At 33.0% G+C, this 72,089-nt stretch overlaps 1 non-coding gene across 1 annotated transcript; it reads right to left on the bottom strand.

Annotated features, from left to right (window-relative positions):
- Positions 1-40,544: 40,544 nt before the first annotated feature.
- LOC139886743 (small nucleolar RNA R71) lies at positions 40,545-40,651 on the bottom strand. Its single transcript, XR_011772611.1, has one exon. It is a non-coding gene; the product is annotated as a small nucleolar RNA R71 (small nucleolar RNA).
- Positions 40,652-72,089: the final 31,438 nt, after the last annotated feature.

Here is a 72,089-nt window from a genome sequence, read left to right as displayed (position 1 = left end):
ACACCACGCACCGTCGGTGTCGTTTGGTGCGTGGTGTGAATTTGCGAGGAATGATGTCTTTTTCAAAATCTAGACGACCTCAAATGGCTAGCACGTTCAAAGAGTCTTGCTCGATGGGCCGTTTTAGGGAATTCTTGAGAATTTCGGTACAATCTGAAACCTAAGGTTATGCGCCGCCAAATGTACTCCATCTGGCGGCGCATTTTAATGATTCAAAAAGAGTGTTTAATGAAGTGACATTAGATTCAAAATTATATGCGTTACACATAATTAAATTGTGAATGAAATAATAGGCCTTAAAACTATACATATCATGCTAGCTCCTGCATACACAAAAGTAATAATACGATATATATATATATATATATATATATATATATATATATATATATATATATATATATATATATATATATATATATATATATATTGAAAACGTTTAAAAAAGAACATTAAAAATGAGTAAAATGTCTTTTTTCGGCATCCTGACGACCTCGAATGGATAGAAACTTACCGAGAGTCTTGATTTTAGGGTCTTTTTAGGATGATCTCGAGAATTTCTGAACCATCTGAAACCAAGGATTAGGCGCCGCCAAATGTTACTCCATTTGGCGGCGCATATTAATGATTTAAAAAGCGTATTTATTGAAGTGACATTAGATTCAAAATTATATGCGATATATAAAATTACTCTGTGAGAGAAATAATAGGCCTTTAAACAACATGTACCATGCTAAGTCATGCATACACAAAAGGAATAATATGGCAAACATTCAAAATGGTCAAAAGAGCGTCAAATCAAAAGAAAAAAATTGAAGGTTTTCGATGTCTCGTTTCGAAAAATACACGATTTCAAAAAAAATGGTGACTAAATCGGAGCTACGTGTCAAAAGATACGATAGATCTAACATTTTGGACAAAGACACAAAACACCAAGCACCACGCACCACACACCGTCGGTGTCATTTGGTGCGTGGTGTGAATTTGCGAGGAATGATGTCTTTTTCAAAATCTAGACGGCCTCAAATGGCTAGCACGTTCAAAGAGTCTTGCTCGCTGGGCCGTTTAAAGAAATCTTGAGAATTTCAGTACAATCTGAAACCTAAGGTTATGCGCCGCCAAATGTACTCCATCTGGCAGCGCATATTAATGATTCAAAAAGAGTGTTTAATGAAGTGACATTAGATTCAAAATTATATGCTTTACACATAATTAAATTATGAATGAAATAATAGGCCTTAAAACTATTTATATCAAGTTAGGTCATGTATACACAAAAGTAATAATACGATATATATATATATATATATATATATATATATATATATATATATATATATATATATATATATATATATATATATATTGAAAACGTTCAAAAAAGAACATTAAAAATGAGTAAAATGTCTTTTTCAGCATCCTGACGACCTCGAATGGCTAGAAACCTTCCGAGAGTCTTGAATTTAGGATCGTTTTAGGGTGATCTCGAGAATTTCTAAACAATCTATAACCAAGGATTAGGCGCCGCCAAATGTTACTCCATTTGGCGGCGCATATTAATGATTTAAAAATCGTGTTTAATGAAGTGACATTAGATACAAAATTATATGCGTAAAATATAAAATTACATTTTGAGAGAAATAATAGGCCTTAAAAAACATGTACCATGTTAAGTCATGCATACACAAAGGGAATAATATGATAGAAATTCAAAACGGTCAAAAGAGCGTCAAATCGAAAAAAAATAAGCAAAATTGAAGGTTTTCTAGATCTCGTTTGGAAAAAATTTGGGGAAAAACCGCCTACGGCAGTTAGCCAAAGGATAGAACTCGAAAAAATACACGATTTCAAGAAAAACGGTGACTAAATCGGAGCTACGAGCCGAAAGATACTTTAGATCTAACATTTTGGCCAAAGACACAAAACACCAAGCACCACGCACCGTCGGTGGTGTTTGGTGTGTGGTGTAAATTTGCGAAGAATGATGTCTTTTTCAAAATCCAGACGACCTCGAATGGCGAGCAAGTTAAAAGAGGCTTGTGTGGCGACCCGACCAAAATCGTCATTGACGGCGTTGCTAACTGAGGTCCCGAAACGTGGTCGTAGTCCCTATATGAGACTCGTTTGACCAAAATTATGTCGCATTCTTTTGAAACGTATCATGCTTGCAAAGTTTAGTTTACAAAACCGTTCGACAACAATTTTAAGTTTGCAAAAGTATAAATTATAAATGAGGTAACTTGCGACATAATTAGTTTAAAATCGCGGTTGCTATAAATAGCGTAAGTATATAAACAATATGTTTGAATCCAAAGGTGCTATCACTAGCGTATGTACGTATGTATGCTTGACCCCAAGCAAGAAATCAGAGTGCATGCATGCATGCTTGACTCCAAGCAAATATGAGTGTACGCGGAAGCATGTATCAAATACCCAAGTATGAACCTGAGAAACATATAGAAAACTGTCAACGAAAAACGTTGGTGAAATCATAGGTGTTTTAGTAAACGTTGTATTTGAACCACAAGATTTAGTATAAGATGATTATCAAAATCATTTGCATTCCAAAGTTGTTGTTTGTATCTCGGGCACCCAATTATCAAACTTAACTGTTTTGCACCCTTTGCGTAGTGTTAGAACATACACTAGACCCGAAAATATATTTCATCCGCTAACGGTAGCGAACCGTCCGAATGAGGCTCGTCAAGCCCATGTGATCACATAATATAAGTTCACGTTTACACCCTGCAAGTGTAACTAATGATAATTGAATTGAGGCTTTTTGTACAAACCGGTACGTGGAATGTTCGTTTTCGTACTTGTGTTCAATGTATAAAAGTATGATACGTATATGTTTCTCATCCCATAGTTTAAAGCATAAAAGTTGTTTGAAAGATGGGACTATGATCTCACCTCGAGTGTACGAGTATAAAAGTACTTCACAAAGTAAATGTGTGCTTGATAGTTGCTTAGCCTTGACCTAAACAAATAAGTTGTATCAATTAACCGGTTACAACACAAGGTCGGGTGAAATGTGTTCAATTAGTCCTATGGCTCATTACGACTCGATTAACATAGCATGTGAATCACATTGTCAAGTTTCATGCAAGTTTCAAGTATAAAAGAAGGTTAGAATAATTGCATAAACGTTTGGTTAAGTTTGACTAAAAGTCAAACTCGGTTAAGTCAAAGTCAACGAAAAAGTCAACACGTCAGGGTCGGGTCCCGAACTATTTTTCTGAGGTTTTTAATCATATATGAGCATATTAGAACAAGTTACATGTGAATCGGAGGTGCGTAGCATAGCAAACATTATTCAAAAATCGACAAAGTTGGACAGACCACTTTGGCGCACCGCGCGGGTATATGGCGCGCCGCGCCATTACCTGTGCAGAGAATTCTGGCAGTTTTCACACTCAAGCATGAATCCAACTTCAAATACCCATAAATCCTAAACCGTAAACATCCAAAACAAGTATCTTATATCGTTGGAAAGGTATTTTGACAAAGAATACAACTAACCACTTTTCATCAAGCAAAAACATCATTTACAATAGCCGAAATCTCGTCAAGTGGTTATTAAATGTTCAAAACCATCGTTTCAAGTTTACAAAACGCATTTTAAGATTCGGGAATGCAATTCACACATATGATATGCCGTTTTGAAGGTAATGAAACATACAATACAACTAATCACTAACTAATAACATTTCATGGCATTCAAAGCATCAAAATTTCCTTTTAGAGTTCATCAAACCCTAATCAAGAATCACAAAACCAATAATCATGTTAATGATGTTTTCCAAATCAACCTACACATCAAATTGATGCTAAAGATGCTAGTAACACTTTTAAAACATAAACTCTAACAATTTAACAACATTAACTCATCCAAAATTAAGGATTAAGCACACCCATTTCAAATGTTCAAACTAGTTACTCAAAACAAAGAATCGAGTAAACAAAATATATATTCATGTTATACACGAGCCATAGACACTAACTAACACCATTTCAAGTCAAAAACATGAATTTAGAGAAATCTAGAGTTTTTAGAAACCTTACCCCAAGCTATGAAATTGGTACCAAATCGAAGAGGATGAAGAGAGGATTCCAAATATGTAATTTATTTTGATGTTTGCTTGCTAAATCCGATTTAGATGATGAATGTGTGATGAAGATCAAAAGGATTGAAGTTTGGGAGTAAAAATGGAGAGAAAAAGGAAAATGAAAAGAAAATAATAAATGGTGGGGAGGAGGTGGTTGACTAGTCAACCACTAGTTACTTCTTTGCCCACTTGACACCAATAGTCCCTCGAGTTTAAGAGCGGGTGCGGGAATTAACCGAACGAATATTTTAAAAACGCTCGAGTAAATGAGTGATGTTATAATTAAATAACGGGAAAATTAAGAATGTTGGTCAACGGAAACTACGAATTTAAATAACGAAAGGTATTATTAAAAAAAATAGTGTTAAAAATAAATTTAACGGAAAAACGCGGGATGTTACATTACCTACACCTTAAAAGAAATTTCGTCCCGAAATTTAGTTGGAAGTAGTAGTCGTTGTTTCTTCCTCGAGATCTTGCGTTGTCGGTTCTACGAATAAGTGAAGGTACTCCCTCGGGTATTTCAACGAACTTCGACAGTCGCGATTTTACGTTGGTTTAAAGTTTGGTTCCACGATTTATAGTTTCAACCGGTCCTCCTTGGAAGTGAGGTTTATCGTTGATAGTAAGTTCATCGAAGAGGATAACAAGTTCTTGTCTCGCAAGACACGCCTTTAAGTTTGATACACATAATGTAGGATGAACGGAATTTGTTTGAGTCGGTAGTTCGAAGCGGTAAGCAACGGGCACAACACACCCCAAAATTTCAAAAGGACTAAAAATATCGCGGATATAGCTTTCTACGTTTCCGAAATGGACTACACCTTTTCAAGGTGCGACTTTTAACGTTACGCGGTTTTCCACATGGAATTTGAAAAGTTTACGTTTAACAGTGGCATAGCTCCTTTGGCGACTACGGTCGTCTCGAGCCTTTCTGAGGTTAAAGAAGTTTCTTCGTTGTTCCATGAATTAGCTCGGGTTCGGTGGTTTGATTATCATTAACTTGGTTTCTACAAAAGGAGAATGACGTTTCCGGTCACATAAGATTTCAAAAGGTCTGACGTTAAGACTTGAATGATAACCATCGGCGTAAGAGAATTTAGTAAAGGCAATGACTTTTCTCAAGAAATTTTGAAGTCGATAACACGAATTCGTTTTATGATTTCCAAGGTTTGAATCGTATGTTTGTTTGGCCCTTCGAGATGCGTTGATGTGTTGTACTCATGTTTAAACGTGGTCCCGAGGCTTTTTGAAAAGCACTCTGAAATCTAGAAGTGAAACAAGAATCTCGATCTGAAATGAGGTACATTTCTGTAAGGTATGTTTGAACCGGTACATCAGGACTCGAAAACGTTAGTTAGAACAAATTTCTCAAGAAATTTGCGTCGCGAAAGATTTATCTATTTCCAAAAACGTTTGTCGGAGCAAGTTCTCATCGGTTTCTGAAAACGTTCGTCGGGGCTATTCACCCTCGAGGTGAGTACTAGTATAACGTGAAGAGTCTATCTCTCCATTGAAAATTTAGAATCAAAGATTTCCTTATACGGAAGTATGAGTGTAATGCGGGAGAAGTTTCCGCCTCGATATGAGCATAACAAGCATATCGTAGTTCGTCGATAAAACTGTGCGAAAACGAGATAGTATACACGTGTAACATATGTTTGAAAATGAAAGAATTTGTCATTCCTTCGGAAGCATTGGTATGGTTCGACAATAATCGAAGATGTGTCCCTGGTATGGTTGTTATCAACATTCTCGGAGTTTTCAGATGTCCAAACATGAATAGATGAAGTCATGTACATGGCACATGGTGGTGATTAGGTTGATCGAGTCTAACCACCATCACGTGTCATTAGAACTTTGGTATGTCTTACCGTAATATAACCACGTTGATCGAGTGTCGTTATATTACGCTAACTCATACCTCCATTCCCACATCACTCCATAGCATCAAGTTCGTGTAATTGTGAAGATCTAAAATGAACAAAATGTAACGACGTCTCAAACGTGACTCGTATTAAATCGAAAGAATTTCTGCAACTCTAAGGAAGCGTTCCCCGAGGGAAGTGTATAAATGATTGTTCACGTCAATGCGGTTCGAGTCAGACAATAATGTATTTAGGTATGAAAAGAGTAACGAGTCATGATAACGAGTAGTACGCAATCGTAGTGATAAATAGTGATGACGATACTCATCTAGAGTGGTGGTGGTAACTTTACAACACTTATGGATAGTAAGCTAAGACGGGGTGGATAACAACCAAGGAGTTAAAATTCCCGAACTAGAGTGACTAACGAAGTCGTGGTCATCTGTACGCGTATAAACCTTGAATTCACGTGTGTTACCAAAAAGTGGCGGAATACGAGTTCGTATGATGAAGGTTGGGTACCATTAAAAAGTTTGCCTAAGAATGATTCAAGTATAATGCACAAGTAGTCAAGTAAGTGCTATCTATAGCAAATGTATGTCAGAATGCAATGGCTAACTATCCGGTTGTAGTCTAGATTCACTAATGCGTCCCAACGACTCTGTCAGACACACTAATGCACATCCTAGTTCCCTACAACCAACGCTCTGATACCATCTGTGGCGACCCGACCAAAATTGTCATTGACGGCGTCGCTAACTGAGGTCCCGAAACGTGGTCGTAGTCCCTATATGAGACTCGTTTGACCAAAATTATGTCGCATTCTTTTGAAACGTATCATGCTTGCAAAGTTTAGTTTACAAAACCGTTCGACAACAATTTTAAGTTTGCAAAAGTATAAATTATAAATGAGGTAACTTGCGACATAATTAGTTTAAAATCGCGGTTGCTATAAATAGCGTAAGTATATAAACAATATGTTTGAATCCAAAGGTGCTATCACTAGCGTATGTATGTATGTATGTATGCTTGACCCCAAGCAAGAAATCAGAGTGTATGCATGCATGCTTGACTCCAAGCAAATATGAGTGTACGCGGAAGCATGTATCAAATAGCCAAGTATGAACCTGAGAAACATATAGAAAACTATCAATGAAAAACGTTGGTGAAATCATAGGTGTTTTAGTAAACGTTGTATTTGAACCACAAGATTTAGTATAAGATGATTATCAAAATCATTTGCATTCCAAAGTTCTTGTTTGTATCCCGGGCACCCAATTATCAAACTTAACTGTTTTGCACCCTTTGCGTAGTGTTAGAACATACACTAGACCCGAAAATATATTTCATCCGCTAACGGTAGCGAACCGTCCGAATGAGGCTCATCAAGCCCATGTGATCACATAATATAAGTTCACGTTTACACCCTGCAAGTGTAACTAATGATAATGGAATTGAGGCTTTTTGTTCAAACCCGTACGTGGAATGTTCGTTTTCGTACTTGTGTTCAATGTATAAAAGTATGATACGTATATGTTTCTCATCCCATAGTTTAAAGCATAAAAGTTGTTTGGAAGATGGGACTATGATCTCACCTCGAGTGCACGAGTATAAAAGTACTTCACAAAGTAAATGTGTGCATGATAGTTGCTTAGCCTTGACCTAAACAAATAAGTTATATCAATTAACCGGTTACGACACAAGGTCGGATGAAATGTGTTCAATTAGTCCTATGGCTCGTTACGACTCGATTAACATAGCATGTGAATCACATTGTCAAGTTTCATGCAAGTGTCAAGTATAAAAGAAGGTTAGAATGATTGCATAAACGTTTGGTTAAGTTTGACTAAAAGTCAAACTCGGTTAAGTCAAAGTCAACGAAAAATTCAACACGTTCGGGTCGGGTCCCGAACTATTTTTCTGAGGTTTTTAATCATATATGAGCATGTTAGAACAAGTTACATGTGAATCGGAGGTGCGTAGAATAGCAAACATTATTCAAAAATCAACAAAGTTGGACAGACCACTTTGGCGCGACGCGCGGGTATATGGCGCGCCGCTCCATTACCTGTGCAGAGAATTCTGGCAGTTTTCACACTCAAGCATGAATCCAACTTCAAATACCCATAAATCCTAAACCGTAAACATCCAAAACAAGTATCTTATATCGTTGGAAAGGTATTTTGACAAGGAATACAACTAACCACTTTTCATCAAGCAAAAACATCATTTACAATAGCCAAAATCTCGTCAAGTGGTCATTAAATGTTCAAAACCATCGTTTCAAGTTTACAAAACGTATTTTAAGATTCGGGAATGCAATTCACACATATGATATGCCGTTTTGAAGGTAATGAAACATACAATACAACTAATCACTAACTAATAACATTTCATGGCATTCAAAGCATCAAAATTTCCTTTTAGGGTTCATCAAACCCTAATCAAGAATCACAAAACCAATAATCATGTTAATGATGTTTTCCAAATCAACCTACACATAAAATTGATGCTAAAGATGCTAGTAACACTTTTAAAACATAAACTCTAACAATTTAACAACATTAACTCATCCAAAATTAAGGATTAAGCACACCCATTTCAAATGTTCAAACTAGTTACTCAAAACAATGAATCGAGCAAACAAAATATATATTCATGTTATACACGAGCCATAGACACTAACTAACACCATTTCAAGTCAAAAACTCGAATTTAGAGAAATCTAGAGTTTTTAGAAACCTTACCCCATGCTATGAAATTGGTACCAAATCGAAGAGGATGAAGAGAGGATTCTAAATATGTAATTTATTTTGATGTTTGCTTGCTAAATCCGATTTAGATGATGAATGTGTGATGAAGATCAAAAGGATTGAAGTTTGGGAGTAAAAATGGAGAGAAAAAGGAAAATGAAAAGAAAATAATAAATGGTGGGGAGGAGGTGGTTGACTATTCAACCACTAGTTACTTCTTTGCCCACTTGACACCAATAGTCCCTCGAGTTTAAGAGCGGGTGCGGGAATTAACCGAACGAATATTTTAAAAACGCTCGAGTAAACGAGTGATGTTATAATTAAATAACGGGAAAATTAAGAACGTTGGTCAACGAAAACTACGAATTTAAATAACGAAAGGTATTATTAAAAAAAATAGTGTTAAAAATAAACTTAACGGAAAAACGCGGGATGTTACAGCTTGCTCGCTCGGCCATTTTAGGGAGATCTTGAGAATTTCAGTACAATCTGAAACCTAAGGTTATGCACCGCCAAATGTACTCCATCTGGCGGTGCATATTAATGATTCAAAAAGAGTGTATAATGAAGTGATATTAGATTCAAAATTATATGCGTTACGCATAATTACATTGTGAATTAAATAATAGGCCTTAAAACTATATATATCATGCTAGGTCATGCATACACAAAAGTAATAATACGATATATATATATATATATATATATATATATATATATATATATATATATATATATATATATATATATATATATATATATATATATATATATGTATATATATGTTGAAAACGTTCAAAAAAGAACATTAAAAATGAGTAAAATGTCTTTTTCGGCATTCTGACGAACTCGAATGGCTAGAAACCTTTCGAGAGTCTTGATTTTAGGGTCGTTTTAGGGTGATCTCGAGAAATTCTGAACCATCTGAAACCAAGGATTAGGCACCGCCAAATGTTATTCCATTTGGCGGCGCATATTAATGATTTAAAAAGCGTGTTTAATGAAGTGACATTAGATTCAAAATTATATGCATTATATAAAATTACTCTGTGAGAGAAATAATCGGCCTTAAAACAACATCTACCATTCTACGTCATGCATAAAAAAGGAATAATATGATAGACATTCAAAATGGTCAAAAGAGTGTCAAATCAATAGAAAAAAATTGAAGGTTTTTGATGTCTCGTTTCGAAAAATATTTGGGACAAACAACCTACGGTAGTTTGCCAAAGGATAGATCTCGAAAAATACATGATTTCAAAAAAAATGGTGACTAAATCGGAGCTATGAGTCAAAAGATACGACAGATCTAACATTTTAGCCAAAGACACAAAACACTAAGCACCACACACCGTCGGTGTCGTTTGGTGCGTGGTGTGAATTTACGAGGAATGATGTCTTTTTCAAAATCTAGATGACCTCAAATGGCTAGCACGTTCAAAGAGTCTTGCTCGCTGGGCCGTTTTAGGGAAATCTTGAGAATTTCAGTACAATCTGAAACCTAAGGTTATGCGCCGCCAAATGTACTCCATCTAGCGGTGCATTTTAATGATTCAAAAAGAGTGTTTAATGAAGTGACATTAGATTCAAAATTATATGCGTTACACATAATTAAATTGTGAATGAAATAATAGGCCTTAAAACTATATATATCATGCTAGGTCATGCATACACAAAAGTAATAATACGATATATATATATATATATATATATATATATATATATATATATATATATATATATATATATATATATATATATATATATTGAAAACGTTCAAAAAAGAACATTAAAAATGAGTAAAATGTCTTTTTTCAGCATCCTGACGACCTCGAATGGCTAGAAACCTTTCGAGAGTCTTGATTTTAGGATCGTTATAGGGTGATCTCGAGAATTTCTGAACAATCTATAACCAAGGATTAGGCGCCGCCAAATGTTACTCCATTTGGCGGCGCATATTAATGATTTAAAAAGCGTGTTTAATGAAGTGATATTAGATACAAAATTATATGTGTTATATAAAATTACATTGTGGGAGAAATAATAGGCCTTAAAACAATATGTACCATGATAATTCATGCATCACAAAAGGAATAATATGATAGAAATTCAAAACGGTCAAAAGAGCGTCAAATCGGGAAAAAAAATTGAAGGTTTTCTAGATCTCGTTTCGAAAAACATTTGGGACAAACCGCCTACGGCAGTTTGCGAAAGGATAGATCTCGAAAAAATACACGATTTCAAGAAAAACGGTGACTAAATCGGAACTACGAGCCGAAATATACGATAGATCTAACATTTTGGCCAAAGACACAAAACGCCAAGAACCACGCACCGTCAGTAGTGTTTGGTGCGTGGTGTGAATTTGCAAGGAATGATATCTTTTTCAAAATCTAGACGACCTCGAATGGCGAGCACATTTAAAGAGGCTTGCTCGCTCGGCCGTTTTAGGGAGATCTTGAGAATTTCAGTACAATCTGAAACATAAGGTTATGCGCCGCCAAATGTACTCCATCTGGCGGTGCATATTAATGATTCAAAAAGAGTACTTAATGAAGTGACATTAGATTCAAAATTATATGTGTTACACATAATTACATTGTGAATAAAATAATAGGACTTAAAACTATATATATCACGCTAGGTCATGCATACACAAAAGTAATAATACGATATATATATTGAAAACGTTCAAAAAAGAACATTAAAAATGAGTAAAATGTCTTTTTCAGAATCCTGACGACCTCCAATGGCTAGAAACCTTCCGAGAGTCTTGATTTTAGGGTCGTTTTAGGGTGATCTCGAAAATTTCTGAAAAATCTGTAACCAAGGATTAGGCGCCGCCAAATGTTACTCCATTTGGAGGCGCATATTAATTATTTAAAAAGCGTGTTTAATGAAGTGACATTAAATTCAAAATTATATCCGTTATATAAAATTACATTGTGAGAGTAATAATAAGCCTTAAAACAACATGTACCATGCTAAGTCATGCATAAACAAAAGGAATAATATGATAGAAATTCAAAACAGTCAAAAGAGTGTCAAATCGTAAGAATAAATGCAAAATTGAAGGTTTTCATTTTCTTGTTTCAAAATATATTTGGGACAAACCTCCTACTGCAGTTTGCCAAAGGATAGATCTCGAAAAAATACGCGATTTAAAAAAAAACAGTGACTAAATCGGAGCTACGAGTCAAAAGATACGATAGATCTAACATTTTGGCCAAAGACACAAAACACCAAGCACCACGCACCGTCGGTGGTGTTTGGTGCATGGTGTGAATTTGCGTAGAATGATGTCTTTTGAAAAATCTAGACGACCTCGAATGGCAAGCACGTTCAAGGAGTCTTGGTCGCTTCGCCGTTTAAGGGAAATCTTGAGAATTTTAGTACAATCTGAAACCTAAGGTTATACGCCGCCAAATATACTCCATCTGGCGGCGTATATTAATGATTCAAAAAGAGTATTTAATGAAGTGACATTAGATTCAAAATTATATGCGTTACACATAATTAAATTGTGAATGAAATGATAGGCCTTAAAATATATATATATCATGCTAGGTCATGCATACACAAAAGTAATAATACGATATATATATATATATATATATATATATATATATATATATATATATATATATATATATATATATATATATATATATATATGAAAACATTCAAAAAAGAACATTAAAATGAGTAAAATGTCTTTTTTTCGGAATCCTTATGACCTCGAATGGCTAGAAACCTTCCGAGAGTCTTGATTTTAGGGTCGTTTTAGGGTGATCTCGAAAATTTCTGAAATATATGAAACCAAGGATTAGGCGCCGCCAAATGTTACTCCATTTGGCGGTGCATATTAATGATTTAAAAAACATGTTTAATGAAGTGACGTTAGATTCAAAATTATATGCGTTATACAGAATTACTCTGTGAGAGAAATAATAGGCCACAAAATAATGTGTACTATGTTAAGTCATGCATACACAAAAGGAATAATATAAATAGAAATTTAAAATGGTCAAAATAGCGTCAAATCAAAATAAAAAAGCAAAATTGAAGGTTTTCGATGTCTCGTTTCGAAAAATATTTGGGAAAACCCCCTACGGCAGTTTGCCAAAGGATAGATCTCGAAAAAATACACGATTTCACAAACACGGTGATTAAATCGAAGCTACGAGTCAAAAGATACGATAGATCTAACATTTTGGTCAAAGACACAAAACACCAAGCACCACGCAACGTCGGTGGTGTTTAGTGCGTGGTGTGAATTTGCGAGGAATTATGTCTTTTTAAAAATCTAGACGACCTCGAATGGCGAGCACATTCAAAGAGGCTATCTCGCTGGGCCGTTTTAGGGAGATCTTGAGAATTTCAGTACAATCTGAAACCTATGGTTATGCACCGCCAAATGTACTCCATCTGGCGGCACATATTAATGATTCAAAAAGAGTGTTTAATGAAGTGACATTAGATTCAAATTTATATGTGTTACAAATAATTACATTGTGAATGAAATAATTTTCCTTAAAACTATATATATCATGCTAGGTCATGCATACACAAAAGTAATAATACGATATATATTGAAAACGTTCAAAAAAGAACATTAAAAATGAGTAAAATGTCTTTTTCGGCATCCTGACGACCTCGAATGGATAGAAACTTTTTGATAGTCTTGATTTTAGGGTCATTTTAGGGTGATCTCGAGAATTTCTGAACCATCTGAAACCAAGGATAAGGCGCCGCCCAATGTTGCTCCATTTGGCGGCGCATATTAATGATTTAAAAAGTGTGTTTAATGAAGTGACATTAGATTCAAAATTATATGCGTTATATAAAATTACATTGTGATAGTAATAATAAGCCTTAAAACAACATGTACCATGCTAAGTCATGCATAAACAAAAGAAATAATGTGATAGAAATTCAAAACAGTCAAAAGAGCGTCAAATCGAAAGAATAAAAGCAAAATTGAAGGTTTTCGAGGTCTCGTTTCGAAAAATATTTGGGACGAACCGCCTACTGCAGATTGCCAAAGGATAGATCTCGAAAAAATACACGATTTCACAAACACGATGACTAATTCGGAGCTACGAGTCAAAAGATACGATATATCTAACATTTCGGCCAAAGACACAAAACACCAAGCACAACGCACAGTCGGTGGTGTTTGGTGCGTGGTGTGAATTTGCGAGGAATTATGTCTTTTTAAAAATCTAGACGACCTCGAATGGCGAGCACGTTCAAAGAGGCTTGCTCGCTGAGCCGTTTTAGGGAGATCTTGAGAATTTCAGTACAATCTGAAACCTAAGGTTATGCGCTGCCAAATGTACTCCATCTGACGGCGCATTTTAATGATTCAAAAAGAGTGTTTAATGAAGTGACATTAGATTCAAATTTATATGCATTACACATAATTACATTGTGAATGAAATAATAGGCCTTAAAACTATATATATCATGCTAGGTCATGCATAAACAAAAGTAATAATACGATATATATTGAAATCGTTCTAAAAAGAACATTAAAAATGTGTAAAATGTCTTTTTCGGCATCCTGACGACCTCGAATGGATAGAAACTTTTTGAGAGTCTTGATTTTAGGGTTGTTTTAGGTAGATCTCGAGAATTTCTGAACCATCTGAAACCAAGGATTAGGCGCCGCCCAATGTAACTCCATTTGGCGGCGCATATTAATGATTTAAAAACCGTGTTTAATAAAGTGACATTAGATTCAAAATTATATGCGTTATATAAAATTACATTGTGATAGTAATAATAAGCCTTAAAACAACATGTACCATGCTAAATCATGCATAAACAAAAGAAATAATATGATAGAAATTCAAAACAGTCAAAAGAGAGTCAAATCTAAATAATAAAAGCAAAATTGAAGGTTTTCGAGGTCTCGTTTAGAAAAATATTTGGGACGAACTGCCTACTGCAGATTGCTAAAGGATAGATCTCGAAAAAATACACGATTTCACAAACACGGTGACTAATTCGGAGCTACGAGTCAAAAAATACGATAGATTTAACATTTCGGCCAAAGACACAAAACACCAAGCACCATGCACCGTCGGTGGTGTTTGGTGCGTGGTGTGAATTTGCGAAGAATGTTGTCTTTTTAAAAATCTAGACGACCTCGAATGGCGAGCACGTTCAAAAAGTCATGCTCGCTGGGCCTTTTTAGAGAGATCTTGAGAATTTCAGTACAATTTGAAACTTAAGGTTATGCGCCGCCAAATGTACTCCATCTGGCGGCACATATTAATCATTCAAAAAGAGTGTTTAATGAAGTGACATTAGATTCAAAATTATATGCGTTACACATAATTATATTGTGAATGAAATAATCGGCCTTAAAACTATATATATCATGCTAGGTCATGCATACACAAAAGTAATAATACGATATATATTGAAAACGTTCAAAAAAGAACATTAAAATGAGTAAAATGTCTTTTTTCGGCTTCCTGGCAACCTCGAATGGATAGAAACTTTCCGAGAGTCTTGATTTTAGGGTCGTTTTAGGGTGATCTCGAGAATTTCTGAACCATCTGAAGCCAAGGATTAGGCTTGGCCAAATGTTACTCCATTTGGTGACGTATATTAATGATTTAAAAAGCGTGTTTAATGAAGTGACATTAGATTCAAAATTATATGCGTTATATATAATTACTCTGTGAGAGAAATAATAGGCCTTAGAACAACATGTACAATGCTAAGTCATGCATACACAAAAGGAATAATATGACAGACATTCAAAATGGTCAAAAGAGCGTCAAATCAAAAGGAAAAAATGGCAAAATTGAAGGTTTTCGATGTCTCGTTTTGAAAAATATTTGGGATAATAGATCTCAAAAAACTACACGATTTCAAAAAAAACGTTGACTAAATTGGAGCTATGAGTCAAAAGATACGATAGATATAACTTTTTGGCCAAAGACACAAAACACCAGGCACACGCAATGTCGGTGTTGTTTGGTGTGTGGTGTGAATTTGTGAGGAATGATGTCTTTTTCAAAACTAGACGACCTCAAATGGCGAGCACGTTCAAAGAGTCTTGCTCGCTGGGCCGTTTTAGGGAAATCGTGAGAATTTCAGTACAATCTGAAACCTAAGGTTATAAGCCGCCAAATGTACTCCATCTGGCGGCGCATATTAATGATTCAAAAAGAGTGTTTAATTAAGTGACATTAGATTCAAAATTATATGCGTTACACAATTAAATTGTGAATGAAAGGATATGCCTTAAAACTATATATATCATGCGAGGTCTTGCATACACAAAAGTAATAATACGATATATATATATATATATATATATATATATATATATATATATATATATATATATATATATATATATATATATATATATATATATATATATATATATATATATATGTATATATATTGAAAACGTTCAAAAAAGAACATTAAAAATGAGTAAAATGTCTTTTTTGAGCATCCTGACGACCTCGAGTGGATAGAAACTTTCCGAGAGTCTTGATTTTAAGGTCGTTTTATGGTGATCTCGAGAATTTCTTAACCATCTATAACCAAGGATTAGGCGCCGTGAAATGTTACTCCATTTGGCGGCGCATATTAATGATTTAAAAAGCGTGTTTAATGAAGTGACATTAGATTCAATATTATATGCGTTATATAAACTTACTCTGTGAGAGAAATAATAGGCCTTAAAACAACATGTACCATGCTAAGTCCTGCATACACAAAAGGAATAATATGACAGACATTCAAAATGGTCAAAAGAGCGTTAAATCAAAAGAAAAAAAGCAAAATTGAAGGTTTTCGATGTCTCGTTTCGAAAAATATTTGGGATAAACTGCCTACGGAAGTTTGCCAAAGGATAGATCTCAAAAAAATATACGATTTCAAAAAAAAAAACGTTGACTAAATCGGAACTAGGAATCAAAAGATACGATAGATCTAACTTTTTGGCCAAAGACACAAAACACCAAGCACCACGCACCGTCGGTGTTTCTTGGTGCGTGGTGTGAATATTCGAGGAATGATATCTTTTTCAAAATCTTGACGGCATCGAATGGCGAGCACGTTTAAAGATTCTTGTTCGCTGGGCCGTTTTAGGGAAATCTTGAGAATTTCAGTTAGGGATGGCGCCCGCCGGCGATGGGCGCGGATCCTCTATACCCCCGACCCGCCCGTCGGATTTTTTATTTGTTCGTCGAGACCCGTTACCCGCCCGCGGGTTAAAACATTTCGCCCATGCCCGTAACCCGCAGATACCCGCGGTTTGCGGGTTTACCCGCATATAATAAAAATTCACAAGTTAGTTAAAAAAATAATTTGTGACACCCCGTACAAAACCATCATGTACGGATCATCAACAACAGGTCCATTACACGGTACAATACTATATGCTGTTTTAAAACAAGTTTTGCATTCATGAAAGGATAATGTTTTACAAAAGATAACGTGACTCAAAGGCCGTTACAAAGCCATTATTTAAAAATAACATAAGTTGCGAATGCAAAATAAAAGTTCCATGATTGAGACATCTCTAAACAATGCAGCGGAAGTCTAACACAGCGAGTCTGTAACAGCAAGTCTATAACACCAAGACTATAACAACAAGTCTAACAGCGAGCCTAATAGCGGAAGCAACAACGTCTAAGCACCTGAGAAATACATCCTTAAAAAGTCAACACGAATGTTGGTGAGCTATAGTTCGTTTATAATCGGTAATGTAATGTAGACCACGAGATTTCAGTGCTTCAACTAGCGTTTCAAATCAGTGTGATAAAGTATATGCTTATCCATGGGCACCCGGTAACTAACTTAACAAGTAATATCACCCCCTAAAAGTACACATGGCAAGTGCGTAAGTTTACAAAGTATTAAACACCCGTTGAATGCTAGCGCGACTAGCCCGAATGGGGATGTCAAAACCTATGGATCCATATCTAAGATTCGCATCTACCAGTTCATAAACCAATAGTTAAATGTTACCGAGCTAAGGGGAATCTTTGTGTAGTTATGTCACCCACACATATGTAAAGTTTAAGTACTCATGTCTAGTATGTAAAACATAAAAAGCTCATGTATTCTCAGTCTCAAAAATAGTTAAAGTAAAAGGGAGCTATAAATCACAGTGAATGTGCGGTAAAATCGATACAAAAATGTAAGCAAGTAGTAAGTCGGTCCAAACAAGTAAGTTGGTCGATCCAAAAGGTTCTCAACCTAAGTCAATGGTTACTAAGTCAGTATATTTTCCCCAAAAGTTTAAAAGTGAATGAATTAAGTTTAAGTATCATCATCATGATCATCATCATCATTCGTAAAAGATAAAGTAAGTTTTCAACAAGAATAGAGATCGAAACAAAAGGCTGACTTCGGACAGCTGCTGTGATCTCTATACAAAATGAAAAGACGCGTGGTCAGTGGCCAAAGCTCCGTATGTGAGTCCTCATACCTCTGTCCAATTTTCAGATCCAACTTGATGTCGTTTGACCGTGGCGACGGTTCAAGTGCGAGTAGGTCAGAATTTTCAGCACGTCGTTACAAAGGCGTAGTGACTTTCGGAAGACTATAAATCCTAAACCGTATATCGGATTTAGGCGATTCCTAAATGAAAAGTCATCTAATCGAACCGAAATATCTGAAAATCAATTTTCCAGAAGTCCCAGGTGAAATGTCCCGTTCTTATTGATTAAAAACGTTCCATATTAATTGATTTTGTTGTGAGGTTTTGACCTCTATATGAGACGTTTTTCAAAGACTGCATTCATTTTTAAAACAAACCATAACCTTTATTTCATAAATAAAGATTTAAAAAGCTTTACGTAGATTATCAAATAATGATAATCTAAAATATCCTGTTTACACACGACCATTACATAATGGTTTACAATACAAATATTTTACATCGAAATCAGTTTCTTGAATGCAGTTTTTACACAATATCATACAAACATGGACTCCAAATCTTATCCTTATATTAGTATGCAACAGCGGAAGCTCTTAGTATTCACCTGAGAATAAACATGCTTTAAACGTCAACAAAAATGTTGGTGAGTTATAGGTTTAACCTATATATATCAAATCGTAACAATAGACCACAAGATTTTATATTTCAATACACATCCCATACATAGAGATAAAAATCATTCATATGGTGAACACCTGGTAACTGACATTAACAAGATGCATATATAAGAATATCCCCATCATTCCGGGACACCCTTCGGATATGATATAAATTTCGAAGTACTAAAGCATCCGGTACTTTGGATGGGGTTTGTTAGGCCCAATAGATCTATCTTTAGGATTCGCGTCAATTAGGGTGTCTGTTCCCTAATTCTTAGATTACCAGACTTAATAAAAAGGGGCATATTCGATTTCGATAATTCAACCATAAAATGTAGTTTCACATACTTGTGTCTATTTTGTAAATCATTTATAAAACCTGCATGTATTCTCATCCCAAAAATATTAGATTTTAAAAGTGGGACTATAACTCACTTTCACAGATTTTTACTTCGTCAGGAAGTAAGACTTGGCCACTGGTTGATTCACGAACCTATAACAATATATACATATATATCAAAGTATGTTCAAAATATATTTACAACACTTTTAATATATTTTGATGTTTTAAGTTTATTAAGTCAGCTGTCCTCGTTAGTAACCTACAACTAGTTGTCCACAGTTAGATGTACAGAAATAAATCGATAAATATTATCTTGAATCAATCCACGACCCAGTGTATACATATCTCAGTATTGATCACAACTCAAACTATATATATTTTGGAATCAACCTCAACCCTGTATAGCTAACTCCAACATTCACATATAGAGTGTCTATGGTTGTTCCGAAATATATATAGATGTGTCGACATGATAGGTCGAAACATGGTATACGTGTCTATGGTAATTCAAGATTACATAATATACAATACAAGTTGATTAAGTTATGGTTGGAATAGATTTGTTACCAATTTTCACGTAGCTAAAATGAGAAAAATTATCCAATCTTGTTTTACCCATAACTTCTTCATTTTAAATCCGTTTTGAGTGGATCAAATTGCTATGGTTTCATATTGAACTCTATTTTCTGAATCTAAATAGAAAATGTATAGGTTTATAGTCAGAAAAATAAGTTACAAGTCATTTTTGTAAAGGTAGTCATTTTAGTTGAAAGAACGACGTCTAGATGACCATTTTAGAAAACATACTTCCACTTTGAGTTTAACCATAATTTTTGGATATAGTTTCATGTTCATAATAAAAATCATTTTCCCAGAATAACAACTTTTAAATAAAAGTTTATCATAGTTTTTAATTAACTAACCCAAAACAGCCCGCGGTGTTACTACGACGGCGTAAATCCGGTTTTACGGTGTTTTTCGTGTTTCCAGGTTTTAAATCATTAAGTTAGCATATCATATAGATATAGAACATGTGTTTAGTTGATTTTAAAAGTCAAGTTAGAAGGATTAACTTTTATTTGTGAACAAGTTTAGAATTAACTAAACTATGTTCTAGTGATTACAAGTTTAAACCTTCGAATACGATAGCTTTATATGTATGAATCGAATGATGTTATGAACATCATTACTACCTCAAGTTCCTTGGATAAACCTACTGGAAATGAGAAAAATAGATCTAGCTTCAAAGGATCCTTGGATGGCTTGAAAGTTCTTGAAGCAGAATCATGACACGAAAACAATTTCAAGTAAGATTTCCACTCGAAATAAGATTGTTATAGTTATAGAAATTGAATTAAAGTTTGAATATGATTATTACCTTGTATTAGAAAGATAACCTAATGTAAGTAACAAAGGTTTCTTGATCTTGGATGATTACTTGGAATGGATTTAGAAAACTTGGAAGTAAACTTGCAATCTTGGAAGTATTCTTGATTTTATGAAACTAGAACTTTTGGAATTTATGAAGAACACTTAGAACTTGAAGATAGAACTTGAGAGAGATCAATTAGATGAAGAAAATTGAAGAATTAAAGTGTTTGTAGGTGTTTTTGGTCGTTGGTGTATGGATTAGATATAAAGGATATGTAATTTTGTTTTCATGTAAATAAGTCATGAATGATTACTCATATTTTTGTAATTTTATGAGGTATTTCATGCTAGTTTCCAAATGATGGTTCCAACATGTGTTAGGTGACTCACATGGGCTGCTAAGAGCTGATCATTGGAGTGTATATACCAATAGTACATACATCTAAAAGCTGTGTATTGTACGAGTACGAATACGGGTGCATACGAGTAGAATTGTTGATGAAACTGAACGAGGATGTAATTGTAAGCATTTTTGTTAAGTAGAAGTATTTTGATAAGTGTCTTAAAGTCTTTAAAAAGTATATGAATACATATTAAAACACTACATGTATATACATTTTAACTGAGTCATTAAGTCATCGTTAGTCGTTACATGTAAATGTTGTTTTGAAACCTTTAGGTTAACGATCTTGTTGAATGTTGTTAACCCATTGTTTATTACAACAAATGAGATGTTAAATTGTTATATTATCTTGATATTATGATATATAATATATCTTAGTATGATATATATACAGTTAAATGTCGTTACAACGATAATCGTTACATATATGTCTCGTTTCGAAATCATTAAGTTAGTAGTCTTATTTTTACATATGTATTTCATTGTTAATAAACTTAATAATATATTTACTTATCATTTAACATAATTAACCAAGTGTATCAATATCTTAATATGATTCATATGTACCTAGTAAGACGTTGTTATAACGATAATCGTTATATATATCGTTTTCGAGTTTCTTAAATTAATAGTCTCATTTTTATGTATATAACTCATTGTTAAAATACCTAATGAGTTACATACTTATAATAAAATCATGTTAACTATATATATAACCATATATATGTCATCGTATAGTTTTTACAAGTTTTAACGTTCGTGAATCACCGGTCAACTTGGGTGGTCAATTGTCTATATGAAACCTATTTTAATTAATCAAGTCTTAACAAGTTTGATTGATTAACATGTTGGAAACACTTAATCATGTAAATAACAATTTCATTTAATATATATATAAACATGGAAAAGTTCGGGTCACTACAGTACCTACCCGTTAAATAAATTTCGTCCCGAAATTTTAAGCAGTTGGAGGTGTTGACGTATCTTCTGGAAATAAATGCGGGTATTTCTTCTTCATATGATCTTCACGCTCCCAGGTGAACTAGGGTCCTCTACAAGCATTCCATCGAACCTTAACAATCGGTATCTTGTTTTGTTTAAGTCTCTTAACCTCACGATCCATTATTTCGACGGGTTCTTCAATGAATTGAAGTTTTTCATTGATTTGGATCTCGTCCAACGGAATAGTGAGATCTTCTTTAGCAAAACATTTCTTCAAATTTAAGACGTGGAACATGTTATGTACAGCCGCGAGTTGTTGAGGTAGCTCCAGTTGGTAAGCTACTGGTCCGACACGATCTATAATCTTGAATGGTCCAATGTACCTTGGATTTAGTTTACCACGTTTACCAAATCGAACAACGCCTTTCCAAGGTGAAACTTTAAGCATGACCATTTCTCCAATTTCAAACTCTATATCTTTTCTTTTACTGTCCGCGTAGCTCTTTTGTCGACTCTGGGCGGTTTTCAATCTTTGTTAAATTTGGATGATTTTCTCGGTAGTTTCTTGTATTATCTCCGGACCCGTAATCTGTCTATCCCCCACTTCACTCCAACAAATCGGAGACCTGCACTTTCTACCATAAAGTGCTTCAAACGGCGCCATCTCAATGCTTGAATGGTAGCTGTTGTTGTAGGAAAATTCTGCTAACGGTAGATGTCGATCCCAACTGTTTCCGAAATCAATAACACAAGCTCGTAGCATGTCTTCAAGCGTTTGTATCGTCCTTTCGCTCTGCCCATCAGTTTATGGATGATAGGCAGTACTCATGTCTAGACGAGTTCCCAATGCTTGCTGTAATGTCTGCCAGAATCTTGAAATAAATCTGCCATCCCTATCAGAGATAATAGAGATTGGTATTCCATGTCTGGAGACGACTTCCTTCAAATACAGTCGTGCTAACTTCTCCATCTTGTCATCTTCTCTTATTGGCAGAAGGTGTGCTGACTTGGTGAGACGATCAACTATTACCCAAATAGTATCATAACCACTTGCAGTCCTTGGCAATTTAGTAATGAAATCCATGGTAATGTTTTCCCATTTCCATTCCGGGATTTCAGGTTGTTGTAGTAGACCTGATGGTTTCTGATGTTCAGCTTTGACCTTAGAACACGTCAAACATTCTCCTACATATTTAGCAATATCGGTTTTCATACCTGGCCACCAAAAATATTTCTTAAGATCCTTGTACATCTTCCCCGTTCCAGGATGTATTGAGTATCTGGTTTTATGAGCTTCTCTAAGTACCATTTCTCTCATATCTCCAAATTTTGGTACCCAAATTCTTTCAGCCCTATACCGGGTTCTGTCTTCCCGAATATTAAGATGCTTCTCCGATCCTTTGGGTATTTCATCCTTTAAATTTTCCTCTTTTAAAACTCCTTGTTGCGCCTCCTTTATTTGAGTAGTAAGGTTAGTGTGAATCATTATATTCATATATTTTACTCGAATGGGTTCTCTGTCCTTTCTGCTCAAGGGTCGGCTACCACATTTGCCTTCCCCGGGTGGTAACGAATCTCAAAGTGGTAATCATTCAATAATTCAATCCACCAACGCTGCCTCATATTGAGTTGTTTCTGATTAAATATGTGTTGAAGACTTTTGTGGTCGGTATATATAATACTTTTGACCCCATATAAGTAGTGCCTCCAAGTCTTTAATGCAAAAACAACCGCGCCTAATTCCAAATCATGCGTCATATAATTTTGCCCGTGAATCTTCAATTGTCTAGACGCATAAGAAATCACCTTCGCCCGTTGCATTAATACACAACCGAGACCTTGCTTTGATGCGTCACAATAAATCACAAAATCATCATTCCCTTCAGGTAATGACAATATAAGTGCCGTAGTTAGCTTTTTCTTCAATAATTGAAACGCATTCTCTTGTTCATCATTCCATTCAAATTTCTTCCCTTTATGCGTTAATGCAGTCAAGGGTTTTGCTATTTTGGAGAAATCTTGGATGAATCTTCTGTAGTAACCAGCCAATCCTAAAAATTGACGTATATGCTTCGGAGTTTTTAGAGTTTCCCACTTTTCAACGGTTTCGATCTTTGCCGGGTCCACCTGGATACCTTCTTTGTTCACTATGTGACCGAGGAATTGAACTTCTTCCAACCAAAATGCACACTTTGAAAACTTAGCGTACAGTTTTTCTTTCCTCAATACTTCTAGCACTTTTCTCAAATGTTCTTCGTGCTCTTGATCATTCTTTGAGTAAATAAGTATGTCATCGATGAAAACAATGACAAACTTGTCAAGATATGGCCCACACACTCGGTTCATAAGGTCCATGAACATAGCTGGTGCGTTAGTCAATCCAAACGGCATAACCATAAACTCGTAATGACCATAACGCGTCCTAAAAGCAGTTTTTGGAATATCATCCTCCTTTACTCGCATTTGATGATATCCAGAACGTAAATTGATCTTTGAATAAACTGACGAGCCTATTGATCAAATAAGTCGTCAATTCTCGGCAGTGGATAACGGTTTTTGATGGTAAGTTTGTTCAACTCTCTGTAGTCAATACACAACCTAAATGTACCATCCTTCTTCTTGACAAACAAAACAGGAGCTCCCCAAAGCACGTTCTAATAGTTCTTGCAGTTGGCTTTGCAGTTCTTTCATCTCGCTGGGTGCGAGTCTATAAGGAGCACGAGCTATTGGTGCAGCTCCTGGTACAAGATCTATTTGAAATTCAACAGATCGATGTGGAGGTAGTCCCGGTAATTCTTTCGGAAATACATCGAGAAATTCTTTTGCGACGGGAACATCATTGATGCTCTTTTCTTCAGTTTGTACTTTCTCGACGTGTGCTAGAACAGCATAGCAACCTTTTCTTATTAGTTTTTGTGCCTTCAAATTACTAATAAGATGTAGCTTCATGTTGCCCTTTTCTCCGTACACCATTAAGGGTTCTCCTTCTTCTTGTACAATGCGAATTGCATTTTTATAACATACGATCTCTGCTTTCACCTTCTTCAGCCAGTCCATGCCAACTATTACATCAAAACTCCCTAACTCTACTGGTATTAAATCAATCTTAAATATTTCGCTACCCAGTTTAATTTCTCGATTCCGGCATATATTATCTGCTGAAATTAATTTACCGTTTGCTAATTCGAGTAAAAATTTACTATCCAACGGCGTCAATGGACAACTTAATTTAGCACAAAAATCTCTACTCATATAGCTTCTATCCGCACCCGAATCAAATAAAACGTAAGCAGATTTATTGTCAATAAGAAACGTACCCGTAACAAGCTCCGGGTCTTCCTGTGCCTCTGCCGCATTAATATTGAAAACTCTTCCGCAACCTTGTCCATTCGTGTTCTCCTGGTTCGGGCAATTTCTAATAATGTGGCCCGGTTTTCCACATTTATAACAAACTACATTGACATAACTTGCTCTGACACTACTTGCTCCGCCATTACTCGTTCCGACACCATTTGTTCCTTTCGTTCTGTTAACTCCTGGTCCATAGACCTCACACTTCACCACGCTATGACCATTTCTTTTACACTTGTTGCAAAATTTGGTGCAGAACCCCGAGTGATACTTTTCACACCTTTGGCATAGCTGCTTCTGATTGTTGTTGTTGTTGCGGTTGTTATTGTTGTTGGGATGATTGTTGTAGTTGCTGTTGTTGCTGTTGTTGTTGTTGTTGTTGTTGGGCCGTTTGTTGTAGTTGCGATTGTTGAGATAATTGTTGCGATTATTATTGTAATTGCTGTTGTTGTTGTATTGGTGATTCTTATCACCGTTTTCCTCTCACTTTCTTTTGACTTGCTTCACATTGGCCTCTTCAGCCGTCTTTTCTTTAATTCTTTCTTCAATATGGTTCACTAGTTTGTGAGCCATTCTACATGCCTGTTGTATGGAGGCGGGCTCGTGTGAACTTATATCTTCTTGGATTCTTTCCGGTAATCCTTTCACAAACGGGTCGATCTTCTCTTCCTCATCTTCGAACGCTCCCGGACACAATAGGCACAATTCTGTGAATCGTCTTTCGTACGTGGTAATATCAAATCCTTGGGTTCGTAACCCTCTAAGTTCTGTCTTGAGCTTATTGACCTCGGTTCTGGGACGGTACTTCTCGTTCATCAAGTGCTTGAATGCTGACCACGGTAGTGCGTACGCATCATCTTGTCCCACTTGCTCTAGATAGGTATTCCACCATGTTAACGCAGAACCTGTGAAGGTATGCGTAGCGTACTTCACTTTGTCCTCTTCAGTACACTTACTTATGGCAAACACCAATTCGACCTTCTCGGTCCACCGTTTCAATCCGATCGGTCCTTCGGTTCCATCAAATTCCAAAGGTTTGCAGGCAGTGAATTCTTTGTAGGTGCATCCTACACGATTTCCTGTACTGCTAGATCCAAGGTTTTTGTTAGTATGTAGCGCAGCCTATACTGCAGCTATGTTTGAAGCTAGAAAAGTACGGAATTCCTCTTCAGTCATATTCACGGTGTGTCGAGTAGTCGGTGCCATTTCCTTCAAAATAGTCAAATGGAACAAGTTAATCATACAGAATATTAAGAGCAGTTAATAGTATTTCGTAGCATAATATGAACTCATTTATAAAAGCTTTTTCTTCATATTAGCGTTTTATAAGTTTAAATTCGGGTAGTACCTACCCGTTAAGTTCATACTTAGTAGCTAATATAGAATTCAACTACTACAATTCTATATGAAAATCTGATTATAATAATATTTTGCGTTCAAACTTTTATACAATATTTTACAAACTTACAATACCGCTTATTTTACATAAAGCATGAAATATAGCACACAATAACTTTGATACAAGATAGTTGTGAAGATAATTCTAGCTAGTACACAAGTCGTTCAGCAAAGGCAATAAAGACACGTAATTCATACGTCCAGAAACAAGTCATGCATTCTGGTTTTTACTAGGACTACTTCCCATCCTTGGTCTTGTGGAACATAATCGTTATGGCCGTTGATAAGACAGTGTGTTGTAACGTCGTCAAAGGGACGAGGGTTATGTAATGACCAACAGTCTCGTAATAACCTAAAAACCTCATTTCTTACCCCAATTACCGACTCCGTCACTTGTGGGAACGTTTTGTTTAATAGTTGTAGCCCGATGTTCTTTTTCTCACTTTGGTGAGAAACGAACATTACTAACCCGTAAGCATAGCATGCTTCTTTATGTTGCATGTTAGCCGCTTTTTCTAAATCATGAAGTCCTATATTCGGATACATTGAGTCAAAATAATTTCTTAACCCGTTGCGTAAAATAGCATTTTGGTTCCCCGCAATATATGCGTCAAAGTAAACACATCGTAACTTATGGTTTTCCCAATGTGATATCCCCCATCTTTCAAACGAAAGTCTCTTATAAACCAAGAAATTCTTGGAACATTCTTCGAATGTCTTACAAACTAATTTCCCCATAAATAGTTGTGCCGAAGAATGCTGACCGACTCTAGACAAGATTTCATCAATCATGTCTCCGGGTAGGTCTCTTAAAGTATTGGGTTGTCTATCCATTTTGTGTTTTTGTACTGTAAAATAGACAAGAGTTAGATTCATAAAAAAAATACTTATTAATACAAGCAATTTTTACATATATCATAAAGCATAAGCACACTATATTACATATATTACACCACACGAATACAACTATCTTATTCCGACTCGCTCGTTTCTTCTTCTTCGGTTTTGGTTCGTTTTGCCAAGTTTCTAGGGATATATGATGTTCCCCTAATACGAGCTGTCGTTTTCCACAACGGTTTAGAAAAACCTGGTGGTTTAGAGGTTCCCGGGTCATTGTTACAACTTAAGGGCTTCGGGGGTTGACGATACATATAAAGTTCATCGGGGTTAGAATTAGATTTCTCTATTTTTATGCCCTTTCCCTTATTATTTTCTTTTGCCTTTTTAAATTCAGTTGGGGTAATTTCTATAACATCATCGGAATTCTCGTCGGAATCCGATTCATCGGAGAATTGGTAATCCTCCCAATATTTTGCTTCCTTGGCGGAAACACCATTGACCATAATTAACCTAGGTCAGTTGGTTGAGGATTTTCTTTTACTTAACCGTTTTATTATTTCCCCCACCGGTTCTATTTCCTCCTCCAGTTCCTCCTCTTCCAGTTCTGATTCTTCTTCCGGTTCTGATTCTTCTTCCGGTTCTTCTTCGGGAACTTGTGAATCAGTCCAATATATATTTGACTCTTCGTTATTATTAGGTGAGTCAATGGGATTTGTGCTAGAGGTAGACATCTATCACACAATATCAAACATGTTAAGAGATTAATATATCACATAATATATACATGTTAATAATATATAGTTTCCAAAAAAAATGTTAAGCAATTATTTTTAAAGAAAACACAGTCGAAGTCCAGACTCACTATTTCATCCTAACAAACTCGATAAGACACACTAATGCAAATTTCTGGTTCTCTAACAAACTCGTTGCGAGGTTTTGACCTCTATATGAGACGTTTTTCAAAGACTGTATTCATTTTTAAAACAAACCATAACCTTTATTTCATAAATAAAGGTTTAAAAAGCTTTACGTAGATTATCAAATAATGAGAATCTAAAATATCCTGTTTACACACGACCATTACATAATGGTTTACAATACAAATATGTTACATCGAAATCAGTTTCTTGAATGCAGTTTTTACACAATATCATACAAACATGGACTCCAAATCTTGTCCTTATTTTAGTATGCAACAGCGGAAGCTCTTAGTATTCACCTGAGAATAAACATGCTTTAAACGTCAACAAAAATGTTGGTGAGTTATAGGTTTAACCTATATATATCAAATCGTAACAATAGACCACAAGATTTCATATTTCAATACACATCCCATACATAGAGATAAAAATCATTCATATGGTGAACACCTGGTAACCGACATTAACAAGATGCATATATAAGAATATCCCCATCATTCCGGGACACCCTTCGGATATGATATAAATTTTGAAGTACTAAAGCATCCGGTACTTTGGATGGGGTTTGTTAGGCCCAATAGATCTATCTTTAGGATTCGCGTCAATTAGGGTGTCTGTTCCCTAATTCTTAGATTACCAGACTTAATAAAAAGGGACATATTCGATTTCGATAATTCAACCATAGAATGTAGTTTCACATACTTGTGTCTATTTTGTAAATCATTTATAAAACCTGCATGTATTCTCATCCCAAAAATATTAGATTTTAAAAGTGGGACTATAACTCACTTTCACAGATTTTTACTTCGTCGGGAAGTAAGACTTGGCCACTGGTTGATTCACGGACCTATAACAATATATACATATATATCAAAGTATGTTCAAAATATATTTACAACACTTTTAATATATTTTGATGTTTTAAGTTTATTAAGTCAGTTGTCCTCGTTAGTAACCTACAACTAGTTGTCCACAGTTAGATGTACAGAAATAAATCGATAAATAATATCTTGAATCAATCCACGACCCAGTGTATACGTATCTCATTATTGATCACAACTCAAACTATATATATTTTAGAATCAACCTCAACCCTGTATAGCTAACTCCAACATTCACATATAGAGTGTCTATGGTTGTTCCGAAATATATATAGATGTGTCGACATGATAGGTCGAAACATTGTACACGTGTCTATGGTATCTCAAGATTACATAATATACAATACAAGTTGATTAAGTTATGGTTGGAATATATTTGTTACCAATTTTCACGTAGCTAAAATGAGAAAAATTATCCAATCTTGTTTTACCCATAACTTCTTCATTTTAAATCTGTTTTGAGTGAATCAAATTGATATGGTTTCATATTGAACTCTATTTTATGAATCTAAACAGAAAATGTATAGGTTTGTAGTCGGAAAAATAAGTTACAAGTCATTTTTGTAAAGGTAGTCATTTCAGTCGAAAGAACGACGTCTAGATGACCATTTTAGAAAACATACTTCCACTTTGAGTTTAACCATAATTTTTGGATATAGTTTCATATTCATAATAAAAATCAATTTCCTAGAATAACAACTTTTAAATCAAAGTTTATCATAGTTTTTAATTAACTAACCCAAAACAGCCCGCGGTGTTACTACGACGGCGTAAATCCAGTTTTACGGTATTTTTCGTGTTTCCAGGTTTTAAATCATTAAGTTAGCATATCATATAGATATAGAACATGTGTTTAGTTGATTTTAAAAGTCAAGTTAGAAGGATTAACTTTTATTTGCGAACAAGTTTAGAATTAACTAAACTATGTTCTAGTGATTACAAGTTTAAACCTTCGAATAAGATAGCTTTATATGTATGAATCGAATGATGTTATGAACATCATTATTACCTAAAGTTCCTTGGATAAACCTACTGGAAATGAGAAAAATAGATCTAGCTTCAAAGGATCCTTGGATGGCTTGAAAGTTCTTGAAGCAGAATCATGACACGAAAACAATTTCAAGTAAGATTTCCACTCGAAATAAGATTGTTATAGTTATAGAAATTGAATTAAAGTTTGAATATGATTATTACCTTGTATTATAAATATAACCTACTGTAAGTAACAAAGGTTTCTTGATCTTGGATGATTACTTGGAATGGATTTAGAAAACTTGGAAGTAAACTTGCAATCTTGGAAGTATTCTTGATTTTATGAAACTAGAACTTTTGGAATTTATGAAGAACATTTAGAACTTGAAGATAGAACTTGAGAGAGATCAATTAGATGAATAAAATTGAAGAATGAAAGTGTTTGTAGGTGTTTTTGGTCGTTGTTGTATGGATTAGATATAAAGAATATGTAATTTTGTTTTCATGTAAATAAGTCATGAATGATTACTCATATTTTTGTAATTTTATGAGGTATTTCATGCTAGTTGCCAAATGATGGTTCCCACATATGTTAGGTGACTCACATGGGCTACTAAGAGCTGATCATTGGAGTGTATATACCAATAGTACATACATCTAAAAGCTGTGTATTGTACGAGTACGAATACGGGTGCATACGAGTAGAATTGTTGATGAAACTGAACGAGGATGTAATTGTAAGCATTTTTGTTAAGTAGAAGTATTTTGATAAGTTTCTTGAAGTCTTTCAAAAGTGTATGAATACATATTAAAACACTACATGTATATACATTTTAACTGAGTCGTTAAGTCATCGTTAGTCGTTATATGTAAATGTTGTTTTGAAACCTTTAGGTTAACGATCTTGTTGAATGTTCTTAACCCATTGTTTATTATAACAAATGAGATGTTAAATTGTTATATTATCATGATATTATGATATATAATATATCTTAGTATGATATATATACAGTTAAATGTCGTTACAACGATAATCGTTACATATATGTCTCGTTTCGAAATCATTAAGTTAGTAGTCTTATTTTTACATATGTATTTTATTGTTAATACACTTAATAATATATTTAACATAATTAACCAAGTGTATCAATATCTTAATATGATTCATATGTACCTAGTAAGATGTTGTTATAACGATAATCGTTATATATATCGTTTTCGAGTTTCTTAAATTAATAGTCTCATTTTTATGTATATAACTCATTGTTAAAATACCTAATGAGATACATACTTATAATAAAATCATGTTAACTATATATATAACCATATATATGTCATCGTATAGTTTTTACAAGTTTTAACGTTCGTGAATCACCGGTCAACTTGGGTGGTCAATTGTCTATATGAAACCTATTTCAATTAATCAAGTCTTAACAAGTTTGATTGCTTAACATGTTGGAAACACTTAATCATGTAAATAACAATTTCATTTAATATATATATAAACATGGAAAAGTTCGGGTCACTACACTAGGAGTCTGATCAGAAAAACAGCAAACAAGTGCTCCGGTTGGTTTCTTGGTGCTTGATGCTCATCACGGTTCTCATCCTTGATGCGTGTAAGCTTCAAGTGTACAACTCTTTGATGTTTTAGCATCACTTTAACCAATTTTCAACCATCAACACACAACTAAGAGTAAAAGCTAACATTCTACAAGTTTTGAACATCAAGGTTGTCTCTTTATTGCCTAAACACAATAAAGCTTCAACCTTTGTCCTTTTGACACAAGTTTATGCATCTTCATCATATGAGATGATGAAGACTTGATTTTTATCACCATAAAAATCATAAAAAGGTTCCAAGTAAGTGAGATCTACAATAATAGCTTAGATCTTCAAGTATTAAGAAACCCTAAGCTAGAAAGCTTGGATCTTTACAAGATTAATGAGACCATAAGCTAGAAAGCGAAGATCTAGTAAAAGTAATGAGACCATAAGCTAAAAAGCTTAGATCTTAAATAAAATAATGAAACCCTAAGCTAGAAAGCTTGGATCCTAAATGTTCTTGAAGATCCTTAAAGCAAAAGGCTAGATCTTCAAGTTTCATGAAGATCATAAACACAAGTTTTGATCTTTTTAACAAAATAAAGGGATCATAAGCTAGAAACTTAGATCCAACAAAGTAATGGAGATTCAAAGCTAGAAAGCTTGAATCTTTCATGTTCTTGAAGGATTCAAATCAAAGTTTGAATCTTCAAGATATAACAAGATTAAGAAGCTAAAAAGCTTGATCCTTTAATGATGATGATGATGTCGTGTAGAAGAAGCAAAGAAGAAGAAGAAGAAAATTTAAACTTATAATTTTTAGTGTGAGAAAGGCTAAAGAGAGAATTAGAGAGTAAGTGTATGTAAAATGAGAATGAAATCAAATGTAAAATGAGTGAATAAGCTTGGTATTTATAGTGGGGAGGGTGATGGAGGCCATGGGTACATGGAGGGGGGGGGAGGGGACAAGGGGACACCTTTTTGCTTTTTGTATGGTGATGGTCTAAAGGTGGTGCTTATTGTTGGGATCCCATGCAACATGTATGGTAATGGTTAACAAAAATGCTAGTATGTTGGCTTATATTAATGGGTTTTTGTCTTACTTCTTAATGGGTCATAATCCATTTAAAATTGGGCTAACTTAAAAGTCCAATAACTAAAGTAGGGTGGGCTTAAGTTCAATAAGGTAGAAAGTCCAACAAGACTAACTAGTGTGCATTAGTAAATTACTAAGCGTAATTAAGCAACCAATAAGCCAAGTAATTGTCATTAGAAAATAACAATAAGTATTACGTAGTCATAATATTCCAATTATGACAAAAGTTAAACGTGTACAAAGTACGTAGCTCGTTCTAAACGTCAAGTGACACTAACTGTCATAAAAGCATTCGAGGATCAAGTTAAGTGATTAAACATTTAATAGCACAAATACGCAGTTTCGTGAAAGTATAGAGCACAAAAATATAAGTCGAAAAAGTCGGGTCGTACAACAAGCGGGTTGATCTGAATTTATCCTTATACTTAAGGGGGTGCGCGGATGAGAAGATATGTGAAACCTTGGTCATAAAGAATGGTTTACTCTAAGTGAAAAGAATCTCAAAAATGATTTCTTGTACCTCAACATACTGGATCATAGAAATGATGTTTACGAGGGTGTTGCGATTAGCCATGAAATATTGAGAGTAGAAACTCACCTAGTGCCTTTCCTATAATGGGGTGACTACTGAGTGTACCTCAGAAAACTGATTCATCGGCCCGCGTTTCTGCCATGTCTAACCTTAAAAGGAATATTTTATGAGCACGAAGACCTCCTAACAAATTTTATAAAACTTCCATCCAAAGTGGCTCAAGAATTTTTAACAAAGATCTTAATCGTAAGCTTTATCCCTAAACGGAGGACGAGAAGAAGTGTGATCCATACATGGTGTAGACTAATACGAAAACCTTTAATAAAATCAACTAAGGAAGTTTTGAAAAACCTTTAAACGTTTATTGTAACAACATAAACGGAACGAAGTTCTTAGTAAATTTGGAAATATGTATAATGTGTACCATTTTGCACAAAACTATTTGACTTAAGTTAAACAACTCAATAAAAGAGTAATTTTTAAATAACTTGAAGGTATAACTTAGTATGTACTAACCAAAATAAGTAAAGGTAAATTTATTAACTTAATTATATATATACATATATGATTTTATAAATCGCATAAGTGACAGAAAAATTTTACTACTTTCATTTGTCCATAAATCTCGTGAGGATCGCACAAATAAACAACGTGTAAAAATTTTGGTAACATAGTTTTCGTATTCCAGAGGTTACGGGTTGAAAAAGATCGAGTGAAAATCTTTGAATCATCTGGTGACATGTTACGAGGTAATGAAAACTAATGGATTAAATGTAGTTTTGATAATTATCAGGACATAAGTCTTTGGGCCAGAAATGTTCACGTGCGAAGCTGTTGCTAAAAAGTGAGGTATGAAGGATAGAGCATGAGGATGAGAAGTTAATCGCTTCTTAACTTTACAAAATGCCAAACAGGTTATGACTAATATTAAAATCGGAATACTGATGGTGTTAATATCACTAGATGAGAATCTCTTGGAATAAGTCAGGACTTAGAGTTATGTAAGAAAGAGCATCGCTCCAACAGGTGTGGCAAATAAGATCCTTGGGGTAACGAAAAATTTTGAATGGTTTAAGTGTTAGTAGATGCCCGAAGGCTCTGTATGACGTGGTAGTAAGTACCTTTATCATGCACATGAATCTCTCGGTTTCGACAGTTGTGAAGTCTTCATGATGACTGGGATACGAATAACACGAAAAATTTTATATAACAAGTGACGAAAATTTTATAGAAATCGTTTAAGGTGACAATGTAAGAAAAGAAATGAAGTTCTTAGTAAACATGTACTATTCTATGTAAAATACCTTTTGAATAAAAGAATTAATTTGTAAAAGTAAAATTTCATATGTACTAGTCAAAAATAAGTAATTATTTACTTTATTATATATAACATATACGATTTCTAAAATTTGTACGAATGGCAAATAAAATAAATTTATTTTTATAAAACTTTGAGAGGATCGCACAGTAAATAGTGTGTGTAAAATTTTGGCTAACAAAATTTTTATATTTCGGAGGTTACAAGTTGGAAAAAGATTGATAAGGATAAAGTAAAAGATTTTTGAAAAATTTCGGGTGATATTTGAGCAAAAATGTTACGAGGTAATGAAAACTATTGAATTTAAATGTGGTTGATGATTATTAGTAGGGCATAAGTCCTTCGACCAAAAATGCTTAAGTGTGAAGCTGTTGCTTATAAGTGAGATACGAATGAGAGAGTATGAGGATGAGAATTAACCACCCATTGATTTTGGAAAATTTTGAACTGGTATGACTAATATCGAAGTACGAAGGATGATGTTGTGATTATCATCAAATAAGAAATCTCTTGGAATAAGTTAGGATTTAGAGTCGCGTAAGAATGAGTATCAAATAAGATTCTTGGGTAGTCTTTAATATAGAATTTGAATTGCTGAAGTGATGGGATACAATTTCCCTTAAGTATTGTTGTGCAAGTTTGTCCATTGTATCGGTTTCTTTCATGGTTAGAAAGTGAGCAGTTTTGGTGAGGCGGTCAACAATAACCCAGATAGTGTCATAACCGCCTAGCTTTGTGATGAAATCCATTGTTATTCCTTCCCATTTCCATTGTGGGATTTCGGGTTGTTGAAGTAACCCAGATGGCTTTTGGTGTTCGGCTTTGACCTTGGAACAAGTCAGACACTTCCCAACATAAGTAGCAATGTCCTTTTCTCATGACCTTTTGTGCCTTCATGCAACTAATAAGGTTCAGCTTCGGGCTACTTCTCTCCCCGTAAACTATTAATGGCTCACCATTCTCGCGAGGTATACGAATAATCTTCTCACTATAAATAACTTTCGCTTTCATTCTTGAAAGCTAGTCCGTTCCAACTATTTCATCAAAGCTTCCTAACTTGATGAGTATTACGTTAATCCTAGAGTCCATTCTAACTATTACATCAAGCTTCCCAAATTGATGGGTGTTAGGTTAATCTTAGGGTTCATTCCAACAAAATCTTACTATACTACCGTGAAAAATTCTATCAATCTTCTCAAATAACATCTGCTTGTGCATAGGTAACTAATCCTTTCCAACCACTTCTTTAAAACTTCCAAGTTTTGTTGACATGAGGTCATCTCCAAATGACCCACCTGTTAATTTTAAGGTACTACCATAAATTATTCCTCTATCCCTGCCAGCTTACCATTAGCTTGTCCTATAGAATACTTAACTCTCATGGTTGTTAATGGCTTATTAGTCATAACACTAAGGTTCTTAGATATAAGGTTTCTATCGTTCTAGTATTAAGCAACTCTGAGTCAATAAAACGTTGTGACGAAACATACCCTAACTAAAATCAGGATCCATGCGAGTTTCCATAGCTGAGATAACGATTGCTCTACCGCAAGTCAGTCCAAAGTTTTTCCTATTTGAGAACTTTTCCTTAAGTATCCGGGGTGTCCATATCTATAACAAATTTTTGGGTTATCAATTCTGCAATCAAGGCCCTTCTTGTACAGTATCTGGGCTACGTGGTTATTTCCTCTCTACCTCTAACAGGCCATAATGCGTGTGCTCAAGTGGTTCCTACCAAATTTTCTGTGAATCACTTCATATTCCTCATGTAATAACATTGGAACTTTTGCATGATTTACTTCAATATAATTGATAATGCTAAAAACGAACATATATTTCATAGCATTATCCTTCAAGAAAGACAAGCTTTTAGTTGCAGTTGTTCTATTTACAAGTGATATTCGTTTAAATAATAAAAGGTGAAAACAAAAGACAGATTCGACGATTTGAAGACGCAAACGACTAAAAAGCTCAAAAGTACAAAATACAATCCAAGTGGTTCAATTTATTGATGAGAAACGTCTAAAAGTTACAATAGTACGAGCATCAAAACGCAAAGTACAAGATATTAAATAGTACGCAAGGACGTTCGAAAATTCGGAACCGGGACATGAACCAACTATCAACGCGAGACGCAACGGAGCTAAAATTACAAGTCAACTATGCACACAAATGTAATATAATATATAAATAATTCTAAAAATTATAGATATATATATATATATATTTTATTTATATATTAAAAACCGTCGGCAAATAAGAAAACAAAAGTACCTGAGCTATAAAAGGGGGTCATGCGATCGCATGGCTAGGAAGGCTAAAATCCATGCGATCGCAAGGAGTACTGTAGCAGCCCAAGTCCTATAAATTGGAACGTTTTTTGCCGAGTAATATACACCTTCATCATATATCTTACTCTCTCTCAATATATTTATATTTATAATTTTAATTTTAATTTAATTTTAAGTTAATAATAATAAGGTTATAGTGGCGAATGTTTTAAGTTTGTAAGTTGAAATTCTGTCCGTGTAACGCTACGCTATTAATACTCATTGTAAGTTATGTTCAACCTTTTTAAAATAATGTCTTGTAGCTAAGTCATTATTATGCTTATTTAAATCGAAGTAATCGTAATGTTGGGCTAAATATTAAAGACGGGGTTATTAGGCTTTGTACCATAATTGAGGTTTGGATAAAGACCGACACTTGTGGAAATTGGACTATGGGCTATTAATGGGCTTTATATTTGTTTAACTGAATGATAGTTCATTAATTTAATATAGAGATTTACAATTTGAGGTAATTATAAATAACCACATACACTCGATCGGATACGATGGCATTAATTTAATATAGAGATTTACAATTTGAGGTAATTATAAATAACCACATACACTCGATCGGATACGATGGGCGGAATATTTATAAATACTAATAATCGTTCATTTAACCGGACACGGGGATGGATTAATAGTCAATGGACTCATTAAAACAGGAGTGGATTACGTACAAGGACACTTGGCGTAATTGTTAATAAAGTATTAAAACCTTGGATTGCACACAGTCGATAACCTAGTTTAATCATTAACAATGTATTAAACCTTACTACAGTTTAAGTCCCCAATTAGTTGGAATATTTGACTTCGGGTATAAGGATAATTTGACGGGGACACTCACACTTTATATTTATGACTGATGGACATATCGAATAATCCAGGGCAAAGGACAATTAACCCATGATAATAAATTTAAATCAACATGTCGTACATCATGATTACGGAAGTTTAAATAAGCATAATTGTTTTATTTTATATCTCATCGCACTTTTATTTAATGTCATTTTATTTATTGTACTTTAAATTATTGCACTTTTATCGCACTTTTATTTATCGTCATTTACTTTACGCTTTAAATTAAGTCAATTGTATATTTAATATTTAATATTAGGTTTTAATTGCGACTTAAGACATAAAATCGACAAACCGGTCATTAAACGGTAAAATCCCCCTTTATAATAATAATAATAATACTACTTATATATATATATATATATATATATATATATATATATATATATATATATATATATATATATATATATATATATATATATATTTATACAAATATAGTTTAAAATAAATATAGCGTTAAAATTAGTTGTATCCCTGTGGAACGAACCGGACTTACTAAAAGCTGCACTACTCTATGATTAGGAGCACTGTCTATAAATGTTGTAGCAAGGTTTAGGTATATCCCATTCAATAAATAAGTAAATAACTTGTGTAAAATTGTAGCGTATTTAATAGTATTTTGTAGTAAAATTAATAGTATTTAGTACCCCTTCGCTTTAACATCAAGTATTTTTGGCGCCGCTGCCAGGGACCATGAACAACGCCGAAAGCGAAATGCTATAAAAAAATATATTTAGTTTTTAATCTATTTTTTCAAAAATATAAAAAAAATATATTTCTATCTATTTAAGTGTTTAAAAAAAAGAGAAAATATATTATATATATAAAAGTATAAAAGTAATTTTTTTAGTTCCTAAAACTATAATTTTAAATATCATTTATATATTAATTTTGTAAAAAGTATAAATTAAATACATATAAAAAAACTGAAACTGCGAATTTTTTTCCTGCATTTAATCTGAACCTGCAGATCATGCAATCACATGAGAAGCAAGGTCTAAACCCATGTGACCGCATAAGGTCTTCTGACACGCCAGACCTGGTACAATAATTAATGGCGGTGAGGTTTTGATTTAATAATTATTATTGTTTAACCCTAATTAGGGTTTAGGTAATTAATTAGTTTTTTAAATTTTAGTTTTAATTTATAATTAGTATTATTAAGTTTTAATATTCTTACTAATATATAAATTAATACTTTTATAAAATAATAATATAAAAATAATATTTTTATAAAAATAAGTAATTTTATCATTTTTTGTCTCTCTTTATAAATTGTATATTTTAATCGTTTAATTCGTAATTTGTATTTTTATCGTGCGTAATAAGTTCAAATTTAGTTTTTGCCGTAGTTAATTTCTATTTATAGATTCTTAGGCTTTGCCGTAAAATCCCTTAAGTGATTTTTCTTTAGATTAAGATTTAGGCGCTTTAGAATTTTACAACGTCACTTATCGCTTTAATATTTAATAGATTTTAATACCTATTAAGTAATTTCCGTTTTGGATTTAGAATTCCTTTAAGCTTTAATTCCTTTAGACGTAATTTTTAGTTTTTAGACTTTTAAGTTTCGACGCTTTACTTTCTTATTTTTGTTTTTCGATTTTTTATTTTTCGACGTTTTTCGACGCAATTTTTTTTCTTTCTCATTTCTATGCTCTAGTTTTTAGGACATAGAATTTTCTTTATCTTCTTTAAACTTCGACGAAAAATTATTTTAAGTGGTTAAATTGATAGACATCCAAAATTTTCTGGTTCGTAGTAATAGTTGGATTTGTTAGTGGAGAGTTGTGGGCTTCCGATTTAAAGGGTCATGTCTACCTGCTGCATGTATTGGCTATTCGAAACGTGGGCAAAATCAGAAGAGTCTATTAATTTGATAATTTATATAATTTTTATTTTTATAACTTATAGGATATTCAGTAAATGCACTGAGTAAAACGTTCACCACCTTTCATACATTCACCTCCTGTAACTCGATCAAGACATCTAGCCAATATTGTCGCCGTTAATTTTTCTTTAGAATCATCATCTAGTCAACCAAGTACTCCGATTCAAATTTCTGATAATCCATTTTTTGAACCCGACCTCACAATTGAGAATCCTGAGGATATTCAGGGACAATTCAGAGATCCTGAACCACTAATCATTCCTCCTGAACCACAAATCACTCAACCAGAGATTGTCGAGGAAGAAACCATTAAGTCAGAATCCTCTAGTGATTCAGATTCAACAATTTCAATCATGAAAAATCTAGAACCTCTAAGTATGGAACACCGAATGAGTGCTAAACGTACTGGCCAAGGTCACGCAATTACTCAACCAGACATTAATGCACCAGATTATGAAATCAAAGGACAAATCCTACACATGGTAACAAATCAATGCGAATTTAGTGGTGCGCCGAAGGAAGATCCAAACGAACATCTTCGTACCTTTAATAGAATTTGTACTCTATTCAAAATCAGAGAAGTTGAGGATGAACAGATATATCTCATGTTATTTCCCTGGACTTTAAAGGGAGAAGCCAAAGATTGGTTAGAACCGTTACCTGAAGGGGCGATTGATACATGGGATGTTTTAGTTGAAAATTTTCTTAAACAATTCTTTCCGGCATCTAAAGTCGTGAGACTTCAAGGAGAAATTGTTACGTTCACACAAAAGCCAAATGAAACTTTATATGAGGCATGGACAAGATTTGGGAAGTTTTTAAGAGGATGCCCTCAACATGGTTTAGACACTTATCAAATAGTACAAATATTCTACCAAGGATGCGACATTACTACACGAAAAGACATCGACATAGCAGCTGGTGGTTCCATTATGAAGAAAACCGCAACTGAAGCTTATAAAATTATTGATAACACTGCTTCCCACTCACATGAGTGGCATCAAGAAAAATACATCATTAGATCATCTAAAGCGGCTAGAGCAGATTCTAGCCATGACTTTGATTCCATTTCTGCAAAGTTAGATGCTTTCGAGAGACGAATGGAAAAGATAACTAAGGATATTCACACAATACGAATTAGTTGTGAGCAGTTATGGAGGACCACATTTGACAAAAGATTGTCTCAGTATTGAACAAACAATGGAACAAAGAGATAATGTTTCATACATGAACCAAAGGCATGGAAATAATTATCAGAATAATTATCAACCGCCAAGATCAAACTACAATCAAAATCAGAATTATAACCGAAATGTTCTATACAACAACCAACAAGGTCCTAGCAATCAACAAGTATCTAACAATACTTACAATCAGCAAAGACCTATTTTCAAAATAAACCACCGCAAACCGATGATAAAAAGCCAAATTTAGAAGACATGATGTCGAAGCTAGTTGAATCTCAAACTCAGTTTTTCACATCTCAGAAATAAACAAATGAACAAAATGCTCAAGCATTTAAAAATCAACAAGCTTCTATTTAAAATCTGGAACAAGAAGTAAGTAACCTAGCAAGGTTGATAGGTGAAAGAAAACCGGAGAGTCTACCTAGCGATACAAATGCTAACCCCCAGAATGAAACAGCTAAAGCCATTACCACGAGAAGTGGTATTACACTTAAACCACCTGAAATACCTGTAATTTCTGATGACTCTATTCCTACTCCACAGGCACCACAGCCTGAGCAAGAGAAGGAAACAGAACCGGTAGTTGAAAATGTTAATGAAGATAACACAGTTAAGGCTAAACCTTATGTTAAACCATTCCAACTATAACGACCCGTCCTAATCCACCTGGACGAATACATTACATTTGGTTACATCCTGAGGTACTTGACCTCTATATGATACATTTTACAAACATTGCATTCGTTTTTAAAAGACAAACTTTCATTTCATCGAAAGTGGACAGGCCTGCATACCATTTCATAATATATCTAAACTATAAATGACTTGATAATATTCTTGATGAACTCAATGACTCGAATGCAACGTCTTTTTGAAATATGTCATGAATGACTCCAAGTAATATCTCTAAGATGAGCAAATGCACAGCGGAAGATTTCTTTCGTACCTGAGAATAAACATGCTTTCGAGTGTCAACCAAAAGGTTGGTGAGTTCATTATTTTTTCATAATCAATCATTTTCAATAATATAATAAACCACAAGATAATCATAATTAGAAAACAATCTGTGCAGGTCTATTCCTGCTGTAAAATCATTCATATGAAGAACACCGGAACCTTTCAAACAACTCACCAACGGTAGCTAATGCATAGTGCAATGAGAAAATCATCTCACCGTGGTAGTTAATACAATATAATTCTTACAACGGGGGCTAATGCGTACGCAATGCAAAATCATCCCTCCGAGGGTAGCTGAAACGGGGGCTAATGCGTACGCAATGCAAAATCATCCCTCCGTTACCAACTACAAAGTCGACTATAATACAATACAATACATCGGGGGTTAGTGCGTGCGTGCAATGCAAAATCATCCCGCCGATGGTAGTTAAAACGGGAGCTAATGCGTACGCAATGCAAAATCATCTCTCCGTTAACTACTAAATCGAACCTCTGAATCCAAATAATTCTATCATAGAATGTAGTTTTGAATATTTGTGTCTATTTCGTCAATCATTTATAAAAGCAGTTCATGTATTCTCAGTTCAAAAATATATCTCAAAAGCATTTAGGAAACATTTATAAAAACAGCGCATGTATTCTCAGTCCCAAAAATGTAAAGAGTAAAAGGTAATCAAATGAACTCACAATACTGTTTTTGTAGTAAAAATACATATGACGACATTAAACAAACTGAACAATGCAGGGTTGGCCTCGAATTCACGAACCTATATCATTTGTATATTTGTTAACACACATATTTGTAATCAAACAAATATATATATAAATTTATTAGTTATATCATTTTTATGTTAATAACTTATATGTTCCGGGTATTCATTTTCTTATATATTTTAACTAAATAATATATTAATTTTGTTATATTTTATATATTAAGTAAGTTTATATATATATATATATATATATATATATATATATATATATATATATATATATATATATATATATATATATATATATATATATATATATATATATATATATATATATATATTTATATGTCATTTGTTTGTTAAAATAATATTTTAATAATATTAAGATAATACTAGTAGTGATAAAATTAATAATAATGATAACACTAATATTATATTATTAGTAATAATAATAATAATAACAGTAGTTTTTAATGAATGCATAATCTAAAATAATAGTAATGAAAATATTAATTTTTGATAATAATACTGAATTCTTAAAAATAATAAGAATTATAAAAATATCTATTTTACTACTAATGTTAATAATGATAACAAGTTTAATTATAACCATACTAATAATCGTATTAACAATAATAATGATATTATTACTAATACTTTTGTTAATAATAATGCTAATAATTTTAACAACTATAAAATGATACTAATAATGATATTTATAATAATAAATTGTATTATATTCATAATAATGATAATAATAATAATAATAATAATCATAATTATAATAATAATAATACATATATTAATATTAGTAATAATATTAACAATAATACTAAGTAATGGTAATAATAACAATTATAATAATAATAGTTAATACTTGTAATAACAATAACAATCATAATAATAATAATAATAATTATAATATAGGAAATGATAATTAAAAAAAAATGAACTACCTTCTATGAAAAGGCTGTTAGAAAAAAAATTCTCCATTAGGGACTCGAACCCGTGACCTCTCGCTAACCAACCCAACACTTAAACCATCTGATCCCATCTGCTATTCAGTTTTATTTACGGACCCAATTTAACTTAACCCCTTTATCTGTTTTTCGTTCATCTTCTTCATTTGTAAATCCATTTGACCCATCGAGTTTAACAACCCACACAAGCACTTATCGGTTTGCTTTAAGATGTTATATTGAATTAGAAACAATTAACAATTATGATTTACTAGATTAATAAAACAAAAAAAATTAAACAAAAGAAAGTTGTAGACCGTCGCTGTTAGAACACAAAAGAAAAAAAATTGATCAAGAATTTAAGAACATTTCAGTTAAATATTCCTACATGAAAAAGATTTTAAATCATTCCTGAATGCTATAAAAATTATCAATTTAACTCAATTTGAAACAGACAATTCGAATTTTGCTGAAGAACAAATGTTGACTTTTTGATTTTAAAATTTTGACTCGAAAATTAGAACTCGATTTAAAGAATTGGGATTTGAAAACTTACAGGTAGTTTGAACATGGGATTTCTAACATGATTACATTAATACATTTTGAAATTTTATTCAAATTTGAGGTTTTACAGTTTGAGATTGAAAACAGAGGTATACAACCCGTTATCTTGATTTCTTTGTTTTAAAACTCGAAAATCTGTAACTGTAAATAGTGTGATTGATAATGGTAATGAAAGGACGAATGAGTTGATTCATATTATTGAGCTATCGATTATTTTATATCAGATTGATGGGTAGACAAAAAATATTCGCTCAGTAAAAAGAAAATAAAATAGAAAATGAAAGTTAACTGAATTTGGACCTGTGACTCGATCAATTTTGTCATGTAATCCACTTCAGAGACAGGAAAATAGATTTCGATGGTGATATGTAACAATTTTCGTACGATTTAATCAGTTTTTTTCAAATTTATTTTAATTAATATTAATAGTTAATAGATATATATTAATAATAATATTATTAATAATAATAAAAATTCTAATGACAATAATAACAGATAATTACAATATTATTGATAATAATATCAAAATAATAATAATAGATACAATAATAATAATAATATTAATAATAATATTAATGATAATGATAAACAATAATAACAATGCTAATACTTAACAATAACACTTTTTTATATACTAAAATAATGTTACCACATAACTATTTATATTTTATATATATATATATATATATATATATATATATATATATATATATATATATATTACAAATTACAATATATTTTTATATATATAATTATGTATAGATATTATATATATATATATATATATATATATATATATATATATATATATATATATATATATATTCTTAATTACTATACTATATATATAATTATATTTTAATATCAAGTTTAATTGTATATCAAGAATTATTTTACATTTTCAATTCTACTGATTGATTGTCATTTTATTATTTCTTACTAATATATATACACATATATTTATATTTATAAGTATATGCACATTTATTTATAAACAATTGTTCGTGAATTGTTGGTGATAGTCAAAGGTCTATTGAATCCATGTAAACATTTCAAAAATTCTTGAGACTCAACTTTACAACTTTGCTTATCGTATCGAGATCATATAAAAATTAAGTTTAAATTTGGTGAGAAATTTCCGGGTCGTCACAGCACCTACCCGTTAAAGAAATTTCGTCCCGAAATTTGATCGAGGTTGTCATAGCTAACAATAAAAATGTTTTCAAGACGAATATGAGTTGTCAAATGGAGTTTTATCATCATTGAATAATACAGATAAAACAATTCCATTATTCGAAGAGTACGAGTGAAACTATCTCAAAAGAGTGAAATGAGTAGATGCAGGTTTGTCTTAACCGGTGACGTAGTCACGGTTGATTTACGAAATTTAAGGGATTTAGAGAAAATCTTTGAAATCTGAATAGGATCTGATTTCCTCGGGGTTAAGGAAATTAGGATCTCTCTAATTAAATGCATAGATTTGCCTTGATTTCTTTATTGATTATTTCACTATAAATTAACTTCTTCCGTTCCATTATTTTTACCACTCCTATACTCAATTTCCAAATTCAAAAGGTTGTGAAAATGCTTAACCCAGTTCTGATCCTTGTCCTCATCCTTACTATTGCAGCAATCATTCTTTTTTTCCAACTTTCACCGGAAGAATCTGTTTATTTCTACTATGTTCTAGGGATTATTGTATTTATAATCCTCCCGTGTCTTTATATTGCTATACGTACTGATATCCACGGTTTGTAATTTCGGTGTTGTTGTGGGGCTTTGTATTTTCCCTTATATATCGGAGCTTCATGCTCTTGTCCTCTCTTCCCGACTTTTAAGTCAAGCGAGTAATGGTCCAGAATTCTTAGGTATGTAATTTTGGATGAACATAACAAATGTTCTAAGAGATAGATTGTAATAGCACGATCTTGATTGATTAAGTTACCAGATTTCAGGAGAAAAGATAGAACTATCGGGAAATTATGTTCTTGATATGTTTATATATTAGATAGAATGTAAGAGTCGTGTAATATGGCACATGATGACGTTATAGTCTGTAAATCATCATGTTTCATTAGAAACTCAGCATGACTTACTGTAATATAATCACGTTGATCAAGTGTCATTATATTATATTAACTCATGCATCAGTTTCCAACACTACTTCAAAAACATTCATACTTTAAATTCGAAGGTTCACAGAATATAGAAACTAAAACAGTTTTCTTTTATGGTATAATACAGATAGCGCGGAGAGATAATTAATATCGGACGAGAATATTTATGAAGGTATCTTCAGAAATATTGAGGATATTAATAATGAAAGATACGATAATATCTTAGAATTTTTGAATCAAATTGTGATGAAGAAATTCATTCACGATGATTTAGAGCGATTAAGGAGCAAGGTATTCGCTAGAGATTTCATCAGAAACAAAATCATTTGGATTCTTTATGTACAAGGTTAGTCCTTGTGATTTGTTCAGAGTTTCAGAATGAGAGATCATAATTCTAAGAGATAAATGTTATATGTATATATAACTGTTGATGTAGACATGCTGAGAGATTTCAAAATATTGATTGCTGATTCTCGGTATTTGGTACGGCAATTCTCGTTATCAGATGCAGATGAGTAGATGATAGGGTTTCAATGAATATAATAACTTTTCAGAAAGCCAAAGATCAATGAAGTTTCTGGTAAGTATACTGCTAATGTGGTGGGATATAAACAGTTCCCCGGTAACGATGGCGAAAGGCAAACTTATATATCGAGGTTATAATAAGGCTAATTTGAATGAAAAGTCGAAGTTAACTTGCTGGAGCTGTGACAAATTTTGCTACTAAGAAAGGAATTACCAAGTTATTTTGGGTAATAATAATACTAAAGGAATTAGCACAGATACGTGTTAAACGTTTACTCAGGTTCCTAGAGTTTTCAAGTGCATAACTATATGCATCAATCTCTTCTTACGTAGATGAAGTACGGTTGGTTCATTCTCTCGATTGAGGTGTTTTCAAGAATTACGAAAGGTTTGAACGCAGATTGTAATCATCAAGATACAAATGAGGTTTAAGATGAAATCAAGTGGCAAACTTGAAGAATTGTTTAGTTTCATATGTTATAATCAATATTTTAATTTATTTTAATTGTCTAATCTTGGTAGTCCACAGTTAGCAGTCCACAGTCACTAACTCAATAATTCATATATAGTTTATAATATTTGAATTAATTAATACGTATCGTGACCCGTGTACATGTCTCAGACTCAATCACAACTCAAATTATATATGTTATTTGAGAATCAACCTCAACCCTGTATAGCTAACTCAAGCATTACTACATATAGAGTGTCTATGGTTATTCCAAATAATATATATAGATGCGTCGATATGATATGTCAAAACCTTGTATACGTGTCCCGATATTTAAAGTGCGTAAAATAAATAACAGAAATTAAATGACGATAAATAAAATTGGGAGAATTAAATTTGCGATAAATAAAATGCGATAAATAAATTGCGATAAATAAATTGCGATAAATAAATTGCGATAAATAAAAGGTAATACGGAATTAACAGTTAGCTAGGAACAGTTAGCTAGGATTTTGTTAGCGTGGATTCTTAACAAAATTTCTCATAGTTAATTTGTTTGTTTCTAACATTTTTTATTTTGTCAAATGTTTTCTTCATTATGCCACTTGTTAGATTCTAATAAGTCAAAATCCAATTATGAAATTGAATGAAAATGGTTATTCTGCGGTGAACAGATACGTATCTCTGTAGATGTAAGTAGGATAGTAAATAACCGTTGAATCAGATTCGAAGAATGTACAATGTAACTTATTAATGTGAAATCTAAATATTCCTCGGGTATTACCTACCCATTAAAATATTTTCACCATTAACAGTTTGTACAAAGGAATTTTTCAATTACAATCTTTATGAAAATATATATACATATACATTTTTCAGGTGTAATCATGGATTTAATGAGTTAATATGATATTAAACTCATTTGATTTACCGTTAGAACAAGAATATATAATCTCTAAAACATTAGAGATTACATAATCATCATGTCGAACGAAGATAAATGATGTAGAACATCGTGTAGAACGATGATTATACTCGAGGTACAGAATGAGATGTTGAGGTGTGGGATGCGGATGTTGCTGAAGCTGGTAAATTTTGCATCATATTCTCCAAAGTCACTACCCGAGCGCGAAATTCGTTGACTTCTTCTATTATTCCGGGATGATTGTCGGTTGGAACGAGCGGATGAATACGGTTTAGAATTTTAGATAGTATATAATCATGGCGAGATATTCAGGAAATGAGGGTGAAAATGGTGTTTTGGATTGGTTTGTCGGTAAGTGCTTCAGATTCTTTGCCAAGAGTGCAGGTTGGTGGGTGGAAAGAATTGCCTTCTACTCGTCTCCATTGATTAAGTAGACTATGAACCCATCAGATGAATTGAGGATGGATGATTGGTTGATTCATTCTGGTGACGCTGTTTTCGGAGCTTAGGTGAATATCCATGTCGGAATAGCTGTCGGAATAACTATCGTAATTGCTATCGAAATCTGAGGGACTCGAACTGGTTGAGGGATTCATCTTGTACGATCAGATGAAGGATTTTCGATAAGAAATAGATTATAGGATGTAGATTAGTACCCTTCAATACATAATTTACATATGCATATAAAATACTAAAATCCCATAAGTTACGGAGGATTCTACGGAAGCTGTTAGGCATAGGTAACAATAACAGATACGCTAAGATATGAATTTATCTATACACTGCCTATGTGATAGAGGCAGTAAGACGTGTCTAGACTTTAAAGGATGATAAGCAAATAATTTTTGACACTAAATGATAAGCAAAACTTTTGACATGCGGACACGGTCGAAGTCAAGACTCACTAATGCATCTAAACAACTATCACTTAGACACACTAATTCAAGACCTGGTTTGTTAAGACCACTACTCTGATACCACCTATAACGACCCGTCCTAATCCACCTGGATGAATACATTACATTTGATTACATCGCGAGGTACTTGACCTCTATATGATACATTTTACAAACATTGCATTCGTTTTTAAAAGACAAAATTTCATTTCATCGAAAGTTGACAGGACTGCATACCATTTCATAATATATCTAAACTATAAATGACTTGATAATATTCTTGATGAACTCAATGACTCGAATGCAACGTCTTTTTGAAATATGTCATGAATGACTCCAAGTAATATCTCTAAGATGAGCAAATGCACAGCGGAAGATTTTTTTCGTACCTGAGAATAAACATGCTTTCGAGTGTCAACCAAAAGGTTGGTGAGTTCATTAGTTTTTCATAATCAATCATTTTCAATAATATAATAGACCACAAGATACTCATAATTAGAAAACAATCTGTGCAGGTCTATTGCTGCTGTAAAATCATTCATGTGAAGAACACCAGAACCTTTCAAACAACTCACCAACGGTAGCTAATGCGTAGTTCAATGACAAAATCATCTCACCGTGGTAGTTAATACAATATAATTCTTACAACGGGGGCTAATGCGTACGCAATGCAAAATCATCCCTCCGAGGGTAGCTGAAACGGGGGCTAATGCGTACGCAATGCAAAATCATCCCTCCGTTATCAACTACAAAGTCGACTATAATACAATACAATACATCGGGGGCTAGTGCGTGCGTGCAATGCAAAATCATCCCGACGATGGTAGTTAAAACGGGAGCTAATGCGTACGCAATGCAAAATCATCTCTCCGTTAACTACTAAATCGAACCTCTAAATCCAAATAATTCTATCATAGAATGTAGTTTTGAATATTTTTGTCTATTTCGTCAATCATTTATAAAAGAAGTTTATATATTCTCAGTTCAAAAATATATTTCAAAAAAATTTAAGAAACAGTTATAAAAACAGCGCATGTATTCTCAGTCCCAAAAATGTAAAGAGTAAAAGGAAATCAAATGAACTCACAATACTATATTTTGTAGTAAAAATACATATGAAGACATTGAACAAACTGAACAATGCAGGGTTGGCCTCGGATTCACGAACCTATATCATTTGTATATTTGTTAACACACTTATTTGTAATCAAACAAATATATATATAAATTTATTAGTTATATCATTTTTATGTTAATAACTTATATGTTCCAGGTATTCATTTTCTTATATATTTTAACTAAATAATATATTAATTTTGTTATATTTTATATATTAAGTATGTTTATGTTATATATATATATATATATATATATATATATATATATATATATATATATATATATATATATATATATATATATATATATTTGTCATTTGTTTGTTAAAATAATATTTTAATAATATTAAGATAATACTAGTAGTGATGAAATTAATAATAATGATAATACTAATATTATATTATTAGTAAAAATAATAACAATAGTTTTTAATGAATGCATAATATAAAATAATAGTAATGAAAATATAAATTTTTGATAATAATACTAAATTCTTAAAAATAATAAGAATTATAAAAATATCTATTTTACTACTAATGTTAATAATGATAATAAGTTTAATTATAACCATACTAATAATCATATTAACAATAATAATGATATTATTACTAATACTTTTGTTGATAATAATGCTAATAATTCTAACAACTATAAAATGATACTAATAATGATATTTATAATAATAAATTGTATTATATTCATAATAATGATAATAATAATAATAATGATCATAATTATAATAATAATAATACATATATTAATATTAGTAATAATATTAACAATAATACAAAGTAATGGTAATAATAACAATTATAAAAATAATAGTTAATACTTGTAATAACAATAAGAATCATAATAATAATAATAATAATAATAATAATAATAATAATAATAATAATTATAATTATTATTATTATTATTATTATTATTATTATTATTATTATTATTATTATTATTATTATTATTATTATTATTATTATTATTATTATTATAATATAGGAAATGATAATTTAAAAAAATGAACTACCTTCCATGAAAAGGCTGTTAGAAAAAAAAATTCTCCATTAGGGACTCGAACCCGTGACCTCTCGCTAACCAACCCAATACTCAAACTATCCGATCCCATCTGCTATTCAGTTTTATTTACGGACCCAATTTAACTTAACCCCTTTATCTGTTTTTCGTTCATCTTCTTCATTTATAAATCCATTTGACCCATCGAGTTTAAAAACCCACACAAGCGCTTATCGGTTTGCTTTAAGATGTTATATTGAATTAGAAACAATTAATAATTATGATTTACTGGATTAATAAAACAAAAAAAAATAAACAAAAGAAAGCTGTAGACCGTCGCTGTTAGAACACAAAAGAAAAAAAATTGATCAAGAATTTAAGAATGTTTCAGTTATAATTCCTACATGAAAAAGATTTTAAATCATTCCTGGAAGCTATAAAAATTATCAATTTAACTCAATTTGAAACAGACAATTCGAATTTTGCTGAAGAACAAATGTTGACTTTTTGATTTTAAAATTTTGACTCGAAAATTAGAACTCGATTCAAAGAATTGGGATTGAAAACTTACAGGTAGTTTGAACATGGAATTCCTAACATGATTACATTAATACATTTTGAAATTTTATTCAAATTCGAGGTTTTGCAGTTTGAGATTGAAAACAGAGGTATACAACCCGTTATCTTGATTTCTTTGTTTTAAAACTCAAAAATCTGTAACTGTAAATAGTGTGATTGATAATGGTAATGAAAGGACGAATGAGTTGATTCATATTATTGAGCTATCGATTATTTTATATCAGATTGATGGGTAGACAAAAAATATTTGCTCAGTAAAAAGAAAATAAAATAGAAAATGAAAGTTAACTGAATTTGAACCCGTGACACGATCAATTTTGTCATGTAATCCACTTCAGAGATAGGAAAATAGATTTTGATGGTGATATGTAACAATTTTTGTACGATTTAATCAGTTTTTTTCAAATTTATTTTAATTAATATTAATAGTTAATAGATATATATTAATAATAATATTAATAATATTATTAATAATAATAATAATTCTAATGACATTAATAACATATATAATTACAATATTATTGATAATAATATCAAAATAATAATAATAGATACAATAATAATAATATTAATAATAATATTAATGATAATGATAAACAATAATAAAATTGCTAATACTTAACAATAATACTTTTTTATATACTAAAATAATGTTACCACATAACTGTTTATATTATAAATTTCTATATATATATATATATATATATATATATATATATATATATATATATATATATATATATATATATATATATATATATATATATATATATATTTTACAAATTACAATATTTTTATATATATAATTATATATAGATATTATATATATATATATATATATATATATATATATATATATATATATATATATATATATATATATATATATATATTCTTAATTACTATACTATATATATAATTATATTTTAATATCAAGTTTTATTGTATATCATGAATTATTTTACATTTTCAATTCTACTGATTGATTGTAATTTTATTATTTCTTACTAATATATATACACATATATTTATATTTATAAGTATATGCACATTTATTTATAAATAATTGTTCGTGAATCGTTGGTGATAGTCAAAGGTCTATTAAATCCATGTAAACAGTTCAAAAATTCTTGAGTCTCAACTTTACAACTTTTCTTATCGTATCGAGATCATATAAAGATTAAGTTTAAATTTGGTCGGAAATTTCCGGGTCGTCACACTAACCACCACTTCCTTACCCAAGTAAAATGAGAAAAGAAAGACTTGAAGCCGAGCAATCCAAATTCTTGGATATGTTTAAACAAATAAATGTCAATCTTCCTTTCATTGATGTGATTTCAGGAATGCCAAGATATGCTAAATTCTTGAAAGATCTAATCACAAATAGAGAGAAAATGGAAGAACTCTCAGCTGTTACTATGAATGCTAATTGTTCTGCAGTGTTGTTGAATAAGATACCAGAAAAATTATCAGATCCAGGAAGTTTCACAATTCCATGTTTTCTGGGTAGTCTTAGTTCAATAGAAGCATTGGCAGATTTAGGTGCTAGTATAAATTTAATGCCATATTCATTATACACTAAACTAAACCTCGGAGAATTAAAACCAACACGAATAAGCATACAACTAGCCGATCGATCAGTAAAATATCCTAGAGGGATAATGGAGAACATGCTAGTTAAATTGGTACTTTAGTATTTCCAGTAGATTTTGTTATTCTGGACATGGAAGAAGATTCTCGAGTTCCTCTTATATTAGGAAGACCATTCTTAAACACGGCTAAAGCAATAATAGACGTGTTCGGTAAGAAACTGACCCTAAGTATAGAGGACGAGAGTGTTACCTTTTCTGTTGATAGAGCCATGCAACAACCACAATCTGCAGATGATACATGTTATTATATTCAAACTATAGATTCACATACAGAATTGTTAGAAGAATTTCCAGAATTACAAGGAACAGGAGAATGTTCTTTAGGAGAAGGAACTGAACCAATTGATGAAGCTGAAATGTTAGCCGCACTCATGGCTAATGAATACGAACCAACAACAGAAGAACTTCAAATGCTAAAAGAAGAAGACAGATATCAATACAAATCATCGATAGAAGAACCACCGACATTAGAGTTAAATCCATTCCCAAACCATTTAGAATACGCTTATTTACATGGTGAATCTGAATTGCCTGTAATAATATCGTCTTCTCTTACGGAAAATGAAAAATCTCAACTCATTTTTGTGCTAAAAGCTCATAAACCAGCTATTGCATGGAAGATTCATGACATTAAAGGCATAAGTCCTTCGTATTGCACACATAAAATCCTTATGGAAGAAGGCCATAAAACCTATGTGCAACGCCAACGAAGACTAAATCCTAATATGTAAGATGTTGTGAAGAAATAAATTATTAAACTGCTAGATGCAGGTTTAATTTATCCAATCTCTGATAGTGCATGGGTAAGCCCAGTTCAATGCGTACCTAAGAAGGGTGGCATGACTGTCATCGCAAATGAAAACAATGAGCTTATTCCTACTAGGACTGTAACGGGATGGCGTGTTTGTATTGATTATAGAAAATTAAATGACGCCACCAGAAAAGATCACTTTCCCTTACCTTTCATTGATCAAATGTTGGAAAGGTTAGCTGGGAATAGTTACTATTGTTTTCTTGACGGTTTCTCCGGATACTTTCAAATTCCAATCGCACCTGAGGACCAAGAGAAAACCACCTTCACGTGCCCTTATGGTACTTTTGCTTATAAACTCATGCCATTTAGACTTTGCAACGCCCCTGCAACCTTTCAAAGGTGCATGATGGCGATTTTTCACGACATGATAGAAGAATGCATGGAAGTTTTCATGGATGACTTTTCAGTCTTCGGTGATACTTTTGAATCATGTCTAGTTAATCTTGAACGAATGCTTATTAGATGCGAACAATCAAATCTAGTTCTTAATTTGGAGAAATGTCATTTCATGGTTAAAGAAGGCATCGTTCTTGGTCATAAAATTTCAAAGGAAGGAATTGAAGTGGATAGAGCTAAAGTAGATGTAATTGCTAAACTTCCACATCCCACCAATGTTAGAGGAGTTAGGAGTTTTCTAGGGCATGCCGGTTTTTACCGACATTTCATAAAATATTTTTCTAAAATTGCCACTCCTATGAATAAACTCCTTGAAAAAGATGCTCCATTCATCTTTTCGAATGAATGCATCAAATCTTTTAATATTCTTAAAGAAAAACTCACTAATGTACCGATCATGATAACTCCAAATTGGAATCTACCATTTGAACTCATGTGCGATGCAAGTGATTTTGCAATGGGAGCCATTTTAGGACAAAGGATTGAAAAATGATTTCAACCTATTTATTACGCAAGTAAGACGTTACAAAGAGCACAAATGAATTACATAACTACTGAAAAAGAACTCCTTGCTATTGTCTTTGCTTTTGACAAATTTCGTTCATATCTCGTTTTAGCTAAAATGGTGGTCTATACCGACCATTCTGGTCTTAGATATCTATTTTCGAAACAAGATGCCAAACCACGATTAATCCGTTGGATCTTACTCTTACAAGAGTTCGATATTGAAATCCGAGACAAAAAGGGAGCAGAAAATCTCGCAGCTGATCATCTTTCTCGTCTTGAAAATCCTGAATTAGAAGTTCTAAATGAATCGATCATACAAGATAAATTTCCTGACGAATATCTTTTGAATATCGATTATAATGAAATTCCATGATTTGCATACTATGCAAACTACTTAGTATGTGGATTCCTTAAAAAAGGGTTGTCGTACCAAAAACGAAAGAAATTCTTTAGTGATATAAAACACTATTTTTGGGAAGATCCACATTTGTTTATAAGTTGTCCCGATGGAATAATACGCCGATGCGTATTCGGAGATGAAGCTAGTCAAATCTTAAACCATTGTCACACAGGACCAACAAGAGGGCATTATGGGCCTCAAATCACAGCAAGAAAAGTCTACGATGCTAGATTTTATTGGCCTACAATTTTCAAAGACGCACACCTTCTTTGTAAATCCTGTGATGCTTGTCAAAGGGCCGGAAAAATAAATCAACGTGATGAAATGCCACAAAATGTCATTCAAGTATATGAAGTATTTGACATTTGGGGTATTGACTTTATGGGTCCATTTCCAAAATCTCATAATAATCTCTACATTCTCGTTGCCATTGATTATGTATCTAAATGGGCGAAAGCACAAGCTCTCCCAACTAACGATGCACGAGTTGTAGTCAACTTCTTAAAACGTCTTTTTGCTAGGTTCGGAACACCGAAAGCTTTAATAAGTGATCGGGGTACTCATTTTTGTAATAATCAACTTGAGAAAGTTCTCAAAAGATATGGAGTAACTCATAAAATCTCAACCGCTTATCATTCACAAACAAGTAGACAAGTTGAAAATACCAACCGAGTTTTAAAACATATTCTAGAGAAAACCGTAGGATCAAATCCGAAGGAATGGTCCATGAAATTAGAGGATGCACTCTGGGCTTTTAGAACAGCCTACAAAACTCCAATTGGAACCAAACCTTTTAAACTCGTTTATGGAAAAGCATGTCACCTTCCAGTTGAAATTGAGCACAAAGTATTTTGGGCTTTGAAGACATGTAATCTAGATTTACATGAAGCTGGACGTCTATGGTTATGTCAATTAAATGAATTAGAAGAATTAAGACATGAGGCATACGAAAATTCGTTAATCTATAAAGAAAGAACGAAGAAATGGCATGATAAAAGAATCAGAAGTTCAAAAGAATTTAAAGAAGGAGACAGAGTTCTTCTTTTCAATTCAAGATTCAAGCTATTTCCTGGAAAATTGAAATCAAGATGGTCTGGACCATTCATAGTCAAAAGAGTTTTCCCATACGGAACAGTAGAGTTAATAAATTCAAATGGGTCACAGAGTTAAACATTACATAGATAATCCAATGGAAGTTGAATATGAAGTTAATCACAATTTCGACACCACACCTAACTAAGTGTGTGAAGATTCGAATCTTTTAAGGGTAATATGAATTTCTGTTAGAGTTATATATTCTATTTTCGTGTAGTTTTCGAAAATGGAATCCGCATGGTCTTTCCCTAGCAGACCCTAAAGAACTAGTCTTCTCCCCCCATTCGGAATTTTATTTTTTTAGGTTTTACGAGATGAAGAATTCCTTTGATATGAACCATGGACTACTACTACACGCTTCGATTACTAAACGTAATAATAACATCTTTCCGAGTGAACTAGTATCATTCATAAGAGGAAAAATGGACGAAGAAAGGAAAGAACTCAGGAAGAATCATCATAAGATACATTTTGGTAAAGGAAAATCAAAATCCACAACAAAAAGAAGAGCACGACACCTTGAAAGATGTCATAAATGCGGAAAATGGTCACACGAAGGTAAATGTTCGAACAATCAAACATATTCAAATACCGAATTTGTTACTCTATGCAGAGAAGGACCGTTCATATGTTTAGAAGAAAAGTTATTGAAAAATCGAGGTTACGCTTATGTAGCTATGGAAAACCAAATCACACGACTCTCCTATGAGTCGACTAAAGCAGGTCTCTGAGAATTCTATCTCACAGGTAAGTATGTACAGTTTTTATTTGTTTTTATTTATTGCTTTTAATCTTTTGATAATAAACACTGAATCATTCGCTATAAAGTATTAAATTGATATTCAATAAAATTAGGTATGCGCAACCGAAATTATTGATATCATACAAAAATTTATTACATCACTGCGAAATTTACCGTTTATTCATAAGATATAAATATCTTTAATCAATCAATCTAAAATAATTCAGAAATTCGTCAGGAGTAAAACTAGATAATTTAGCAGAAATTACTTTACCCAAAAGAGGGACGTATATTTTTGATAATATCTGATTGATTAAAGTGGGATAAAAGACCAAAAAGATTTTTAATTTTATTTTTACCATGTTTTTAAAATTAATATTGTAAATTTTTAAAATCAATATATTTAAGTTTTTAAATATTTTAAAAATTAATATTTTCAATATAAGTTTGTAAAATTAATGTATATAAATTTTATTAATATTTATATGAAATTTTAATATGCATTTTAAAATTTAAGTTTGGTGTGAATTTAAAAACAAAAATGTACTTTATTTCATTAAGTTAAAATTTTGATATTTAAAATTCGTCGTGAGTTGAAAACTAGGTCGTTGAACCGAAATTGATTTACCCGAGGGCGGGACGAGAAATTTTATTATCATTATTTTTAATTTTATTGATCTAAAGTATGCCAAAAACATAAAAAAACAAAAAAACAAAAACCCAAAAATATTTGCTTTTAAAACAAACGCTTCAAAATGACAAATTTCAAAATTTTGTCGAGGGACGAACTAGGTAAACTTACAGAAACGCCCTCAATCTAAAAAGAAACAAAATTTTAAATTAAGTAATTATTTGTTTTATAAGTTAAAGTTTTTATAAAAAAAACCCTGGACCCCATGCGATCGCATGGGGTTTACACTCAATAACCATGCGATCGCATGGAGCCTAAAATATGGCCAGGATCAAAAGCAATCGAGCTATGTTCTCTGTCTCATAACACCCACACATACAAATACAAAAATACTCTCAAAACTCTCCCTAAAATCATCATTTTTAACCAAATTTAGCGCTATAATCCACTATAAACATGCCTTTCTTCAGATGGGGGAGCAAAAAGGTAAAAATTTTACCCCTAAACTCTTAAATTTCTCAGTTTTAGTGATAATTACAACTATTTTACCTAATTTAATTTTGATGATTTCTAGCTTAATTAGAGATAAATTATTAGTATATTATGCTTGTATAACCTAGATTGATGCTATTTGTCATGATTTGAAGCCTTAAACTTCAAAAAATTTTTGAAATCTAGGGTTTGTGTTCTTGAGCAATTTGGGGCTTTTTGATATAAACAGGTTATGGCCGATTTTTGTTATGAATTATTGCTAAATTAAGTAGTGTAACATGTTTAGGTTGCTAAATGATCCAAACTTTGATCCTAAACATGATTTTTGAGCATCAAAGTGGACTTTTTAAGTGTAAAATTCATGAACTTGATTATTTTAATATAAATGCCATTTGAAACTTGTTTAATCGCTATTAATGGTTATTTTAACATTTTATTTGAGTTGAATACTTATGAACTTTGTATACCTTTTCATATATGCTTATTTGAAAAATTGTAAAATTGATAAAAATATGAAAATGAGTATAAGTTTAATATGGATTAAACATGTTATTGTAATTGTTTTAATTTGTTATTTTGCTAACACTAATGCATATTTGGATGCACAAATTTTGTGTTTAATGTGTTTTGCAGAGAAATACAGATACAGATGGTGCATCATCGTCTAGACATCATGAACAAGAACCTGAACAAGAACCTGATCAAGAACAACTACCGGAACCACAACCTGAACAACAACAACATAATGATCAACACATGCTATATTATGAGCCGAAACCACTGTTTTACGCTCATTATCGTCAGTTTCAGCCTCACCCGAGGATTGTGCACCCACTTATCTATGACCAACAGTTACATCCCAACCTAAGATTCGATCGTTGTTGGGCAGAATACCCAAAATTTCAAAAGAACATGCACATTCTTTACCCTAAAAATATTGAAATGCCTCGGGTAATCGATTGGGAGCCTTTGAAAGCGGTTCACCTAGCCGAACCGGTTAGGGATTTACTAGTCCAGAGGTATGGTAGCTCTACATTTAATGATTGGATCCGCTTATTTACTACGCGTAGAACTATATATAGAGAATGGTGTGTTGAATTGCTTAGCACTATAGAGTTAAATAATGAAGTTACTATGATCGGAGATAAAAGTTTTATTAGATTTCTTTTAGGAGGTACAATGTATAGAATGTCCATGTTGGACATGGTTAGAGCTCTATTAATCTACACCCCCGCTGAGATTATTACACCTGATTATAATAGTTTAATTACTGAAGGTGAAAGAGTAGATAGGAATTTTGACGCTAACGCCATATGGAGGCGTATGTCAAAATTTAGGGAATTTACGCGGGGTGGAAGACACACCTACTTGGATATTGATAGAGCAGAGCTTCGGATAATACATAGATTCTTAGCGAACTCGATTACACAATGGGGTAGAAACAAAGAAAAAATGACCCTAAACGATTTATTTTACCTTAAGTGTATTCGAGACCCGAGGAGCTTTGTTAACATTCCTTATTGCGTAGACCACTATTTATCTAAAGTGGTTGAGGGTATGCAAGCAGGAAGTATTATATGGGGTGGTATTTTTGTTACTCTCATCGGAGAGTACTTAGGTGTAGATAAAGAACATGGGGGTCCGATGGTGGAGATTGAGGAACAAGCTGAGAGCATAGGCTTGCAGGTTTATCAAGGTGCCAAGGTACTAAAACGGAGGCACAGTATGCCAATACCATATCATGGCACCCATCTACAGGTAGAGAGAGGTTCGGATGAGGAGATGGAGGAAGCAGATGACATTAGGGATGTCATTAGGGATAGTTATACTGATGTCTTCTAGCATGTAGATGAAGTAGAAATGAATAACCAGGATAGGCATCATCGGTATGAGCAGTGGCAAGCCGCGAATGAGTATGAGACTTCCAGGCGATGCCAAAATGATAGCTGGCAAGTTCATCAACACCAAATCATGAGCCAGCTATCATATTAGGTACCAAATAACTACATCCCAACTCGACCTGCTTACTATCCACCGCATCAGCCCAACATGCGACCACCCTTTCACCTGTACGACCCCAATCAAGCCTACCAAAACACTTATCACCAACCATGGATCTCGAGCGATGATATGAACTGGAACCCCTATCCAAATCAATAGTGTTCCATTGGTGATGTCTTATCTTTTATTATTTTTATCTATTTATGCTACACATTTAACATTTTGATACTTTAATGTAATGTTTAATATTTTTATTATTTTGTACTAAAATTTCATTTTTGTAATTTGAAAGTGGGATATTAAGTCTCATTTCAAAATACCATGCATGTTTATATTTGTATTGTATGTATTTTATTTCATGTACACAACAGGGTAAAACAGCACATTTTTAAAGACTGGCATTAAGTTCAGCAAAAGCAACTAATTTTGACGACAAGATGCAAAATATATGTGAAATAACAACTGCAGGAATGAACAAAAGATGTGCACCATTTATCATTCAACACAAACAACAATATGTTTGGAAACTTTGGTAAAATTTAATCATTTTTCTACGCTAATCACCCTCAATAATTTAAATTGCTACTGATTTCTTGCAAATGAGGGCATTGCAAGATCTTAAGTGTGGAAAGGGATTAAATTCTTTCGGATTTAAACGTTTTTTGACTTATACACTTGGTTTAATAGCCACCGTTAAACTTTACTAGTAACGCAGTAGTTGCATTAGAATCTAGTGCTCTCTGATAATAAAGAACATCCCTAGTCTTATATACTGACTACCCACTTCTAGTAAAATTTTTAAATTTTTTTTTTTTAACTAAATGAACTCAAAATCATGTTTATAAATATTTATGAACGATAAAACTAGGTGTTAACACCGAAATTATTGTTACCTTGGAACGGACATAAATTGAGAAACAACCCAAAACGCTTGAATTCATTTAAAATGGAATAGAGGAGAATAAAAAGGTAAAGAAAGAAAAATAAAAGCCAAGTGTGGGAAAAATTTACCAAGTTATTTAGAACATATATCACATATTTTTGTACAAATAAGTGAAGATACTTTTGTTTTGGACGATATTAATCAGTTTTACCCAATTTATTGTAATATAAATAGAATTTATAAGGAAGTACAGTCTTTCGAGAAAAAGACACGCGCTTCTTGATTTAGGTCAGGAAGTTGTCGTCCAGACTAGTTGTAGAGTCTACAAAAAACCTTGAAAAGTTTTCTCGAAAATCAGCTGGAAATCCACAGACCTCAGCATCAAACAGGGTCGCCAAGTGGTCAGACTTATCCTAACCATGAGAGGATCTATCTCGTACAATGGGGGCACCATGAAAATTAGCTTATAAGACTAATGAATCAGATTTCCAGAATGGATAATCTCCTTAAAGATCAAAAATCAGCTTTTAATACTGATATTACTCAATCCTTGAGATTGACCTTAAAGATTGAGAATTACAAACTCATGGAATTCGATGATATCTAAACTCGAGCTTGAACGAGAAAATATTTTGATCAAAATTATAAACTGATTTATTTTCTGAAACCCTATTTTCAATGCGTTCATTACCATTGAACGTAAAATCCTAGGAATTCACCTGGAATTCATTAGGTCACCTGAACCAAATCGGGTGTCAACCGTAAGAATGGTGGTTGCATAGCATGGTCGAAGACAGGATCTTACGCCAGATCGAAAAACTATAGGGTGATCTTTACTATTGCTCCTACAAAGGATAGTAATTGTATCCGACACGATAAAGACCATAATCAAAAGCATGTCATTAGACATTGCCTTAATAGTTGCTTGTTCAACGCTTTCCATTACAACCAGACGGTAGTTTACCGAAAGGTAATATACGGAGCAAGTATACTGGACGTGTTACTTTCCTAATACATGGTTAGCAAGTGAGTGACACAAAACCATAAGTTTTGAGCTAAAATTTTCAAATCTAAAACCCACAAAACCCACAAAAATATTTTGCAAACACCGGTGAAGGGTTATTCCGGAAAACTTATCTAGGGTAAAAGCTAGATTGAATTTTCAAAAGATCAAATGTTTTCATAAAGATCCAATTTCCTAAAGGATCTAAATTTTTATAGTCATGTGGGACTGTAAACCACATCATTACTATCATTGTTCATACCGCCGTATTAAAATCACTGATGTACAAAGTGTGAAGAATAAAGAAGTGATTCTAGTAAAGTTATATTTAAGTTTTATATTGCTTGAGGACAAGCAACGCTCAAGTGTGGGAATATTTGATAATGCTAAAAATGAACATATATTTCATAGCATTATCCTTCAAGAAAGACAATCTTTTAGTTGCAATTGTTCTATTTACAAGTGATATTCGTTTAAATAATAAAAGGTGAAGACAAAAGACAGATTCGACGATTTGAAGACGCAAGCAACCAAAAAGCTCAAAAGTACAAAATACAATCCAAGTGGTTCAATTTATTGATGAGAAACATCTAAAAATTACAAAAGTACGAGCCGCAAAACGCCAAGTACAAGATATTAAATAGTACGCAAGGACGTTCAAAAATCCTGAACCGGGACATGAACCAACTATCAACGCGCGACGCAACGGAACTAAAATTACAAGTCAACTATGCACACAAATATAATATAATATAAAAATAATTCTATAAATTATATATATTATATTTATATATTAAAAACCGTCGGCAAATAAGAAAACAAAAGTACCTGAGCTGTAAAAGGGGGCCATGCGATCGCATGGCCACGAAGGCCAAAATCCATGCGATCGCATGGAGTACTATAGTAGCCCAAGTCCTATAAATTGGAACGTTTTCTGCCGAGTAATATACACCTTGATCATATATCTTACTCTCTCTCAATATATTTATATTTATAATTTTAATTTTAAGTTAATAATAATAAGGTTATAGTGGCGAATGTTTTAACTTTGTAAGTCAAAATTCTGTCCGTGTAACGCTACGCTATTAATACTCATTGTAAGTTATGTTCAACCTTTTTAAATTAATGTTTTGTAGCTAAGTTATTATTATGCTTATTTAAATCGAAGTAATCGTAATGTTGGGCTAAATATTAAAGACGGGGTTATTAGGCTTTGTACCATAATTGGGGTTTGGACAAAAGACCGACACTTGTGGAAATTGGACTATGGGCTATTAATGGGCTTTATATTTGTTTAACTGAATGATAGTTCGTGAATTTAATATAGAGATTTACAATTTGAGGTAATTATAAATAACCACATACACTCGATCGGATACGATGGGTGGGATATTTATAAATATTAATAATCGTTCATTTAACCGGACACGGGGATGGATTAATAGTCAATGGACTCATTAAAACAGGGGTGAATTACGTACAAGGACACTTGGCGTAATTGTTAATAAAGTATTAAAACCTTGGATTGCACACAGTCGATAACCTGGTGTAATCATTAACAATGTATTAAACCTTATTACAGTTTAAGTCCCCAATTAGTTGGAATATTTGACTTCGGGTATAAGGATAATTTGACGAGGACACTCGCACTTTATATTTATGACTGATGGACTGTTATGGACAAAAACCAGATGGACATATCGAATAATCCGGGACAAAGGACAATTAACCCATGATAATAAATTTAAATCAACATGTCGAACATCATGATTACGGAAGTTTAAATAAGCATAATTACTTTATTTTATATCTCATCGCACTTTTATTTACTGTCATTTTATTTATTGTACTTTAAATTATTGCACTTTTATCGCACTTTTATTTATCGTCATTTACTTTACGCTTTAAATTAAGTCAATTGTATATTTAATATTTTATATTAGGTTTAAATTGCGACTTAAGACATAAAATCGACAAACCGGTCATTAAACGGTAAACCCCCCTTTATAATAATAATACTACTACTTATATATATATATATATTTATACAAATATAGTTTAAAATAAATATAGCGTTAAAATTAGTTGTATCCCTATGGAACGAACCGAACTTACTAAAAGCTGTACTACTCTATGATTAGGTACACTGCCTATAAATGTTGTAGCAAGGTTTAGGTATATCCCATTCAATAAATAAGTAAATAACTTGTGTAAAAATGTAGCGTATTTAATAGTATTTCACAATAAAAATATAACTATTTCGTATACTACCCTGCATACATCAATAATCAAGCTGGCCTGGCATCATTATATTGTACTAAATCGTACGTTCATTCCAATATCACTCCATATGGTCAATGTAACGTGATCACTTCAAGTTCTACTCAATTTCATCTAACGGTGCTTTATCTATGCTATCTCAAAACAAAATCTACAAAATTAATCTCACGGTTTCTCAGTGTGGTTGCGTAGATTCCGTAGGTCATGCATCAATGCCTAAATGTCCCGAAATTTCTTCAAAATGTTCGGGTTCAGGTAATGTCGTTAGGTTCCTTTCTAAAAAAATTCTATCTGGGTCTCGTGTCGAGTTGTACGTGTAACAAGTAGTAATACGATATATCTTGAGGCGACTCCCAAGTCTTTGGATATGGCTGAGCATCAGTAGGAGACACTCTGACCTTCTGAAAGGATATGCCTTCCTGACTTCTCCAATGCCTAAGAGTGTTAGGGACCTAAGTCCAGAAGTGTCGTTAGATTGTCGAGCAGTGGTGAAGGATGAAAGAGATAAGTGACGGTCATGAAAGCGTACGGGATACGGGTCAACTTGCGGAAACTGAACAACCTTCTAATGTTCATACATTGTACGTGGCTAATTAGGGTGAGCTCGGGGGTTGGGCAAGGTGCGGTTACTCCGACAACTCCTCACATATCTCCTCCTCCGAGGATCAACTTTAGTGGGCGTGTAATCTGAGGGTTACTCTTCCCAGATTGCGTGAAGTAATGTTTCGATCTCTAGAACGGTGGAACGGTAGTAACAGGTGGATTACAATACTAGTCCTTAGGATTAGACGAGTGGGAAAAGGGTTCAGAAAACACATCTGAACTAGGAAAGATAAATTTTCCAAGTCGGTACAGCGAGTACCAGGCATGTAGCAAGAACGCAATCAGGCATAATAACTACAGCAGCCTAGATTGTCTACAGCAGTACATAGCATGGAAATAATAACAGTATCAAACAGAAGTAACATGCAATCAAAAGCAAGTAGTAGCATGCAGTAGCGAGAATGAGCAATAGCATACAGCAAGATCATATAGTAGTAAAAGTAAGAAGTAGCATGCAGCAGTTCTGCAGAAATAAGTAAACGAGCAAGTTGTAGATTAGTCCTATTAGTGAATCCTACTCGACTCGGTCAAGACCCACCAATGCAACCTAATTCCCTACAACCAATGCTCTGATACCAAATGTGACGCCCCGTACAAAACCATCATATACGGATCATCAACAACATGTCCATTACACGGTATAATACTATATGCTGTTTTAAAACAAGTTTTGCATTCATGAAAGGATAACGTTTTACAAAAGATAACGTGACTCAAAGGACATTACAAAGCCATTAGTTAAAAATAACATAAGTTGCAAATGCAAAATAAATGTTCCATGATTGAGACATCTCTAAGCAATGCAGCAGAAGTCTATCATAGCGAGTCTGTAACAGCAAGTCTATAACACCAAGACCATAACAGCAAGTCTAACAGCGAGTCTAACAACGGAAGCAACAACGTCTAAGCACCTGAGAAATACATGCTTAAAAATTCAACATGAATGTTGGTGAGCTATAGTTTGTTTGTAATCAGTAATGTAATGTAGACCACGAGATTTCAGTGCTTCAACCAGCGTTTCAAATCAGTATGATAAAGTATATGCTTATCCGTGGGCACCCGGTAACTAACTTAACAAGTAATATCACCCCCTAAAAGTACACCTGGCAAGTGAGTAAGTTTACAAAGTATTAAACATCCGTTGAATGCTAGCGTGACTAGCCCGAGTGGGGATATCAAACCCTATGGATCCATATCTAAGATTCGCGTCTACCGGTTCATAAACCAATAGTTAAACGTTACCGAGCTAAGGGGAATCTTTGTGCCCTTATGTCACCCACACATATATAAAGTTTAAGTACTCGTGCCTAGTATGTAAAACATAAAAAGCGCATGTATTCTCAGTCCCAAAAATAGTTAAAGTAAAAGGGAGCTATAACTCACAGTGAATGTGCGGTAAAATCGATACGAAAATGTAAGCAAGTAGTAAGTCGATCCAAACAAGTAAGTTGGTCGATCCAAAAGGTCCTCAACCTAAATCAATGGTTACTAAGTCAGTATATTGTCCCCAAAAGTTTAAAAGTGAATGAATTAAGTTTAAGTATCATCATCATCATCATCATCATCATCATTCGTAAAAGATAAAGTAAGTTTTCAACAAGAATAGAGATCGAAACAAAAGGTTGATTTCGGACAGCTGCTATGATCTCTATACAAACTAAAAAGACGCGTGGTCAGTGGTCAAGGCTCCATATGTGAGTCCTCGTACTGCTGTCCAATTTTCAGATCCTAACTCGATGTCGTTTGACCGTGGAAACGGTTCAAGTGCGAGTAGGTCAGAATTTTAGCACGTCGTTACAAAGGCGTAGTGACTTTCAGAAGGCTATAAATCCTAAATCGTATATCGGATTTAGGTGAGTCCTAAATGAAAAGTCATCTACTAGAACCGAAATATCTGAAAATCAATTTTCCATAAGTCCTAGGATTCTGATTAGACCCCGAAAAACAGCAAACAAGTGCTCCGGTGGGTTTCTTGGTGCTTGATGCTCATCACAGTTCTCATCCTTGATGCGTGTAAGCTTCAAGTGTACAACTCTTTGATGTTTTAGCATCACTTTGACCAAGTTTCAACCATCAACACACAACTAAGAGTAAAAGCTAACAATCTACAAGTTTTGAACATCAAGGTTGTCTCTTTATTGCATAAACACAATAAAGCTTCAACCTTTGTCCTTTTGACACTGACGGTCATAAAAGCATTCGAGGATCAAGTTAAGTGATTAAACACTTAATAGCACATTTTAAGACATTAAAAAAGTAATTAATCATGAATAAAGATCCCAGAGCATAAACTAGCTCAGTAAGCACAAATACGCAGTTTCGTGAAAGTATAGAGCACAAAAATATAAGTCGAAAAAGGCGGGTCGTTACATAATTTTATTAATTATAAATTATATGTACAAATTACATGTAAAATGAAGTAAAAATGAAGTTTTATACTTATATGTAATATTATATATTTAATTATTATTTCATTACAAGTAAAATCGTTTAATATTTAATAATTGTACGTGTAAACTCACGGGTAAATTAAAAATTGTCCCTTGGATTGGCGGATCGAGTTTTACCCGCGACGGGTAGTATATACCATCGACCCGCCCGCGACCCGTCGACGGATATCAGTTTTTACCCGTACCCGTGCTCGCGGGTAAGATTTAATGATTTTGCCCGCCCATCACGGATCGGGTACCCGCGGGTCACGGGTTTTTTCTCCCCCATTGCCATCCCTAATTTTAGTACAATCTGAAACCTAAGGTTATGCGCCGCCAAATGTACTCCATCTGGCGGCGCATATTAATGATTCAAAAAGAGTGTTTAATGAAGTGACATTAGATTCAAAATTATATGCGTTACACATAATTAAATTGTGAATGAAATAATAGGCCTTAAAACTATATATATCATGAAAGGTCATGCATACACAAAAGTAATAATATGATATATATATATATATATATATATATATATATATATATATATATATATATATATATATATATATATATATATATATATATATATATATATATATATATATATATATATATATATATATATATATATATATATTGAAAACGTTCAAAAAGGAACATTAAAAATGAGTAAAATGTCTTTTTCGACATCCTGATTACCTCGAATGGATAGAAGCTTTCTGATAGTCTTGATTTTAGGGTCGTTTTAGGGTGATCTCGAGAATTTCTGAACCATCTGAAACCAAGGATTAGGTGCCGCAAAATGTTACTCCATTTGGCGGCGCATATTAATGATTTAAAAAGCGTGTTTAATGAAGTGGCATTAGATTCAAAATCGTTATATAAAATTACTCTATGAGAGAAATAATAGGCCATAAAACAACATGTACCATGCTAAGTCATGCATACACAAAAGGAATAATATGACAAACATTCAAAATGGTCAAAAGTGCGTCAAATCAAAAGAAAAAAAGCAAAATTGAAGGTTTTCGATGTCTCGTTTCGAAAAATATTTGTGACAAACTGCCTACGGCAATTTGCCAAAGAATAGATCTAAAAAAAATACACGATTTAAAAAAAACGGTGACTAAATCGGAGCTACAAGTCAAAAGATACGATAAATCTAACATTTTGGCCAAAGACACAAAACACCAAGCACCACGCACCGTCGGTGTTGTTTGGTGCGTGGTGTGAATTTGCGAGGAATGATATCTTTTGCAAAATCTAGACGACCTCGAATGGCGAGCACGTTTAAAGATTCCTGCTCGCTGGGCCGTTTTAGGGAGATATTGAGAATTTCAGTACAATCTGAAACCTAAGGTTATGCGCCGCCAAATGTACTCCATCTGGAGGCGCATATTAATGATTCAAAAAGAGTGTTTAATGAAGTAACATTAGATTCAAAAATATATATGCATTACACATAATTACATTGTGAATGAAATAATAGGCCTTAAAACATTATATATCATACTAGTTCATGCATACACAAAAGTAATAATACGATATATATTGAAAACGTTCAAAAAAGAACATTAAAAATGAGTAAATTGTCTTTTTTTCGTCATCCTAGTGACCTCGGATGGATAGAAACTTTCCGAGATTCTTGATTTTAGGGTCGTTTTAGGGTGATCTCAAGAATTTCTGAACCATCTGAAACCAAGGATTAGGCGCCGCCAAATGTTACTCCATTTGGCGGAGCATATTAATGATTTAAAAAGCGTGTTTAATGAAGTGACATTATATTCAAAATTGTTATATAAAATTACTCTGTGAGAGAAATAATAGGCCTTAAAACAACATGTACCATGCTAAGTCATGCTTACACAAAAGGAATAATATGACAGACATTCAAAATGGTCAAAAGAGCGCCAAATCAAAAGAAAAAAACAAAATTGAAGGTTTTCGATGTCTCGTTTCGAAAAATATTTGGGACAAACTGCCTACGGTAGTTTGTCAAAGGATAGATCTCAAAAAAATACAAGATGTCAAGGAAAAACATTGACTAAATCGGAGCTACGAGTCAAAAGATACGATAGATCTAACGTTTTGGCCAAAGACACAAAACACCAGGCACCACACACCGATGGTGTTGTTTGGTGCGTGGTGTGAATTTGCGAGGAATGATGTCTTTTTCAAAATCTAGACGACCTCGAATGGCGAGCACGTTCAAAGAATCTTACTCGCTGAGCCGTTTTAGGGATATCTTGAGAATTTAAGTACAATCTGAAACCTAAGGTTATGCACAGCCAAATGTACTCCATCTGGCGGCGCATATTAATGATTCAAACAGAGTGTTTAATGAAGTAAAATTAGATTCAAAATTATATGCGTTACACACAATAATATTGTGAATGAAATAATAGGCCTTAAAACTATATATATCATTATAGGTCATGCATACACAAAAGTAATAATACGATATATATTGAAAACATTCAAAAAAGAACATTAAAATTGAGTAAAATGTCTTTTTCGGCATCCTGGCGACCTCGAATAGATAAAAACCTTTCGAGATTCTTGATTTTAGGGTCATTTTAGGGTGATCTTGAGAATTTCTGAACAATCTGAAACCAAGGATAAGGCGCCGCCAAATGTTACTCCATTTGGCGGCGCATATTAATGATTTAAAAAGCGTGTTTAATGAAGTGACATTAGATACAAAATTATATGCGTTATATATAATTTACATTGTGGGAGAAATAATAGGCCTTAAAACAACATGTACCATGCTAAGTCATGCATACACAAAAGGAATAATATGATAGAAATTCAAAATGGTCAAAATAGCGTCAAATCGAAAGAAAAAAAAGCAAAATTGAAGCTTTTTGAGGTCTCGTTTTAAAAAATATTTGGGACAAACCGCCAACGGCAGTTTGACAATGGATAGATCTCGAAAAAATACATGATTTCAAAAAAACGTTGACTAAATCAGAGCTACGAGTCAAAAGATACGGTAGATCAAACATTTTGGCCAAAGAAACAAAACACCAAGCACCACGCACCGTTGGTGGTGTTTGGTGCGTGGTGTGAATTTGCGATTAATGATGTCTTTTTTAAAATCTAGATGACCTCGAATGGCGAGCACGTTTAAATAGGCTTGATCACTGGGCTGTTTTAGGGAGATCTTGAGAATTTCAGTACAATCTGAAACCTAAGGTTATACGCCACCAAATGTACTCCATCTGGCGGTGCATATTAATGATTCAAAAAGAGTGTTTAATGAAGTGACATTAGATTTAAAATTATATGCGTTACGCATAATTACATTATGAATAAAATAATATGCCTTAAAACTATATATATCATGCTAGGTCATGCATACATAAAAGTAATAATACGATATATATTGAAAACGTTCAAAAAAGAACATTAATAATGAGTAAAATGTCTTTTTTCGAAATCCTGATGACCTCGAATGGCTAGAAACCTTCCGAGAGTCTTGATTTTAGGGTCGTGTTACCCCATTTGGCGGCGCATATTAATGATTTAAAAAGCGTGTTTAATGAAGTGATATTAGATACAAAATTATATGTGTTATATAAAATTACGTTGTGAGAGAAATAATAGGCCTTAAACCAACATGTACCATGCTAAGTCATGCATACACAAAAAGAATAATATGATAGAAATTCAAAACGGTCAAAAGACCGTCAAATCGAAAGAAAAAAAGCAAAATTTAAGGTTTTCGCGGTCTCGTTTCGAAAAATATTTGGGACAAACCGCCTACGGCAGTTTGCCAAATGATAGATCTCGAAAAAATACAATATTTCAAAAAAAAGGTGACTAAATTGGAGCTACGAGTCAAAAGAAACGATAGATCTAACATTTTGACCAAAGACACAAAAAACCAAGCACCGTTGGTGGTGTTTGGTGCGTGGTTCGAATTTGCGAGGAAATATGTCTTTTTCAAAATCTAGACGACCTCGAATGGTGAGAAAGTTCAAAGAGTCTTACTTGCTGGGCCTTTTTAGAGTGATCTTGAGAATTTCAGTACAATCTGAAACCTAAGGTTATGCGCCGCCAAATGTACTCCAGCTGGCGGTGCATATTAATAATTCAACAAGAGTGTTTAATGAAGTGACATTAGATTCAAATTATATGCGTGACACATAATTACAATGTGAATGAAATAATAGGCCTTAAAACTATATATATCACGATAGGTCATGCATACACAAAAGTAATAATACGATATATATTGAAAACGTTCAAAAAAGAACATTCAAATGAGTAAAATGTCTTTTTTCGGCATTCTGACGACCTCGATAGGATAGAAACTTTTCGAGAGTCTTGATTTTAGGGT

This window comes from Rutidosis leptorrhynchoides, chromosome 1 (assembly GCF_046630445.1).
Source record: "Rutidosis leptorrhynchoides isolate AG116_Rl617_1_P2 chromosome 1, CSIRO_AGI_Rlap_v1, whole genome shotgun sequence".
In the NCBI taxonomy this organism is placed as follows: domain Eukaryota; kingdom Viridiplantae; phylum Streptophyta; class Magnoliopsida; order Asterales; family Asteraceae; genus Rutidosis; species Rutidosis leptorrhynchoides.
This window is presented reverse-complemented; position numbering and strand designations above follow the sequence as displayed.